Source organism: Pogona vitticeps, chromosome 4, assembly GCF_051106095.1.
Source record: "Pogona vitticeps strain Pit_001003342236 chromosome 4, PviZW2.1, whole genome shotgun sequence".
In the NCBI taxonomy this organism is placed as follows: Eukaryota; Metazoa; Chordata; class Lepidosauria; order Squamata; family Agamidae; genus Pogona; species Pogona vitticeps.
The window spans coordinates 210,035,102-210,107,190 of NC_135786.1; the positions used below are offsets into that span (position 1 = coordinate 210,035,102).

At 40.7% G+C, this 72,089-nt stretch overlaps 1 protein-coding gene and 1 pseudogene across 2 annotated transcripts; one reads left to right on the top strand and one right to left on the bottom strand.

Moving 5' to 3' along the window:
* Window positions 1-14,847: 14,847 nt before the first annotated feature.
* On the bottom strand, window positions 14,848-15,726 carry LOC144589118 (integrase/recombinase xerD homolog). The gene has a single exon (XM_078393090.1). The coding sequence runs from the start codon at window positions 15,724-15,726 to the stop codon at window positions 14,848-14,850; it is 879 nt and encodes a 292-aa protein (XP_078249216.1).
* A 22,145-nt stretch (window positions 15,727-37,871) lies between these two features.
* On the top strand, window positions 37,872-44,822 carry LOC110085123 (inorganic pyrophosphatase 2, mitochondrial pseudogene; annotated as a pseudogene). The gene has a single exon (XR_013545305.1). The product of XR_013545305.1 is annotated as an inorganic pyrophosphatase 2, mitochondrial pseudogene (transcript).
* The last annotated feature ends 27,267 nt before the right edge of the window (window positions 44,823-72,089 follow it).

Here is a 72,089-nt window from a genome sequence, read left to right on the forward strand (position 1 = left end):
ATCATCAGCACATTTTTCACCAGTTTGTGTTATTAAACATTTACAAAAAATAAGAGAGAGAGAGAAAGAAAGGTAGTTAGAAAAATAGTAGTGACATTAGCAATTATATCAGTATTATATATGCGTATGAACCAAACTATGAACAGGAAAAAAAAAACAAACCACACACCAGGCTAATTTGAGGTTTGGTTCATTGTCTAGTTTGGGGATCTTGTTTTGTCAAAAAAGAAATGAAACCCTGAAATTTTAACCACCATCTCTAGAGACAGCTGATAGTCGTGCGCATGCACATATACAGCAAACCCAATCCCGAGAAGGGAAACCTATCTCTAAAGATGGTGGAGGTGGAGGATGAAGAGTAGGAGGCAGTAGGACCAGGTAGAAGGCAACAGGAACAGTGGAAAGGGGGCAGGCAGGGGGCAGCAGAGGGGGTGGAGGCATTAGGTTCCCCTGGTTCATGAACAAAAATAAAAACAAAAAAACCAAATCATGAAAAGGTTTGTTTTTTCCAGGGCTTGGAGGTTGTTTGTGTGTACCCACAAACCATGTACCACACTGATTTTTTTCAGTTCATGCTCATCTGTAACCAGCACTTCAAAGAGTCAGTAGCTAGCCTTAACACACATATTATTCTTCTACAAGTTTGCAAGGGCTAGAGAGGAGAAGAGAATCTCGACCAAAACCAGGTCACCTCTTCATAGAGTGATATAGGCTACCTTAATTGGTTCATATCACTCCACAGAGAGTAACAGCGGTGCAGTTCTCGACAAAATACTTCAGCAAGTAATTACCATTTCGTAGAAATGGATCCAACATAGCTCCCTCAGAGCAGCTGCAGGAGATAGCCTCTAAAATAACAGTAACAGCAGGCTACAGTGAAAATAAAACTATTTATCCAATCTCACTGTGCGTGCGTGCACTTGCATATATGTACACTTCTCCGCCTGCAAACATGACCTGAAAGAAATGAGATGGAAGGGGTTACATAAACCAAGTTTAACTTGCAAGGAGAAACAAAAAGCACTGTCCACTTTGCATTAAGAGCAATGAAGGCTATTCTTTTCATAGGTTCCAGTTTGTTATTGTAACACTGCAAAACAGGAGACAAACGTCAGGTGGTAAACAATACGAGAAAAGGCTTGTGAGTTCCATGCCTATAGACTGTTCCTTTAATGGATGGCTTGATTATTGCAAGCTGGAAGCAGAAAAGACTGCATGATTATTGGTGGAGGCAACACCATTAGCACAAAAGGGAAGGCGGCATTTGACAGAGGCGTGCAATTACTGTGAATTGTTTTCGACATGGTATTTAAATGTACTTCATTCACTGGCACAGGTCGATAAGAATTCTAAAGTGTAGGGAAACCCATGGAAGTGGTTTGACACATACAACTCCTCTCAGAAGGGCATGGGGCATCTGGAGGGTGTCACTGCTGAATGAAACTGTATCTCATTGTAATAGAGAGATATACAAAGCGATTGGTCCAGAATGATACTCTTCTGAACAGAAGCCAGAAGTACTTTTCCCACCTTAGCAAAAGTGAGGATGGATTAATATGTCAAGTATTTATTCAGTGATGTTTGATCCTCATGTTCTTTCCATCCTACTTGCAAAGAAATTCAACAGATTTGGAAAGAGATGGCCACGAATCAGAAAAATGGCAATTCATTTTGATTTGTGATTCAAATCACAGAGGTTAACAGAACATGGATAATGAATTTATGATTTTTTTTCCTGATGAATTGATTTGTCAATTCTTTTTTGCCTTTAAAACTCTATAACCATGCCCTAGTACCTAGAGACACCAAATTCCCCAAACTCTCTCTCTCTCTCTCCCTCTCTCTCTCCCTCTTCCTCCCTCCCTCTCTCTCTCCCTCCCTCCCTCCCTCTCTCTCTCTCTCTCTCTCTCTCACTAACTAACTAACTAACTAACTAACTAACTAACTAACTAACTAACTAACTAACTAACTAACTTATATGCTGCCCATCTAGACAATGTCTACTCTGGGCGGCTCACGGCAATTAAATTTAAAACAATTAAAATAACAACAATATCACAAACAAGAGCAAGTCATTCAATATGAAAAATAAGAGAATAGATTAAGTGGTGCCCAGAGGGAAGGCCTGCCTGAACAGCCAGGTCTTAAGTTGGCTTTTGAAATTACCCAGCGAAGGGGCCCTGCAAATTCAGTGAAGTTTGGGTTTCAGACATCTGAGTTATAAACCCACAAAGAGGGGCCCTCAGGAAAGTTCCCTCCAGGAATATAGAGATACCAGAATCACAGAAAAGTTCCCCCTGACTCTCCTCTACAATCCCTCCAAGTTTGGTGAAGATTGGTTTCAGGCATCTATATTATACATCCACAAAGTGGAACACCACCACCCCGCCCAGGAAAGTGCCCTTTAGCAGTTGGGTTGTGGAAGCCCAATCATAGGAGACGTCTCTGTGATTTTGGTGCCTCTAAGTCCCTGGGGAGAATTTTCCTGGGGGTGGCTCTTTGTGTGTGTATAACTCAGACATCTGAAACCCAAACTTCACCAAACTTGGAGAGCTCATAGAGAAGATTCAGGAGAAGCCTCTCTGTGATGTTGGTGTTCTAGGTACTTGGGGACCCATTTTATAGTCTAATGAATCAATGAATCAAAAATTGCTACAAAATCTTAGATCCATATTTGTTGGGGGCATTGATTTGTACAAATATGAATCAACAAATTAGCAAATTTTGACAGATTTTGAATTCATGTTCATGTCTAGTTCTTATCAAGAACAAACTGAACTGTATTTAACTGTTAGCACTAGCCAGCTTCAATAGATATATGTGTCCTGGCATTGAGAGTAAAATCTTGTGTCTGCCAGCCACATATCTGTTAAAGATAAGGAGCATGTCAGTAAAAAGAGGTAGCAACTGAAATTCAGCAACAAAAACATGTCTTATTTTCTGTCTCATTCATAAATAATTTCTTTATTTATTTTTATTTTTTACTTTTTTTGTCTTATACATCTGCACGTTTTGGGAAGTTCTCACCAATAAATGAAGTAATCAAAAGTCCCACCCAGTCCTAAGCACAAAACATTTATGTGAGAAAAAAAGATTAAATCCAATTGTATGCTTCATTTGCCACTGTGTTGTGTTCCGCCGAGTAGACAAAGTTGTGGCCAGTAAGTCACACACAGTACACTTGACCTGGGAGATTATTATGGGCAGAAGAAAGGAAGTACATGTTTGTATCCACACAGGGCTTCATTAAACTGTGGAATTTGCTGCTCCAAGATGTGATGACAGTGCATGTTAACTCAGATGTATTTAAAAGGGGAATAGCCTATTTCATTTGCCCAAACTCCGGGAGGCATTGGAAGACAGGAGGGCCTGGCGTCCTCTGGTCCATGGGGTCAAGAAGAGTTGGACATGACTTAACGACTAAACAACAACAAAAGCCTAATTAAAGGATGATATGATTTCAGTAGCTGTTATTCATTATAGCAATACACTGCCTCCAGGTTCAGAGACATCATGCCGATACCATCTGCTGAAGAGCAACAGAAGGAGAGAACTATTGCCTCACATTCCATTTCTTGCCCTCCCAAGAAAAATCCTGTTAGCGGATAGTTTTCCTATGGGAAACAGGAATCTGGACTAGACAGGCCTTTGGTCTGATCTGGTGTGCTCTTCTTATACTCTTAGAACTACACACTGCAAATGCTTAGAAAAGCAGCATGTACCAACCATGAAATAGAGCTCCACAAGAATCAGTCTGAAAGTCTCCTTGAATCAAAGATTTGAAAGAAAAGGCTTAGCAAAACAGAGCAGCAGGGGCAATGGAAGTAGTCAAGAAGGTGTCTTGAAAGCCCTGAAATAGGATTGCAGAAAAATGTTACCTAGGGAGCATGACTGCCCTGAAAGATTAATAGGGAGTTTTAGGAGTGTCATCATATACATCAGTCTGGTTTCCAGGCAAGCAGGAGCTTCAAATGAAGGGAAAAGAAAACAGGTGACATTATATTCCACGTATGTCCTAAAACACTTAAGGTTTTCTTTGCCACCATCACAACAATAATCCTTTCCCACAGTTATCACAACATGAAGCTCCTCTTTGTGCTGCTGCTAAGAAGAGCTGTGCAAGCTGTGTATCCCCCATAATTTTTGTCATATGTTTATCTCTATACAGAGTATGAACAATACCACTATGTGCTCCAACTTGGAAACAACCCACATTGATTTTGTGCCATTAATTTTTCCAGATGTACAACTCCTCAAATCTATTGCATAGTTTTGAATTTCTGCTAAAATTATTTTTGCTATGCAGTAGAAGTACGAAGATCCACAGAGGATAATGGCTACAATTTCCCCAGAGTCCACCCCTTTCACATTAACTGGCATGTAAGGTCTCAATAACTCAACTCTGATACATTTGTAGGATAAAGAATGAAAAACGTTTCATCATTTACAGTTGTGAACCAATGAACAGTAAAGAAACAACTAACTGGAAAGAGAGAGGAAAAGAAGCACTCAGCAGAGAGGCCGGGCTCTTTCTGAATTCAGAGGCAGAAGGAACTATGGGTTAGTGCTGGGTAGATTAACAGTCACCCAAGCCCAGAAAGGCCACTCCCAGCCACATCTAAAGGCAGTATGTGAGGTTGTAAAAACCCCAGCAGGAAGATGGGTACTAGCCATGGTGGCCTAGAAAATTTTGAGAACTGTTTTCTGACAAAGCTTTTCTGAGGATGTCATCTTAGTTCAGAAAAGCCTTTCATGAGGAGGTACTCCTATTTTTATTTTCCTATGTACAATGGTGCCTCGCAAGACAAATGCCTCATGGGACAAAAAACTCACAAGACAAATGGTTTTGACAATGGGGCTGATGACTCGCAAGACAAATGTTCCTATGTCCATGCTTCGAAGAAGAATGCTTTCCATTTTTTGTTTCTGCCTCATGTTTGCTGATTTTTAAATGTTTTTCTATGATGTTTAAAAAGTTAAAGTTTTTTGACTGAAATTTTTTAAAGCATCTGCACAATATGTATGGCTTTAAAGAGCACTTAATAAACCCTTTGTAAACCACATTTGACTTTGTTCTGACTTTTTTGCCCATAGGAACGCATTAATTAGATTTCAATGCATTTCTATGGGGAAACTCTTTTCACAAGACAAATTTTTCACAAGACAACATTAACCATGGAATGAATTAAATTCATCTTGCGAGGCACCACTGTATCTTAATTTGAGAAATGTGAGCCTGCTGTATTCTTTTAGCTGTCAATTCATTTTACTGTTATGGTTTTGTGGTATAATTTGGCATTTTCTATATTTTTCTAAATATTACTGACACAAATTGCATTATTTATACCAGACGGTCACCCTGAAAACTATTAGATGAAGAGTGGTATACAAATTCTTTCAATACATAAATAATGAAACCCAGAGACAAAATGGTGATATGGGTAAAGAAAAACTGAAGGATGTTGGTTGCAACCGAAACTCTTGTAATGGCATGCAAAACAACTTCCATCACCTGCTACATTCCATTACTGCAGTGGGGAAAATTAGTTAACAAGCCCTTTAAGAGCAGCGCACATTATTTAGAAAACAGGTCTTTCATCTTTTACACAGAGACATTTCACAGACAATGAAGTTGCTCCACATCATGATTATTACTAATTGAAAAGCTTCTCAATATCCCACCATGACCATTTGAAACATAGCCAGTGATGTATTAAAGTTTTAGAGATACAGTGGATATCTTCCAGATTGCTCTGAGGTATGAAACCCACTGGCTAGCCTCGGGCCAGTAATTTTCTCTCTCAGCCTGACCTACTTCACCAAAGGTGAGAACTCTTTATCCCACCTTGAAATCAGTGGAGGAAAGATGAGAGTTAAAGGTAGCAAATCCATAAAATAATCAATAAACAGATTTTGCATGGCACATTCATCTGAATGCTGGCTGGCTTAAGACTTTTGCTTAAGATTTCAAGTGCAATTTTTTTGTGGGTAAAGCCTATTATAACATTAGTGACCTCTACTCAACTCAGTTGTTAGTCTAGAATGAAATCCCTACAAATTTCTGCCTCAGGTTATCCACCCTATTTCTCTTTCTCTTTCTTTCTCTCTCCCTCTCTCTCCAATTCAACAATGCTGACAGATCATAAAGAAGCCACCAGGGCAGACGGTGTTATAATGCAACAGCATGTCTAATGCAATTACTCTCTTGCTTCTTCATTTTGCATTTTATAGGAAGAAGTGACTAAATCCAGACTTGAGGACTATAACAACCTGTCCATTATTCTCTTGTATGAACTTCAGAAGAAAAGTCAAATATGGGCCTGTCATCATTATTCCACAAAGGAATTAAACTGCATATTTTTATGACATAAAGGCTAAGCTCATCTTGAAGAAAATCAGCCATATGAGGACAACTACACAAGCAGCTCTCTCTTGGCAAGCTGCCTTTTGTGTGATCAGTTGTGTCCCTGAACATGTGCCCAAGAACAAACCACATGTGTCGTTGTCCTTCCCCTTCATTTCACCAACTGGATTCTGGCCACTGTATATAGCCTATAGAGTCATATTTGGAATTATGAGGGCACATAGACACTGAATTTGATTTCACCAGGCTGAAGCAGATGTGAGAAGGAATCCACACATATTTCATATCTGGGCCTGTCCCATTCTTGGGACTTGCAGAGAATCACTGTTTTTACATAATAAAAATGTGACACCACATGGGGGAAAATCCCAGAAGCTGACTCCTTTTTTCATCAGTTCACCACTTCTCACCCAAACACACAACAAGTGTGAATGGTCATGAGCAGAAGAGGGTATCCTGTAGACCATCTTGACCACTGCCATTGGTGTCATCAGCATCCAGGCTGCCCTTTGCTATGTAAAGCTTGGCATCCTTTTTCTTGCTGGAAAGGTGGGAACTATATTGTGCAGCAATATTGGTCCATTTCTTTTTTTCAATCTTGGGTAGAGAAGCACAATATACTGCATTCATAAATCAGAGGGTTTTTTTAAGAATAGAATTTTATTTATATCCTGTCTTTCTCCCAATAGCTGTAACCTAAGACAGCGTACAATATAATTAAAAGAAACAAGTACAGTGGTGCCTCACATAGCGAGGTTAATCGATTCTGGATTAACCTTTGCTATGTGAAAATTTCGCTAAGTGGAAAGTAAAAAGCTATTCCAAATCGGCTGAAAACTCACAGTTTAGCGAAGTTTCCTGGGTGCGGCAGCCATTTTTGCAGCCTCGGTAAGCGAGGGGAGGGCGCGAAAACGCTGCGCGTGGCCATTTTATAACTTTGGTTCTGTCAGCTCCAGTCTACAGTCTATTAATTGACTTCCAATTAGCCCAGTTCTCTGTGTGGTGAAGGACTACACATTACTGGGATTCCATCCATTTTAAGAAGTGGATAGTTTTCTCTTTCCACTTTATAGCCCTGGCATTGTTCCTTCAAGATTCATAGAAGTGCTGAAAAAACTTGATCTTAATTTGGGATGGGCAGATGGCAGTCAGGGAGTGTGTATTTGATGTAGATGTGTTGAGTCTTTCAGTATTAGCTGCCACCTCTCTCCATATGTCATTGGGCACTATGCTTCCTAGATAACTGATTTTATTAGTAGGGGTTGGCTTCAGGCATTCAGTAATGCTTCTAACAGCTTTCACTGCTACATCTACTTGTTTTACTGAACTATATCAGACCAGACTGGTGCATTCATCTGTGGAGCAACACTGGGTCGGATTGTAGTGAATGCTCCAACTGGTTCTCAATAGCTTCTGAAGAATATGGGCTCAGCACTGTATTATCACAAGCCATGCCAAGATGTATAATTTTCCAGTTCTCCAAGATCCTGTGGAGCTAAGGTTGTTTGATGGCAATATCTCCACAGTCTTTGCTCCAATAAGGCATTATGAAAGTGCAAAAGTTTAACGTTGTTCATTTGAGATTAATTTAGTCTTCTGGAGCTCAACAGGAAGCAATGATGATAAGGCTCCAAGATGATTACAGGATTTTTTGTAGCATTTTCACACTTTATCCCACAGGGGGGAAAAATACTGCAGGATACCTGACAAGCTCTTACCAGCTTCTTGGACATATATAATGATAATAATTAGAAATTGTTGCATTTTCTATGGCATTACCCTAACAAAGATCCATAGTGCAGTCAATGTTAGACGTATTCATGCTTTGTAACATTCCTTATATAGCCTGCCCGTTCTCTAATCATAAATACTATCAGATTTGTTTTTGTCCTATGTCATCAAGTCACTTCTGACTTAGGGTGACCCTATGAATGAGCCATCTCCAAAATGTCTTTTCCTCAACAGCCCTATTTGGTCTTCCTCTTTTCCTGCTGCCTCCCACCTTTCCCAGCATCACTATCTTTTTTCAGAGAATTCTGATTTCTCATGATGTGCCCAAGTAGGACAGCTTCAGCTTCAACATTTTTGCTTCCAGAGCTACTATCATATTAGTTAGCACTAAATCCTCAGGAGACAAGCAATATGATAAACACCAAAAATAAATTCACTCAGAGCTCAAATCTCTCCTGCAATAACACAGGCTAAAACAGATGGAAAGTAACTGAATTTGAACCTAGGAAGCATATGACTGGGAAATTCTGGGAACTGTAGTATAAAAGAATATCTATATCTAAATATATAGCTACATATCTATATCTATATCTATATCTATATCTATATATCTATATATATCTGATCAGCAAGCATATGTTGACATGTATACAGTGGGGTCTTGACTTGAGAACTTAATCTGTATTGGAAGGCGGTTCTCAAGTCAAAAAGTTCTCAGGTCAAATCTGCATTTCCCATAGGAATGCATTGAAAACCATTTGATCCGTATCTGCTCTTTTCCGTCCATAGAAACTAATGGGAAGCTGCTATTCTGCCTTCGACCACTAGAGGGGGATATTTTGTTTCTTTTTTTCTTAGGTCAAGAAAGGTTCAGGGAAGGCAGGGAAAATACAGTCCAGGCAGTACAGTACCAGGCAGTCCGAAGACTGTCTCCCAATCCACTCTCTAAACGCTGGGAGGAGTGAGGAAGCAGAGAGGCACCCTTTTCACTGGCCAACAGTTAACTGAAAGTTCACATTTTGCACTTTCCCTGCCTCCCACGTGGTTTTTTTTTCAGTTCTTAACTCAAATCTAAGTATGTAAGTCAAGTCAATATTTTCCTATGAAAGTGGTTCTTAAGTCAAAATGTTCTTAACTCAAGCCGTTCTTAAGTCAAGACCCCACTGTATGGGATAAATTGGATTACAGAATACAACACAAAATGTACTAGCAAATGTTTATTCAAATATTGGGGAAACTACTCCCTTGGTTATGAACCAGCTTTTCTTCCCCCAAGAAAGAAATCAAGAACTGAAATCTAATTTTACAGCCTTAGGCATCAGACTTTTCCAACCTGCTAGTGCCCTCCACATATGCTGGACTATAGTTCCATCATCCCTGTGCTGCTCAGACTCCAGCTTCAATCCACCCATCAATTGAACTCAGTGCATCAGTTTGCTATCTGGAAACCCCACATTAAATGGAGTGGGATAGAGATAACAACTGAGGGGCAGGAAGAAAGCTGCTCCAAGAACATTTCTGCATACTCCCTGGCCTTCTTGCCCTCTGACCTGTTCCTGAAAAAAAAAATTCAAGACAAAAGGGAAATGTATTCTCGAAAACTTTCACTGTCAGGTTTCTTGGGCTGTTAGGTCATGTTGTGGAGATTTTTCTTCCTAGCGTTTCACCAGTCTTTGTGGTCAGCATCTTCAGTCCTGACTCCTGTCCTCTGAAGATGCCGGCCACAGAGACTGGGAAATGTTAGTAATAGAAATTGCCCTCATCTAATACTCTCAGAGTTCGCCCACTACTGAACGAAGCAATCTTATGGAAGGAAGGAAGGCAACATTTGGCCAAGGGTTCACTGCATCCAGAGTCTTTCTGGGCTTGCACTGAAAAAAATAGGAGACGGGAAGGTGGGAGGAACAGTCCTAAATACACCCGTCGCAAGACTGATACATTTTCCCTCTCTTGTTGTGGGGATGTAATCCAATCTTATCATTTCTTGAAGACTTCAAAATGAGTGAGTAATAAAGGAACGTAATTAGTGTCCAGGCACCCAATGAAGAAAGTGACCTTGTGCACTTCTACTTATAAATCACTTTTCTTTACTTATCTCGTAAGGCAAAAATGGCCAAGAGTCCCCAATTTCCAGTGGGGGTGGTGTCCCTCTGTAATTTCTTCTGTCAGTAGCAATTGTTGGAGGTGGGAATTGCTGTGAACAACAGGGCAGAAAAACACCCACATCCTCATCTGAAATCAAGCGGTTGCTTACAGATGTAAATAATCTGGAAAATGCCCAGACATTTCTTAACACTATACAGGGTTGAATAATACAATTCCCATCAAGTTTTAATTGTTTTTATTCTCTCAAGAAGGAATACTAGCCTTAGCTTAGTTCATGATTATAATCTTTGCTATCCAGGTGAAGCAAACCGAGGCCCATTCATATTCCAATTATGGAGTTTATTACCTCTGGCAGTACAATCTCTCTAGGTGTAGCAAGAGATATTTCTTGGGAGATTACAGTTGTTTATGAGGGGCAGTCTTCAAAATTAATGGCTACTAAGGTAGCTGGGAAACTAAAGCACTGCAGGTATGTAAACTTTGAAATAACATAATTTTTGTGAAATTAGTTTATGTACTGGCCAATTCTCAGTTTTGCACACAAAAAAGCAATGTGGTTTCTGCCCCGTTGGGATGAATGTATAGTGTCACTCATCTCATGTGACATGAAACAACTAAAGTCAGTAGCAATACCATTTTTGGAAATGAGGAATATTTAAATAGGCAGTATAAAGGAAGAAGAGAAGTGACAACACTGCAGTTGAATGGAGATGCTAATAAAGAAATCAAAAGGATATGAATAAAGTAGCAGAAGCTGCAGGAGTGAAAAATTGACTTATCTCATTTATGTTGCTAGAGAAAAATGTGCTTTAAAACATGTACAGTGAGAGACACTTGAGAGGAAGCTATGAGACATTTTAGTTTATACAGCTTGCCTCAACTGGTGACTCTTTAGATGTTTTTGGACTACAGTTCCCCGACCATGATCCATTGAGTTCATGAGAGTTGTAGTCGAACAGTAATAGGAGGAGCCTGGTTTATACTGTAGCATTATTGGTTCACAATATACTAAGAACACTCATGTTTACCTATATTAGGCATCCACAAGTTCCCTTAACATAGGGACAAACCAGACAAAATACCAGTTAGAAACGGATAGCATGTTATCCTTCAAGGAATTCATTTCCTTCAAAGCTCTGTGCTTCAGCACTCAGACTTGCAAATGCAACCTTTTGTTTAGCTCCAATCACCAATTACAAAGTTAATTTGCAACAGGAGACCAGGTCAGTAGCATGTGTCTGCTGCCTGTTCTTGCACATGAATCTTTGTCATATATAGCAGACAAAGACTGTGGCGCGGGGAGTTTTGCTTTATATGCATTCTGATGTTTTTTTAACAAGGAGCTATTAGCTGCCACTTCTGCAAAACATGGACTACAATCCACAAAAGCTTATGGTAAATAAAACTTGGTTGTTCGTGTCATAAAACTCTTTGTAACTTTTATAACAAGCCATAGACCGACATGTCCCTTCCTCTGGAAAATGGATTCATTCAAGGCCCTTTTAATCACTCACATTTTGATGAAAGTGCCCCATCTCCAGATATAGGCTTCTGAGAACCTCAGAATATTTAACTGGTGAAAGTCACCTCAGAAACACACGGTCTATTTATTCAGAAGCTAGCTTGAAGTTTACCTTTACGCACCATTGAAAAAGATTAGTCATAGCAGAAAGGGGAATGTGTTTGCCTTTACTCCTTATGAAAGGCCATTAAATGTTTTAAAAGTCCAATAAACAGCTATGCATGACATTGGCTCAGCTTAAATCAAACTCTTTATCCCTTTCAGTTCTGTGCGTTGAGATGACAGAGCTAGAAACAAACAGTAAGAAAAGGAAAGACAATATGCCCAGCATATTGTAGTGGTGAACATTTTTAAGAAAGTATTTGTACTCAATCAAGTTAGGTAATGATGCAAAAAATTGCTCCATAAATCAATCAGCCCTCTATATTGTTTCTTTAAAGATACAATATAGTTGTGATATCATTTCAGTCAAATTGGCAAGACTTCTCAAATTTGATACCTCTCTCTAGATTTTTTCAGCAGGACTCAGCATTTTAGAAACAAAAGGAACTGGCCTGAGGGAAAAGACCACATAGATATATACTGTCAGGATGTTTTAGATGAAACAGCAACATTGCAGTACATTAGTCATCAAGGCAAGACATCTATATAGGCCTGTAATGCTTGAAGAAAAACTGCCCTTTACTGCCCCTTGAGAGGCTAGTAAGTCTTGAATGAACACAAATTGAACAAAATTGGACTAAGTCTTCCACTCCTTAAACACAGATGGGGAGGGAGAACTGGGAGACGTGGTTAAATAATTGTTGTGATACATTGTCTGCCAAAGTCTTCTTTCTGAGTTAGGCCTCAGCAATCCTTAGGGAGAGCCAGTCAGATCTTTCCTCAAATGCTAGTCTGACGGGTTGTGGGAGGACTCTGTCAAAGCATTGCTAACTGCTGATCGTTTTGAAAAAGAGAAGATTAGGAGTCCTTTCTCTGGATCACAAGTCAGAGGTGACTCACTCCCTGAACCACACTAAGATGGCTGAACACTGAGCCTGCCGCTGTTCTAAATACAACCCCATGTAAAAACATTTACCTGGCCTAGAATCTAGACTAGCCTTTACCAAACCGGTGCCCTTCGAATGTGTTGGGTGTTCTGATAGTGGCAGCAAGGAGACTACATCAGAAAAGGTCATATGGGGATTCCATTGTTCTTAGAGTTTGGGAGCAATTAGCCCTTTGTGCAGTGAACATCCATTGTGCTACCTAATTAACAAGCCAGAATACAAGCATAAAACAGCATTGCCTAGCAATTAAGCAGGATTGGAAAGAAATGTCTACTTCATGTATGAATTAAGAGTTAGGAGTTCTCTTTCCTTATTCGGTAGCTGTGCTTCTCTGTGTCTTTTCTGTGTCTTCAGAATGTAGTAAAGTTCTGTCACACCTTCAGTGTGGATGGTCACACAAGAAGTGCTTGTTAGCATGTGGATGCTCCAGTGCACCTCATTTGCATACAGCATGGGAGCTGAAATACAAAACATCTGGAGGGCATCAGGTTGGGCAAGGCAAATTTTGATCTTCCTCCCCTGCCCACCACTGTCCTCTAGATCCGTGGTCCCCAACCTTGGGCCTCCAGATGTTCTTGGACTACAACTCCCAGAAGCCTTCACCACCACCTCTGCCAGCCAGGATTTCTGGGAGTTGAAGTCCAAGAACATCTGGAGGCCCAAGGTTGGGGACCACTGCTCTAGATTATTTTCAGTTTCTTCAAATAGGACGTCTTTAATTATGGCATCCAAGACTAGGCAATGCTCCAAATTAGAGCTCTGGCCCAATTAAAGAAATTCTAATTGATCAATCACATGATCAATGGATCAATTGACTCTGCATAAAGGCCTGTATGATTAAAGGAAACCTCAGAGGACAAGCCCTGTTGGAATCAGTACGACAATTCTGAGTATACGTGTCGAGGATGATGCTATTGAATAAGAAAGAATTTTTTGAAGTGATTGTGCATCTGTGTGATAGAGAGAAAGAAAAGCAGCAAGCACTGTCTCGGAAGATGCATTTGCTCCCCAAGCCCGGAAATAATGACGCAGACAACTGACTTGGGTTTTAAATTATGGGCCACACTTTATTAACGTTGATTAATTTTCTAACCAGTAAAAGAACCAGTAAAAAGAACCAGTTCCAAACTTGAGGGGGCCTGCGGTAGTGCGGGTAAATAACTCCAAATAATTCCTTATCGTCAATGGGCGAGTCCCAGGCCCCAGGTTCCAGCTGTCTGATGACCGGAGGAACCTATAAGGCCTAATAACACCCCGAACCTCTAGCCATCGTATTTGATGACCTTTGGTTCGTAAGTGTGCAAGCACCTCAGTCGCCTTCGGTCCTGTAATCGCACGATCCGCAGAAACCGTCAGGACTGGAGCGTTGTTAATTATTGATAATTACCAAAGGGAGACACCGTGACAGTTATTCCCGCACTACCCGCCAAAGCATGAGGACTAGCATCGGCTATGTCCCATGTGCCCACCAGACGAACCAAGTTCCAACAGCAGGCCCCCTCTAACATCTTCCAAAAAAATGTCCAAACCTGCCTCCGACAGGTGGACACCATCATCACGGAAATATTCCACATTGGATATCTGGATTCTGCGATGGCTCACCACAGATCCGAGGCCGCCTCCGCTGACGCCTCTGCAAATTTCCTTATTGACCTGGCGACGCGCCTTGTTAATTTTTACCATGTCACGTGCCCCCCGCCAAATTAAACGCGGTATGATTGTGGACCAAACTATCCGCATGGCGGGGTATAACATGTGCAGTCTGCGCAGGTCCCTCAGAATATCTAATATCAAAGCCTTCCCAGGCAACTGGGGCAAATCATTGCCCCCCAAATGTACCACCAAGATGTCTGGAGGAGTGCTTCCAAAAGAGGCCATTCTTCCAAATTGCACCCATTGCATGCCACGCATGCCCTTCCAAGATATGGTTGCCAGGGCACCAAGCCCCAAATCGCTTCCCCATCGGGAAGACGCAGCATAACGCGCTGCCCAATATACATAACTATGGCCGATAATCAAGACGTTCTTCCGAGCCTCCAGCATCTCACCATCTGAAAGACAAAACAAAACACTGCCTACACGTTAGGTAGCTGCCTGACATATTTTTTGTAACACTTTGATGACCATCTACCTAACCTTTTAATCTTATCCACATCATATCCCAGAGCAGCTGCCGTTGAAGCTGCCCCTATCCTAAACGAATGAGTGCCAAATCTCATATCGCTAATCCCCGCTCTTTCCAGCGCCATGTCAGTTATCTTCCAAAATTGGTACTTCGTGAGAGGTATTCCGTTATTGTGTTGAAAGAAATAGCCACTGGTAATCCCCCTAAACATCATAAATTCCCTTAATGCTTTTACTGGACATATTTTCCTTATGCTGCATTGTCCCAAAATAATCATTCTACCAAGCCCCCGCTGGTCCGTTTTAGATCTCCTCAATCTAATTCTCACCTTTCCCTCTTCAACTGCTACATCCTCCATCTGTAAGGCTTTCTTCGAGACGTCCCCTTTACCTGAAGCCACTAATTCACTAATCCTCATGGCACCGAAAAAGGCTAACAATGCAGCTGCATGAAAAAGAGCCTCTTCATACCTATCCCTACACAGCGTACCCCATAAATCACTTAGCCGCTCAAGAATCGCCGGTGACATTGGAGTTCTATTGTCCTGCCTTCTTCCCATCTCCCGAGACCAGCCCTCCAACATCTTCCTGATCCTAAAATCACCCGACAAATCCCTAATACCATTTGCCTTAGCGTAAAAACCCAAGGCTGCCAACTTGCCTTTAATGGTACCCGGCGTCAGTCCCTTCCAGTGCAACGCCACAATAAACTGCTGAATGTGCTCCACCGGTGCCGGCCACAATTGCTCTAATTCCCTCAACCTCCTAAATTCTGCAAACTCCGCGCTGGCGGCCTCATATTTTTTACACGTTCTCGGGGCCAGTGCCATACCTATCGCTCTCGACGCCTCCGAACGCCAATCTGCCATACCTCTGCTGGAAGCACCTCTGGCATATCTCTGGCTTCCGGTGCCAACTCCCTGAACCGCCGCATCTGTTTGCGTGAAAGAGCATCGGCTATGCTGTTATCGATGCCCGGCACATGGCGGGCATGCACCACGATATTAAACTGCAACGCCCTCAACGTAAACGCTCTAACTAATCTCATAACCCTCTCAGAACGTGACGTCAGGTTATTGACGATAAACACCACAGCCTGATTGTCGCACCAAAAACGCACTACTGCATTGGACCACTCCCTTGCCCACAGCCACAGTGCTCCTACTATTGGAAAAAATTCTAAAAATGTCAGATCCCTCGTTATACCCTGCCTATGCCAATCCTCCGGCCACGTTCCTGCACACCACCTACCTTTGAAATAAATCCCAAACCCGTGAGTACCAGCCGCATCTGAATTTACCTGGACATCCGCCTTTAAGCTGATTTCTGACCTCCAGAATGATGTCCCATTAAAATGATCTAAAAACTGTTCCCACACCCTTAAATCCTCTCGAATGCCATTTGTAACCCTAGTTCTATGAAATGGCCTCTTCAATCCTGACATGGCGCTGCAAAGTCGACGTAAAAAGGGCCTTCCTGGAGCCACCACTTTGCATGCAAAATTTAAGTGGCCCACCACCTCTTGTAATTCCTTCAAGCTCACCTTCCTTTTTGTAGCCAATGTACGCACCATCTTCCTAATGTTGTTTAATTTGTCCTGAGGCAACCGCGAAGTCTGCATTATTGTGTCTAACTCAATCCCCAAGAAGGTCAGAGTCGTATTTGGCCCTTCTGTTTTTTCTTCCGCTAATGGCAAACCCAACTCGTAAGCTAACTCCCTAAATGTATCTAAAAATCTCTGGCATCTGCCTGAGTTGGCCTTGCCACAAAAAAGAAAATCATCCAAATAATGTGATGTGCTATTACAGCCCATCCGTTGTCTGATCCACCATTCCACAAAAGTACTAAACTTCTCAAAGGTCGCACATGAAATTGAACATCCCATGGGGAGGGCCCTGTCTACGTAATAAAGCCCTTGAAATTGAAACCCCAGCAAATTAAAATCAGTTGGGTGTACCGGTAAAATCCGAAAAGCAGATTTTACATCCGCCTTGGCCATCTCCGCGCCCACACCACAAGCTCTAACCATTCGTACTGCCTCGTCAAACGAGGTGTAACGAACTGTACACAATTCCTCAGGTATGGCGTCATTTACTGACTCCCCCTCCGGGAATGACAAATGATGGATCAGCCTAAATTCACCCGGGGCTCTTTTCGGGACAATCCCCAGAGGGGAGACCCTCAAATCTCCCATTGGTGCCTCCTTAAAGGGCCCCAAGACTCTACCTTCTCTGACCTCCTTGTTGATTTTTTCCAAAACCACGCCCTCCAGACCAAGTATTGATTTGAGGTTTTTTGCCACAAATGCTCTCCTAACCCCCAAAGCTGGAATTCTAAACCCAAACCTAAAACCTAAATACAAATATTCAGCGTCATCCCTCTTCGGGTATAATGCTAAACCTTTTTTCAATACATCAATTTTAATTGGTGTGGGCCCCCTTTCCCGGAGGCCCCCCATCTGACTTCCTATTGGCTCCACCCATCCTGTTTTGCCGCTGTCCTCCTGACCGAAAGCAGTTGCTTTTAGCATGCTTTCCCCCACAAGAGATACATTCGTGTCTAAATTTGCATTGGGCCTTGTTACAGGACCCTTTATTATTGAATTCAAAACAGGGCAGACGGGGTTGAACCGCCTGCCCCGCCCCCTGGCGGGCCCCTGTGTTAACGGAGTATTTTATGTTTAGATGCCCGCAATCAAATCTATCACCGAGATTTGTCTTGGCTGGGGACATATGCTGTAGCCAGAGCCCTGGGTGTGTTTCGTCCCAGCGCAATTCCGGCCGAATTGCGCTCCGCATTCTGAATGCCTCATCATACCTTAACCACGCCTGTCCTTCAAATTCAGCCTTTGCCCTACGCATGATATCAAAATATTGAAACAGGGCTGAGGCCTTCCAAGGCTGCATTTTTACCAACACCCCCGCATATATTGTAAATCCAGTAACCCAATTGGTCCAATTCCTGTCTGGTCTCTTGCGCCTATGCTTTTCCTTCAGCTTCTCATCGTCCTTGTCAATCTCCTTAACCTCAAATTCCCGGTTAAGTAATTCATAAAAATCAATGAAATCTCCACGCCAAATTTTTTCCTTAACAGCCGGCGTCAGATGGTCTCCTAGTGGCGAATTATAGTCAGTGTACGGCATAGCTGCTATAGGTACTGTGTTGTAACCCGTATTGGGTACCGATGGATACAGATGTGTGCCCGTGCTCTTACCATCATCCGCCAATCCTGTCTTCGTCGGGGTGGAGAAGGGCATTCCCCACCCGAACCATTGTGGTCCCATTGGGGGCCAAAAACTGCCAGGCCAAGCTATCCCCGGTGTCACATTTGAACTAGAGGCTGTGACGGACTGCTGTGTACCTACGCCCCAAGGCCACTGAGGCCCGGGACTACCCGTGTTGTGTGAAACCTCATACTCACCATACACTGTCCTTCCTGGTCCCGAAGCTGCCCCGGCCCCTTGACCACTCGTGGAAGGCTCATCATAAGGATCATACCCACATGACGTTCCTTCTCCCGGCTCAGGGCCACCTGCTGTATCCAACCTCATGCGCTTACGCCCGCAAGCCTCAAATGGTGCCGTCTCTGACTCTTCGTCCATATTCTGCTCCTCAAAATCATGTACCTGCTCCAATTCAATGGCATTAAGATGTTTTGTTAATTGCAAATTCCTACTTCTCATATCTGACTTACGCTGTCCTTTATTCTCTCTAATCGAGCGACGTGGGGTAACCTCACTGCTACCCCCGGCCTGTCTCTCAGCCCGATTGCTCTCCAGACTCCTAACCTTGGCCTGTAATTCCTTAATCATTGCCCAGGCCTCCTCATTAAACGCAGACTGATTCGGAGACTCTTGGGGTACAGCTTGTTTCTTAGCGGGGCTTTTGCCCTTCTTTCTTCCTCCCCCTTTTTTTGGTGGCATTATAACTAGCAACCTAAAATCCTACAAGCTGCTGAAATATTTTATCCTGTTTTTTTTTTTTTTTTGGTTTTATTCCTATTGTTCCTATCCAAAGCAACAGCAATGATAAAAGTGGTAATAGTGTTTAATATTCTGTATTCCACTATCTATTCAAATTATTGTTTTTTGTTTTTTTTTTTTAATAAACTTATTTATCGACAAACTAAACCCCTCCAACAATAGACCGGCGGAAATACTCCAGTGAAGGCAGCTGCCACCCCTGGCACCCCACCGCTATTGTAAAGCTGTGTTTTGTTTTATTTTTATTTTTTAATTGTAATTTAAATTTTTTTTTTAAATTTACTATTTATTTCAATTATTTATTTACTGCTATGCCCCCTTTTAAATCCCCACTAATTCACACCCTGCTAAAGCTCTCCTTACTAAGTTTCCTTTCTTTTCCTCCTCTTCTTTTCTTTCCCTCTTTTTTTTTTTTTTTTTTTTGAAAACCAAAATCTAAAATGGCCGCCGAGCACAGACCATGCGGCCAAGACACCAATATCACAAAATGGCTGCCAAAAGCCCCACTCCCAAACTCCTCACCACCTATCCTATTATTCCAGTTTGTGCGAGGAGAAGGGGACAATAGCACATAAATCCCTTGCACACACTTCCCTTTTTTTTTTTTTTTAATACAAATCCTTTGCTAGAAGCGGGGGGGGGCAATCCTTAGTCCTCCCAGGCCAGTCGCCCCAAACAAAAAGAGGGGTGTAAATTCCTAACGCCCCTCCAGATAAGCTGCGCCGCCAGCGACCCTCTGCTTTACTACCCACCAACTCCCCTCGCCGTCCCTGATGGCCTGAACGGAGGGGAGGGGGGGGGGCGCCAGCAGAACACCAACTTCCCAGTGTTCTGCTCCTTGGCAGCCTAAACGCCGCTGTAGCGCGGCCCGAGCGGCGCAGCGAGGGAGGGAAGCGCCCAACAGCTGATGGTCGGGCCGTGCGCTCGGCGCGCCCGCCACGCTAACCCTTCCAACCGTCCCCGTCTATTACTCCCTCCCCCAGCAACCCCCAACTCAATCGCACCTACACTCACACACACACGCACGCACTCAGTCCCAATCACCCCCGCTACCCCGAGTCCACCTCCTCCCGAACCGCTAACCCCTCTCCCAAACCAGACTTCTCTCTCCGACGATCCTCTCTCTTCGCCTGCCAACGCGAAAGAGAAACTGCCTCCAGGGCCGGCGCTCTTTTATAGCGTCACGGCCCTGGCTTTGTCCCACGTGGCCACGCAGTTCTCTGCGTCCTTCCGGGCCGGAAGAGCAAACAGTGCGCACGAGGCTCAACGGCTCGCCCCGGCGCCGTTCGCGCGCGCAGGTACTTCTTCTTTATTTTTAGTCTAGATAAAAAGGGTTTGAATCAGCTGATTAATAATTACTGCCCGAGTCCAAGCTGATTAATACTTACTGCCCAACTCCAATTGAAGCTGATGGTGTATGCTGGCCCATTCCACCATGTCGCTTGGTGAACAGAAAACAATTACCTTAGCCATGGAAACTGCCTGGGGGAGTGGAATTGGTAAAACCATCCTTAAAAATCTCACTTACCTTGAAAGCCCTATTAGGGTCGCTTTAAGTCCGTTCCAAATTGACAGCACAGAACATACACAGTGATACAAGTAGGGGCATGCTGGAACGAAGGCAATAAGCAAAGTTTGGAAATGTTTCTTTTTTGAATCACAGCTCCCAGAATTCCCTAGTACACAGGGCCATGTTGACTGGGTGATTTGGAGAACTGGAACTCAGAAAAAGTAGCACTGCCAGCAAACACTGCAGATGGGAATTAATCTGCTTCTTTACTGGAGAACTAGAGGGTAGACAGAATAGCATGATACAGATGTGTAGTTATTAGTTGCCCAGTAGTGATAGAGCAGCTGGTCACCTCATTGGTGTATGCTGGATACTACCTTGCATGATTTGGACCTAGTGAATAAATGCAACAGTTAAGTACGTTGTTGCCAGTTTTCCAGTTATCTACAAATATATGATTTGGATGATTAATTTCCATCAATGTATTCCCCATGCATGCATGTATTCTCTGAATGTGTTGACCTCTTGCAATGTATTCTTTTGCCATATGGTGTTTGTATAAAGTGGTTAACAAGGAGTACTTGATAGTATTTACACTTTACATCTGCATTCTGTTCATGTACACCCGGTCTGATCTTGTAATATGCTGAATGATTCTGGGGAGGCGCTCATCTCCCTCTGTGTGCATTGATTTCAGCAGATGAACAGCCTGCCATTTTCAATATCCTTTTATTGCAGCCTAGAATGCTACAGGCTTCTTCATAAATCCGATTAGAGAATACTTGAAAAGAAATTTGGGTTGCATTCCAAACCTGAATAAACCTCTCCTAGAATATGTTTCATCCTGAACAGTTCTAAACATACTAAAGTACTGCCATCTTGCAGATCAAAACTTTCATGAAACTTGCCAAATTTGCAGTATATCCATAGTCACCTTTTCTCTGATATGTAAAAACAATATTGATGCAGAGTGGATAATTTCTACAGGACTATTTGCGCCATGGGAAGGCGGGAAGCAATTGTATGTACCTTCAATATACCATAACTATGGTGATCCAACTTCACAATCGCTTAGCATCTGGTGGATAAGAAAATAGGTAAGAAAAGGCATAATGGAGTCACCATGATATACTGAGGTTGACACAGCCCTACATCTTTCAGAGGTTGGGAGCAGGTTGTTGTTTGGATATTTTGTAGGCATCCTTCAGTCTCGAGAGACTATGGTAACGTGCTCTGTATGAAGGTCTTGGAACAGTGTCTTGTGTGGCTGAGAAGGCCAATTCGAGAGTGACAATCTCTTCCACATTGAAGACAAATACAATCTGTCCCCTGTCCAGCTCCCTGGTTTTGCTTGTTTCGGGACTGCCTCTTTGCTTTGGCCTGCTGTACAAGTGTCTCTTCAAATTGGGAGAGGCCATGATGCACCGCCTGCCTCCAGGCTGAACGCTCAGATGTCAAGGTTTCCCAGCTGTTGAGGTCCATTCCTAAGGCCTTCAGATCCCGTTTGCAGATGTCCTTGTAACGCAGCTGTGGTCTCCCTCGGGGGCAGCTTCCCTGCACTAGTTCTCCATACAGGAGATCTTTTGGAATCTGATCATCAGCCATTCTCCCGACGTGCCCAAGCCAACGTAGATGGCACTGTTTCAGTAATGTATACATGCTGAAAATTCCAGCTCATTCTAGGACTACTCTATTTGGAACTTTGTCCTGCCAGGTGAAACCAAAAATGCATTGGAGACAACGCATATGGATGGTGTTCAACTTCCTCTCCTGCCGTGCACAAAGGGTCCAGGACTCGCTGCAGTATAGGAGTGTGCTCAGGACACAGGCTCTACAGACCTGGATTTTGGTGTATGCCGTCAACTTCTTATTAAGCCATACTCTCTTTGTGAGTCTTGAGAACATGGTAACTGCTTTCCCAATGCGTTTATCCAGCTCTACATCTAGGGAGAGAGTGTCAGAGATTGTTGAGCCAAGGTACACAAATTCATGAACATCCTCCAATTCTTGCATGTTTGGATAGTTATGTTGTAAACCACCAAGAGAGTACTCAAGCACTGTGGGTGGAATATAAGACAAAATAATAAACAACAACAAACTGACCATCTTATCCTTGGGTAGTTATTTGAAAGTCACTATAGTATGGTGGCAAGTGTTGGACTGACTCTTGAAAAATCCAAGTTCTGATCTCCACTAAGACATAATATTCACTGGATGACCTTGAGTCAACCACCTCTCTCAGCATTACGTACTGTACTTCACAATGCTGTTTTTTTAGGATAAAATCACGGAGAAAGAACACAGCCACATATATCCCTTGAGTTCATTTAAGGAAATGTGGGATAAAAATGCAATACCTTATCTAAAATAAATAAATCCTCAATTTATAATATATGGACACATGTTTTGTGCAAAATGCAAGGGATTTGTGCAAATACCAATTCTGCACATTTAAAAAAAGTTCTGAGATAATTTTTAATAGATTCATTCTCATTTGCATGAGGGTCCAACAACATCCCTACAAGAGTTTGCTTTCCCTCGTTTTTCTAGAAATTGCTACAACTTAAAAGGAAGGAAGAAAGCAAAGAAAACTAGGATGGTTGTGTCAGGCTAATGTTTAGAACATATATAAATGAATCTGCTAAATTAGAAACAGATATTGAGAGAAATACTGGTTTAATTGGAATGGCAGGAAATTGTTAAAATGGAATATCAGCAGTAAGGTTGAAATATTTTGTTAGAAAATAACTGAGCTCACTGAATGGAAAAACCAGGTATTAGGTGTGTAGACCACAAAAAAAGACCATTTGAAACAAACCACCAAATATGGGGACAAATTGATCCTTTGATCCTGCCAAGAGCTTTCTGGAGGGGGAAAAATGACAGATCATGAAATGTTTTGACACAGATCAAGGAAGTTTGTAAAAATACCAGGCTAGCGATTGTGACAAGAGTTAAATCATATCTGTTATTGACTGGGAACTCATTAGATGGAAAACCAAGGAAAGAGCTATATTCTTGAAAAACAAGCTGCAGTCCAAGATTTGTTTCATTCAGAAATCACTGCACAGCCATAGAGGCCCAAGATGAAGCCAGAAGCATTTATTTAAATACCCTGGAGAACAAATGATTTTGCTTGCTTTATGGCAACAAGGACACTGCTATACTTTTTGTTTCTTTGAAAGCTAAAGGACTGAAATATTAGCAAAGATTAGCAAATATTTTTTTAAAAAAAAAAAGAATTAGTGAACAGAAAATTGAAAACTCAGGTAAATGTAGGTGATTCTGCAATCTTAACTATATGGAACAACAATTCATTAATGGATAAAGAGTGTGTTCTACAGCCAGTGTCTGGAAATGAAGCCACTATGCCAGTGTTGCAGGATGTAAAAGATGTCATCATTACACTATAAAGATTAAATGTTTGACCAGAATGTAGAAAAGGAGTATTAGTATAAGGAACACAGTCATCACTATAAAAATTGGACTGGAAAATGTGGACTAAACTGACAGGAATACAGCAGCTGTGGGCAGAAGGGAGGTCTGAGTTTCATTTAAGATTCGTTGGGGACAGAATTTAAAAAATCAAGACATGTCTAAGAAAAAGATATCAGAAAGAACAAATAAAGGTGTGTGTGTGTGTGTGTGTGTGTGTGTGTGTGTGTGTGTGTGTGTGTGTGAGAGAGAGAGAGAGAGAGAGAGAGAGAGAGAGAGAGAGAGAGAGAGAGAGAGATTATGAAATTTAAGCATGTTTTAGTAATATTTCTTTTACCTGTTGACCAGTTCAGTGCCATTAATTTGAATTAGGAGCAGATTATTTTCTCAATATTAAAATAAGGAAACTTTTTCAAGTATGTCCTTTTTCCCCCCAAGAAATTCCTCCTTTTAGCTTGCATGTGCAGAACTCCACTACAACTGGACTTCAGTACAGACCCAGTGAAGCACTTAATGACAATCTGATTTATCACGAGGAAAAGATTCAGGTCTACACTTTTATGCAAGCCGTAAAACTGAGACAGTGTCTCACTCATAGTTTCTCTTTACTGATGTGAAGTTTATATGGAAATCTCTAAGCAAGTGAGTTGCAGCTTACTGTTGATATTCCCCTTGAGCCAATGTCTTCAGTGTTTGTTAAATCTAAGATGCCACCTTGAGGAGAAAAAAAGGGTCATAGATAAAAACATCAAAAACTCTTTTATGCTGCATTGTGTCCTTGGCAGGTCTAGCCAATTACTGTAAATTCTGACTGTCATTCCATTTCCAGGGTTTCAAGCAGAAGTTCCTTGATTTTCCCTGGGGGCCTTCTATTCAGTACTAAACAGAACTGACCAACCTTCTTTGCTTCCAAAAATCAGGTATGTTCTATTATCTTTACAAAGGTTTTTCCTAGGTGTGGATCAGGTCACTTCACAACAACACTAGTAGAGGCTAAAGTTATCAGTGATCTATATCATGGTTACAGGAGCATTTCAAATTCTCACTCCAGCACCGGCACTCTAGCATTAGATCCACTGAATTATTAGCTATTTAGTGCAGCAGCTCATAGGATCTGGCTAGAAAAGGGGATGAAAAGCAACAGTCAAAAGTGTTCTAAGAAACGTGTTACATGGAGGTATAAAACCAGGTGATTAGGCTTAAAAATTAGTATCTCACTAGCTCTAGTCATGTCAAATGGTCTCATGTAATACATTTATATTCCATTCCATTTCTGTTCCTTACATTGTTTATTACAGGAGGGGGCAACTTGTTAAGCTCAAAGAACTGCTCATTGAAATTCAATATGTTCAACACATTGGAAATTCAGGATAAGCCAGAGGTTCACAGCATGTTTGCTTATTTTCATGACCAACATTTTCTGCATAAAATTGATATTAATTTATCAGGAACCAGACCATAGCCGGTGGACATGTTCCTTTTGTGGTACATTTTCTAGAATGAGAATGAAAACAACAGAATTTATGTAGTTTTTAGAAAGAGACTGAAAATAACATTTGTTAGCACATGTATTGCCAAAGCAAGCACAGAAGTAGCATTTGTTACAATCCTTTTGTGGCACTGTTTATTAACTAGACTGCTGCAAAGGTTCTGATTACCACTAGGGTTTAATAAATGAATGGTAGGACAAATAAAGACGTTGGAATTTTCACCTCAGTGTATCAACTTAAGAGCTGTTGGCTTCCTTCAGATGACTCATCCACCTCCTAAAGACATAGAAATGGTCAGGGAGGTAGTGTTTAACCCCTTTCTTTTCCCTCCTTTTACTATCCTTCCTGAATATAGACTGAAACTATAGCCTTTTCCCCATCATCGTCCACTGGCAAATTTTCTTTTCTTCATCCTTCAAATGTATTCTTGCCTCTCTAATTCACTCCTCCCTATCTCAATTCTTGTTCAAACGTCTTTCTAGAAATTTCCAGGAAGTCCTCTTTTATCAATACTGTATATACTCAAGTTCTTCTCTTGAGGGATCTCCTAGTGAATCATGATGGAGATCATATTCTTTGTGCCAATTTACAGGAAATCTTGCCTTTGTGACTTCTTTCTAAAATATTGCTTAGCAGCCATAGATATGTAATTTTTAGCTAAAAATGGACTTTTTCATGCATGGAGAAAAATCCAATATTTTCCAAAAAGATGACTAAAGAGAAGGATTTTAAAATTGCAGGGTTTGACTTCTAAGTCAGTTCACAGTTCATTACCTTATGAATATAAGAGATACACCTGTCTAAGGATCAATATAGATGACTCGTGCTAATGGCTAGGGATGGGCAAGGTGAAAATCTTCATATTTGTATAATTTTGGTTTGTTTTGGGGCGGGTGCCTCTTTCATTTCTCATGTTTTGTGTTTCTAATGCTCCAAGCCCTAAAGAAACCCTTTAAAACTACACCAAAAAGCAGATATGCAAGGCAATAGAGAATCAATCTATTCCAGAAGCAGCCATCAGTATAACAACAACAACAATCCACAAAGTAACATATTGGCATACACTCACAAAGTTCCCATCCAGAAGCAAACAAAACAGTCCCCCCAAACCCACCAAAATACAGCCTAACAGCAAATTAAACAAATAACAATTTTTAAAATTCAATCAAATTGAGAAAACACCCCCATACCCAAACACCCAGCCTTTGTCTCTCTGCTGACTCATAAATATCAACTCACTGGTATGACTCCTCTCTTGCCAACTCAACCTCTGGATGTGTCACTTGCTTTCCTTCACCACCACTCTCTCTCTCTGTGTGTGTGTGTGTGTGTGTCTGTCTGTCTGTCTGTCTGTCTGTCTGTGTGTGTGTGTGTGTACATGTGTGCATGTGTGTGTGCATGTGTGTGTGTCTGCCTGTCTGTCTCCATGCAACTGTGTTGAGCTCCAGTGAAAGCTTGTATTCTGATCTGCTTTTTCTGTCTGTCACGCCATACTATCGCTATCCCATTTGAAAATAAATAAACAAATTAAAAATAACGGCGCAGCAGCAGCTGTGAGTGGCAGTGGGAGGTAGCCAGCACAAGGGAACAAATACAATTTGCATTGACAGAGGCATTCATATATGCTGAAATGATTAAAAATAAATTGATTTCACATCAGAGTTAAAATAAATAATTCTCTGACAGCCCAGTAAAATTCCTCCCTTCCGACAAAAACAACACAACAGGATTCCTGGGCAAAAAGATCCACATTTCCATGTGTGTTGTGAAGTCAGCTTTTTAAAAAACCAATTTAAAACATGCTAAACCCAAGTTGAATAGAAAGTTTTTTGCATGTGTAATCAAGCTCTAAGTAGCTGAAATTTTATTAGGTTAGGCAAGTGCTGTTTCTGCATGCCCAATATAACACAAAGAGCTATGGGGGGAAAAGATTATTCAGGAACTGCATGTGAAAAGAAACAAAATAACATGGTAGCATTCTGCCTGGAGGATTGACAGAAATTGCCAGCCCAAAGTATGTTTTACTAGGAAGCAAGCATCATAAACAGCAGTTTCCCAGAGTGAATATTAAGATCAGACTGTTAGCCTAAGATGCTAAGTGTGGCTTAAGTCAGGAGCTAGGTTTTATTTTAATTTCCTGCTCTGGATAGGCTTGAAGCCACGGCCCGTCTTCCAATCAGTCATGCAGAGATTCCAGCACGCATGCCAGTTGTGACCATAGAAACTGCACTTCAGTAAACCCAAACATCCTTGTCAAGTGACACTTAACTTATTGAGAAGTTTTTCATCCAATGTGATGTTACAATCCTATTTGGGACTAAACCTATCTCCAGTACTTGTGTGAAGCATTCCATATAAGAACAAATTACTCAGCATGTAATTAAAGTCAGGAAGGAAGATGACTAGTTGCAATCTTTGAAATATATTTGACCCAAATCTCCAGGGATGTAAGCACGTGGATTTGGCAAAGGATGTTGGGCTCATGATCAAAGGGCAAATTTAGAATAAGTGATCATCATTTCTCTGTATAATTCCAAGAAGAAAAGGCTAGCTAAATCTGGAGCATACTGTTTTTTGCTCTTGTTCAGGCTCCATAGTCAAGATAGTTATTTTTACATTCCAGAGAGTTAGCACTCCAGTATATTTTTATACCTCCATTCAGCACTTCTCCACCAGAAAACCACTATTTTACAACCTGCTACTTTTTTGGGATGGATGAAGCAGTGTCATGCAAACAATGAAGAATCTTCTTCCCACAGGAAACAATTCAGATGGCATGCTCATCATGAGTGGGGTTGGGGGCGAATGGCCACTGTAAGGAAAGCAGCCTTTATTGTGTTCGGTACATATTGCTACTTCCAAAATTTCAAAGAATCAAAACAACAACAACAACAACAACAACAACAACAACAACAACAACAACAACAACAACAACAACAACAACAACAACAAACCTTGGTCCAGAGCAATGCCAATAATTCAGAGCTTCCCCGCCTTGGGTCCACAGATGTTCTTGGACAACTCCCATAAATAGCTAGTGGTGAAGGCTTCTTATAGACTTAGTTCATGAACATCTGGGGCCCAAGGTTCTAATTCCATAGCACAAAATATTTTTCCCTTGTGAGTGATGCAAGATCTATTGACCATGTGGAGTAGATTTCTGGTATTATATACCTGTCTCGCACAATAGTGTAACATTCTTGTCAGCCAATATACACTGTATGCTTTATAGCAGCTTTCTGCCTCTACAACAAGAGAGATAAACATTGTCATTACAATACAATGGGAGAGTTATATAATATGTTTACATTCTATAAGTATTATCTAATTTTAAACTGTAATTATATGCTGGCTCTCAGCATTTTTAAAGTAGGAGGTACAGTGTGCCATAAAGCTTTAATAGGATGTAAAATGCTTCATTAAGCATTATCTAACATGTCAAGAAGAAAATGCAGGCTAAAGATGTTCTACTTCAAATTTTATTCTACTTTCCTCAAGCATCATATGTTTAATTACATTCCCCAGTGATTAATTTCCACACTTAAATGAAAGTAGAAAATGCAGTTCTTCACTTTGGAACATAAATGCATTGCAGAGTTTGGACAAAAATAATAATGGAGAAGCCAGATCTCACTGCAGGCAGAAAATGACCGTTGGCAAAAATAAAAATAAAATTAAAATAAACCCATGGACAAACTGCCCCACCATAATTCTACCAACTCTCTACAAAAGACAGAGATGTTCTCAAAAGTATACCACATCAGGATTGATCCATGTTGTCAGATTATTAAATGCTTGGCCTTCTCATTTCGAAGAGAAACTCCAATTCCTTGCTTCTCTTCATTCCCACATAGCAGTAACACAAGCCACTTTACCTCAGGAAGATGTTTTGAGGAGCTGGAAGGGATCCTTTGGATCATTGAGTCCAGACCCTGTCAGGGAGGCCCAGTGGGGAATCAAACTCCCAACCTCTGTCTCTACAGCCACATACTTAAACCACAGAGCTATCCAGCATTCTTGCATTCCTGGAATCAGACTGCTGATCCAGTTAGTAAATTATATCCAATTCTGTCTGGTCGCAGCAGTCCAGGATTTCAGGCAAGGGTGTTTCCAGTTCCTACCAGCAGACCTTGGCCTTCCCTAGGGATCTCCCCTCCATATACTGTACTAAGCTGGCCTGATCCTGCTTAGCTCATATGCTGGTGGTAAGTGCCATGGCAGTAGCTAAAGCAGGAGTGCCAACATGGCTCTTATCCAGTGTTCTTTCCTTTTCCTTTATCCACCTCGGTGAGTGGCATTACATCATCAAGTGTCATTCTTGGGTATTCTGCGTCAAATGGTGACCTAAAAGGCAATTGCCATCCCCACTACCTGCATGCCCTAAGGAGATGTTGCTCCAAGATGATTTTGCATCACTCACAAGGGAAAAAATGTTATGGAACTAGAGTAACGGTTCCCAATTTTAGGTCTCCAGATGTCATGTCATCACTTTTCTTAAATCTAATGTATTTAAAACACACTAAACCCAATGCAAATACAGGATGTGTGGGTTCTTTGGGGGAGAGGAATTGCACATGTAATCATACTCTAAGTAGCTGAAATGTTTATTAGGTTAGCCAAGTGGTGTTTCTATATTTCCAGTGTAAGACAAAGAACTATTAAATAAAAGCAAGATTATTCAGGGATTGCTTGTGAAAAGAAACAGAATAACATGGTGGTATTCTGCCTGATGGATGGAAATTGCCTGCCCAAAGTGGAAGTAAGCCTCATAAACACCAGTGCTTTGGGGTAAATATTCTTAAGATCATCCTGTTATCCTAAAATGCTAAGCTGCCTCCTCCTGCATCTATTGTTAGATTGATATTCTCACATTCTATCAATCTTGGTTCCTTTCCTAACTCTCTATAGAGCATATATGCAGTCACTCTTCTTCTGTCTGCCCTCTAGGGCACATCTTTATTTAGTTAGAATTAGGGTTTAGGATTTTTTTTTCTAGCTTGAATGTTACTTTCTTGGCAAAGGTTGATTGCCTGGTTTTTTAAAACTGCTTCTCCCTTTTTATTGTGGGACTAACAGTCCACATGTCCACGCAGCACTTAATCTTGCTGGAAGAAATCTCAATAGTTTTCTTCTCTCTGCCCCCTGGGAATATGCACAACAATTCCAACTTAGGTGCCAGACTTAGACCATTCTAACACACACTCTCTCTCTCTCTCTCCCTCCCAGGACTGAAATAAAATGTCATCAGGCTTCAGTATCACACCCTCCTTCCAGCTTCAATTCCTGGCTTTTACCTTCACTTAGAGGCTTCATAAACATCCTGATCACCGTCCATCTACTTCTATTGAATGAGAATCACCAAAACATCAATCAATGGACACAACCAAGCAGTAGTGGAGATACAAATATTTATAGGCATTTTAAACTTCTTTAAAACCTCTCAAGGCACTTTTAAAGGCCCTCAAGGCAAAGCAACAGTTATTCTTTTTGAAGCAAGTACAACAAACAAACTTTTGAAGAAACAAACTAAAAAGATTAAAATAGGTATTAAAAGTATGGGCAAACAGTATGGCGTTTTCTTGCTTTCCAAATAAAATTGGCCATGGGAATTTCAATCCAGGTCTCCCATATTGCCACCCAACATTCTAAAAACTACATATACACACATGAACATCCTTTAGATCCTTTAGACACCAAGACCATATAGGGTCATACTGTATTCTTTATCCCAAAGTGCAGGATATGTAATAATGGGCTGAAGCTACAGGCAGCCAGATTTAGACTAAATATCAGGAAAAACTTTTTAGCTGTTAAAAAGTATGACAACGGAACCAATTAGCTCAGGAGATGTTGAGCACTCCAGCGTTGGAGGCATCCAAGATAAAATTGGACAATCATCTGCTAGATATGCTTTGATTTGGATTCCAGCATTGAGCAGGGGTTGGATTTGATAGCCTTACAGGTCCCATTCAACTCAATTATTCTATGATTCTATCAACGCAAGGATCGGGAAAATGGGGTTCTCCCGATGTTATGGAATTACAACTCCCATCATCACGATTAGCTATGCTGTCTCTGGCTGATGAAATTTGAAGTTTAATACCCAGAGAGCCATATATTTCCCATCCCTGGTAATAGGTCAAAAAGAGCGTACATTATCTTTTGTGACACAATTCCTGATCTGGAACAGGGTGAACATGTGTGAACCGACTGGTGCAAAAATACCATTGTATTTGGATGGCAACCTATACCTTCCTTCTAAGACAGACCTGAACTAGCATGCACATTATAAATGCAAATATAAATACCTAGAGGAAATACATAAAAAGTCTTCAGAAAGAAAATGTTGTGCCCAACCCTAAATCTACTCATGGATTAGCAGTTTTGCATTTACTGCATTAAGTTAATTATGTGCCCTATTAAAGAAGCTTATGTTGCTGATTAGACTTCTTTCAGATGACTAGTCACAAAAGCTGGTGGGATAGAGACACACTGAGTTCAGAGACAATATGCTTTCATGACTAATCATTAAATTTGTTTCTTTTCATTTTTTTGCTCCCTGGTTTGTGTTTTCTTTCTCAAAAAGTTGCAGGCAAGAGAAGATAATTCCTCCAGAATGTTAAGCAAATGTGCACGAGAACATAATATATAATGAATCATCACCATATTAATAGTCTGTCAACACTTTGGCTCATTCAGCAAGCGGAGGTGACTTTGGTTGCTTTCTTTTATATGAGGAAAGAAAGAGCATCTGATTCTTCATTCCCTTTTATTCCCTTCATCAGATAAAGGCTATCCCACAAAGTCAATAAGCATGCTTGCCCTTCTGCTCCGTATTTTTCCAACCCTGCTGTGCCCATGCTTTGAGATGTGTGATCTGACGAGTGACACGGACTTTAGTTAAATACTATCTGGATTACTGTAATGCGCTCTACATGGAGCTGCCTTTGAAAGATGTTTGGGCACTACAGTGGGTCCAAAATGCTATGGCTGCCTGAATCTTTCTCAAAGAATATCCTGCATGATTAGTAAAAAGGCTAACTAGCAATAATTTAGTTATCCTGCAGTTAGAAAAATAACTTACATTTATATTGCAAAAGGAGTAAAGTGGTACCTCATTAAACAACAGTTGTAAGCCAATGTAGTTGGGTCTTTGTTATTTGAGGAAAGAAATCACATAGTCATATAAATATCTCAATGAAGTCCTAACCTGGAGACCTCCTTGTGGCAAAAAGGTGACTGAAACGATGAGGGTTCTGCCACCAAGCTATGGCAGGTTCAACCAAGCTGGTAAAGCCTCAGATAGGGTCCTGGAGGCAAATGATATCCACTATCTGAAGACCAAGCTAGCCAAATACAAATAGGCTCATCAGCAGAAGATGAGTCACCAGATGATGAACTTGCCACAACAGTGAGGAACAGAATGGCAGTGTGGAATATTTGGCAATGGATAAACTGCCAATGGATAAAATCTAGATCTCCAAAGTATTCCATTGTTATTTTTTATAGTATGCCATCAAGTCAATTCTAACATAATGACCCTTTTCAGGGTTTTCTAGGTAGAGAGCACTCAGAAGTGGTTTACCATTCCCTTCTTCTGGGGGCGCATCCTCGGATTGTGCAGCTTTCTCATGGCTACACAGGCTGGGTCTTTTGGGATGCACAGTGGGGAATCCAACTCCCAAACAGAAACCTAACTCACTGAGCAATCCAGCTAACACACAGTACATTACAGTATCTGTAATGCTCAATCTGTATATGTTGAATGGGCTACAAGAGGAGACATTATTGAGTCTATATAAAGGATATCCTGCTTAATAACAGCTGACTTTCAGATTCAAACTGCAGCATAGATTCCAACAACCAGGATTTTCCTCCATTCATTGATTCAGCAACATAGAAAGAATCAACTAAAGAGACCAAGAATTGAGCCTGACTTTTCTCCTCTTAAAGGTATCAAGCACAAAGACAATGGGAATACACTGTCTGATTAGGACTTCAGAGAATACTGTCCAACCAGACACAAGCATCATCCAGAGGTTCAGGGGCTGTATGTACCTATCCCTGTGTGGCATGGCATGGCATGGTGGACAAGGGGTTCTTGCAATGCTCTTGGGCCCTGGGAGGGTGTTCCTTATGTAGCTCATGACCTGCTTCTTGGCCATGCATGCTGTACTTCATGCCCTGAATACTTTATGGCCAACATGGAAAAATGACATCTTGGTTATGGCACCTCAACTATTGAATACCATCTTTCTACAGACGTAGCACCTCATGCCAACAGTGGTAACAAGGGTTGCAGTGCCCACTCAACATGTTTTTGTTTGCCCAGCCATCTAAACTGATAATACTGTTTAATTGGATCTACAGCTTTTCTTTATTTCTATTGTGAAAGTGCTTTGGGCTTTTTTCCATTTCTAAAATTATATTTGTTCACCATCTCAGTATTTGCAAGGCCGAAGGGTGGTTTAAAGATGTTTAAACAAGTAAAATAATTCCAAGGCAATGGCTTCATTCTTGAGGCAGCCACTAAAGACTGGAAGCTAATTTTATTTTAAAAATTGATAATCATGCAGTTACAAATCTAACAAAAGAAACTAACAGGAAATTAATGGAAGTTAATTTTCCTGGGACAAATTGTATCTAAGTGTAATGACATTCCATGCTACATTATACAACGGTCAATCTAGTCCAACATTCACTTTCTCAATGTTCCAGCCTGAGGAACAGAGTGAGCCCTACCTTTAGGCAGTAAGGCAGCTTATTTGCAGGCACCTTGGAAGGACACAAATTGCTGATTATTATCAGAGTAGAGGTGTCTGTGAGATTCAATACCTCTGATGCCAATATAATTTGGTGTGTCATGAATATTATGCAAAGGACCTCAGTCCAATTTGGAAGTCAATTTGAGTCTTTGGAGTGCATCCTAATTTGGTCTCATTTCATCTGATTTGATTTATGTCATAGATCCAACTCAATCAATAAACCTCCCATTGACTAGCACTGGAAATGTGTTTGTGTTTGCATAATTTCATATGTATTACATGAAATTTGGAAACACAGCAAGCCCTAAAGAAGAGAATCAGCCTGCCTCTTTCTAGACACTTATCTTCAGGAGACTGTGCACTAAGCATCACTAATATTTGCTTTTAATGAAAGGAAGGAAAGCAAAAAGGAAGGTTAGTTGAAGCAATTTTGCCTTTTCTGATTTAATGGCTGAAACCCAGTAGTAACTAGAGTAGGTCCATTGAACATACAGAGGAGTTAACTCACTAAATCCACAACTGAACATACAGAGGAGTTAACTCACTAAATCCCCACTGATTCAATGACTCTACTCTGTTTGAAACTTACTACTGGATTTTATCCAATATGTGCTCACAATACTATTTGCATATTTGCTTCACCCCAGGAGCTGAAGCTGGAAATTCCTCTTCAGTCCAGACCTCATACAAATTTGTTTGAATCAGGCAAATTTCAGTCTGGAAATTGGGATTAGTCTGAATGGGATACAGAGTCCTGTTGTGCACATTGACCAGCAGAGAATGAGATACAGTACTATTTGCTCTACCACTTTTTATAGCAAACTGTGTTGAGTCAGTCCTTCTAGAGATACTTGTAAACAAAGCATAAGGAGAAAGAGTATTCTTTTAGTGGAACATACTTATTGATGCCTCGTCCATCTTGTGCTGGCAGACCAAGCCAACATGCAACAAGGAAATTCTAAAAATGGGGCAATATTTGTTGAGAAAAAAGCCATGAAAGTTGTTTTGTGTTTGGGTGAGAAATGGTTAACTGATTTTAAAAAAAGAGCCAGCTTCTGGGATTCCCCTTTGCTTTGTGTCACTTTTTGACTGGTAGTGAGCACTAGATGGTATTTTGTATATCATCTTGACTGTTGCCATTGGTGTTGTTAACATTCAGACTGCCCTTTGCTACGTAAAGTTTGGCTTCTTTTTTCCTGCTAGCAATGTGAGCAGTATATTGTGCAGCAACATTGGGCCATTTCCTGGTGTTCTGAATCATGAATGCACAAGTACAATGTCCCACATTCATCAACTGAAGGTTTTTTGAAGTATTGAATAGTGTTTTTTTTTGTTTTTTGTTAGCAAAGCTAACTCTTACTGATTCACTACACTCTTCTCTTTTATCTTGCCTGCCTACTGCACTTAGGGTAGTATCTTAGCTTTCAGAGATAGGTTAGGCTAAAGGGCAGAGAATGACTAGCTCAGGGTCAGCAAATAAATTTGCTGGCTGCAATGCAACTTTGAACCCAGTTTTCTCTGCCTTTGGTCTGATGTTCTCTTTATCACCCTGCATAGCTATGCATGACTGTGACTATACATTCAAGGGTGAAAACCCTATATTAATTACATTTGAATTAATTTTTGTGATTTTTGTCCTTCCCCATGTTACCATTTAAATGAACTGGTGTAGGGAATGGGTTCCTCTTTCACCCTAGAAAGCCATGTCCAGTCTTAATTTTCAGTTATCTAAGTCTAAAGGGAGGGTTTAATTCCAAACACCATTATCACCATTCTCTGTCTTTCTACTTTTATTGACTATATATGCTATTCATCCAGTATATAAAGCGATTTCAAGATTTTCCTGGTGAACATGATTTTGTAAATGCATCATGTAATTATTTTCTAGCTTTGGAAAGCCATATGAAAAATGTAAGGTTATTTGTAGTGAGTGATTTACTGGCCATTTATTTTTATGTAGTTCCACTCAAGACATCAACATTTATGAAGAACCTTTAATTTTCTGACAGTCTTTATCTTGTATTCACAACAGCTCTGAAAGATTGGTCTCTCTTAACACTTTCTGACAGCAAGGAACAAACATGGCTTTGTAGACAGTGCTAATAATAATGAAATACCAGGTTGCATTTCTGCAAACATCTATTACAGATGTGGGGAATACATACGTTTTGTATTCTTTCTCCTTCCTTTTCTTAACTATCCTTTCCCCCTAGACACAGAACCATTAGAAATGATTTTCCAGCCACTTACAAAACTCCACAAAAATTTCCATTTTGTCTGCAATAGGCACAAACAATCATCCTGAACAATACTGGCTAGAATTAGATGTGTTCCCACAATGCCAGCTTTTGTGTTGTTATGTTCTCCCCATTTTCCTTTTCACATGAATTTGTTTGTACGTTTTCTGACAACCTCTCCTAAGAGCGGTTTAAATTTTGCTTCACAAGTCCCATAAAATGGCCTTTGAGAGCACTTCAAATTTATCTTTTTAACAGCTGTTTTCCAGTATTTGAACTTGTGTCTTTCTTGAGAACTGTAAAATATGTTCTTGTCATTGCATTGACCATTTCTGAATAATAACCATTTAATACTTAGTTCTTCTGTAACTTGATGCTATGGTCAGAACCCTGTTATTTAGGTACACCAGAGCAAGTGCAACAACATAAATCACAGCAGTGAATCACTACTAGTTTAGGAGTTTTGTACTCTTCATTGTGCTCCAAGTTGCAGGATTTATGTTTCACAACAAATACAATCAGCAACTTCTGAACTAGCAACAATTCACTTCTGATATTTATGCCATTGCACTTGTGTCAGAAAAAGGAAGTAACAGGATTAGGGCCTACACTTTTGTCTTTTCCCTTATGCGCTCAAAGTAGTATACATGGCTTTCCTCCTCCTTACTTTACCCTCAGAACAATGCTGGATGATGTGAAGGGAGAGAGACTGACCCAAGACTTCTCAATGATATTTATGACTCAGTGGAAGTTAAGAAGCTTGACCTCTGAAGTCCCATTTCAGCATTCTAAATTCTGTACCTCATTGGCCCTGTGTCATCTGAATATGCTTGTGAAACACATACAGCATGACCAGGGAATTAAGGATATAACTAAACCTATTATTATTTGTTTGTTTGTTTGTTTGTTTGTTTGTTTGTTTGTTTGTTTGTTTGTTTGTTTGTTTGTTTCGTAGGCCACCTTTGTCCCAATAAGAGGCTCCAAGACAAGTCACAGTATTAAAACGTATAGAATTTAAAACATAATAAGTTAAACATTAAAAACAATTAAACTATACACTAATTAAGATACAATTAAATAAATAAAACCAAGTAAACATTAAAAACTATCTTAACTCTCAGAATGCATTCAGGGATTCAATTATGATAGTTAAAAGCCTGAAAAGCTGGGTCTGCAGCATAAACATGACAAAGCTGTAAATATGAAAGGACTATGATAAGCTGAACAGTGTGAGAAACTTCCTAACAGTAAGACCATTCCAAGAATGGAGCCAATGACTTAAAAGAGAGGTTGTCTCTCATTTCCCAGGAACCTTCAAACCGAGACTGAGCAGCTATTTATCAGGGAGCCTCTAATACTGGGTTTCCTGCACTGCAGCTAGTAAGCCTGTTCTGAATACCAGAAATTGAGAGAAGCGGAAGGCATCGACATGCATGCAGGGTCCACTTTGGGTCAGCTGCTCTGGCCGTGGATGGCGGCTTAGCGCTGCCTCTTGGCCTGCAGGAAAAGCACCCCTCCTGTGCGGTTTCTGGAGCCGTGGCCAGGGGCCTGTGGCTGGCACAGCAGCCTGATGGCTCAGTACGGCACCGAACAGCATGGGCAGCTCCATTCGCCCGATTACTGCCTCTGCTTTATGAATCCAAAGGGAAAAGATATTTCTCTGTTTCATGAGAACACACAGACATTCCTCTGTGTTTTGGATCCAATGAGGATATGGAGATTCCTGCAAAGAGATCAAAGATCAGTGAAAACAAGATGCTGTTTAATATGATTGTAGAAGTACCTCGCTGGACAAATGCTAAAATGGAGATTGCCACCAAGGAGCAGTTGAATCCCATCAAGCAAGATGTGAAGAAAGGAAAGCTGGGATATGTGGCAAATATCTTTTCCCATAAGGGCTATATTTGGAATTATGGTGCCTTACCTCAGACTTGGGAAGATCCCAGCTGTAAAGATGATGATACATGATGCTGTGGTGACAATGATCTCACGTCTGTGAAATTGGCTCACAGATTCGCCGTACTGGTGAGGTTGTTCAGGTGAAAGTCCTTGGACTTCTAGGCCTGATTGATGAGGAAGAAACTGATTGGAAGATCATTGCTATCAGTGCTAATGATCCAGAATCACAGAAAATCCACGATACTGAAGATATCAAGAAGTTCAAACCAGGTTATCTTGAAGCAACAGTTGACTGGTTCAAATTATATAATGTCCCCAATGAAAAACCAGGGAATCAGTTGGCTTTCAATGGCACATTTAAAGACAAGGCATTTGCTTTTGAAATCATTAAGTCCACCCATGAATACTGCAAAGCTCTTGTTCACAAAAAGGCTAATGGAGGAGCCCTAAAATGTACCAATCTCCTGGTTGACACCAGTCCCTATTGTTGTAATGACAAGGATATCCAAGCTATTGTTCAATCGGCACCACCTGCTGTGGAAGAACATTCAGTCTCCAAAGAAGCTGACCAGTGGCATTTTCTTGGTCAGGGCTGACCAGCATTGTCTGAAGTCAAGCTGTGAAATCTTCTAACTGTTTCACCTTCCCTGTCATCTCATATACAAACTCACCTACACTGTTGAATATACACAACTGAATTCATCACTGATGCACTTGCAAATATGAACATCTTTATGTACTGCAGATCTTCTATTGTGTAAATAAAAGTGATTTTTAAAAAATACCAGAAATTGACACTAGAAGGAGCTACAAAGCTCTCGTTTTTTCTGTTCCAAGCAACCACGCTCCCTGGGAAACAGATGAAACTGGAGCCCTCCAACCCACACCAAAATAGCAGAATGTCCTGACAAGGTTTCAAAAAGGTCTGGGTAGGGGCAAATTGGTACAGTCCAGTGATGCCCACATGTGTACACCAGAAAAAAAGAGCAGACCAACCCAACCTTTCAGCACATCAAACAGGGGACAAATGCCCTGCAGGTTCTAATTTTCCAGTTCCTCTTTCTCACTTGCAAGGATCAGGGAACTGAGGATTTCTATCTCTAATTGAGGTAATGTATCTTTGTCAAGGATGAATAATTTAGCAAATTTCTTCATATCCCTATATCACAGACATTTAATTTTTATGCCACATTTGCAGGTTCAACACAAAATAATTTTTTTAAACCTGACCTACGCAAAGAAGAAATGATTCTTTGAACCTTCTCTTGTCTCTTTAGGCTGTTAATTCCATTAATGGATATTGGAGAATAAGTTTGCATTGGATGTCAACTCATTGAAGCTCTGGTTTGGTGAGATGTGATTGGAACATGCAGGATTCATGAGCAAAGTAATTTTTTTGTTGCCACATGGGTTTCATTGCTGCATGTATTGAAACTGGATAAAACACTGAGCTAATAGGGATAAATGACTCAGCACAGATGGAACAGAAAGGTCAAGAAGAAAAACAGATCTTCTTAAGTGGGACTAACTGTGTGACAAGAAAAGGAGGCACGAGGAAGAAGTCTGTGAGTTTATAATCAGATTTTGGATGCTGTCAAGGGAGATACTATTGATTATCTGTACAGTGGGGTCTTGACTTAAGAACGGCTTGAGTTAAGAACATTTTGACTTAAGAACCACTCTCATAGGAAAATATTGACTTGACTTACATACTTAGATTTGAGTTAAGAACTGAAAAAAACCCACGTGGGAGGCAGGGAAAGTGCAAAATGTGAACTTTCATTTAACTGTTGGCCAGTGAAAAGGGTGCCTGTCTGCTTCCTCACTCCTCCCAGCGTTTAGAGAGTGGATTGGGAGACAGTCTTTGGACTGCCTGGTACTGTACTACCTGGACTGTATTTTCCCTGCCTTCCCTGAACCTTTCTTGACCTAAGAAAAAAAGGAAACAAAATATCCCCCTCTAGTGGTCGAAGGCGGAATAGCAGCTTCCCATTAGTTTCTATGGACGGAAAAGGGCAGATACGGATCAAATGGTTTTCAATGCATTCCTATGGGAAATGCAGATTTGACCTGAGAACTTTTTGACTTGAGAACCGCCTTCCAATACGGATTAAGTTCTCAAGTCAAGACCCCACTGTATTGCAACTCTACATGTACATGCATGCAGCTATCTGTTCTGCCATGTGTTAATTAGCATTAAACTACTCTACTGATGAATAGGTAGGTACAACCTTTTATTGCATGTAATGAGCTCACTAGCAATTAAAGTTATTTATTTATCTAACCATTCCACATGCTCAGAGTAATATGGCATTGTGTAAGAAAAGTCAGGGCAAATTATCATTCATGGCAATTAGGTTTTGAGAGTGGTTCTGGATAGCATAGTGGTCATAACCTTTCACATTAAACCTAATAATACCCAAACATTTCAACTATTAACATTTCGCAACCTATGGCATCATAAAAACCATTATGAGATTTCAATTTTAAAAAAAGAACCCAGCAGAGTGAAGTAAATAATTCAAGGAGATCACAAGGAACTACCATGGTGAGAGAAACTGGCAGTCCTTCTAGTACTTATCCCATCCACTAAGGTTGTGTAAATAGTCAAGACTGCGTACATCTATGGAAATCTGCAAGAAGCAAGCCAATGAGAAAACAATCCCTCAGTCTCCTGTTGTTAAATTTAACATCCAAGAAAGCAAAAGTAATTAGCAGACAATTTCCTCCTCTTCTTTGTATTAACCTTTTAAAATTTCTAACAGAACCACAGAGCTTACAAAGTATTGTGAATGTGTGTGTGTGTGTGTATGAGAGAGAGAGAGAGAGAGAGAGAGAGAGAAGGTCTCACATTTCAGAATACCCAAGTATAATGTCCAGATCAATGGCCCAGATTCAGTTCTGAAGCAATGGGAGTGTACAAATCAGTTTAAATCTGGAGCCCAAGTTGACACACTGACATGATACATAATTGCTTCACTTTTTTTATATAAAGCAAATTTTAAAAGTGCCAAGTATACAAACCTTTAAAGCTTACTGTCTGAAATCTGGCAGATTTATTCCCTCCTCTAGGTTGATTTGCATAACCAAATTTCAGGTACATCAATTTAAAAAACTTACAATAAAAAGTTATTGCTATTTTAGTTTTTTAATTCAAGTCAATGGGACACATTACAAATAGATTTGGGATGATGGGAACAAATTGAATCAGGTGAGGTCCAGATCACTTCAGAGCAAATCATTTTGAAGTGAAGCATTTGCCTGTGAAGTAAATCAGGAGACTTGTGCACAGCCCTACTTTAGAGCAAATACAATAGATAGAAGGAGGATCATCAAGTTAGTGGACACACTGTCCATAAAGGCCATTTGCTAGACAATGTGTTTCTTACATATGGACTCTGTCAACCTAACCCACCTTCTGTGCATGTTAGGGGGGGGGGAAAGGACAAAATATTTTGGCACCTAAAAGATCAACAGATGTGTTTCTATGTGCAGTTTCATAGATTAAAACCCACTTCCTGAAACATATATGAAATATTTTTTAAAGCCTGCCATTTGGGCTATAAAAAGCCTATGAGACATACAAAGGCTCAGAACCATTTGAAATATTCTTCTAATTGCTAGCACATGAAGATACGATAGGCTTGATGCCTAGATAGGATAAGATATAAGTCCTTAGAAAGAGTCTTAGGAGAAAAGTGCCAAATCAATCAATCAATCAATCAATCAATCAATCAATCAATCAATCAATCTCCATACCAGAGGAGTGGAAGCAGTATGTGTAGGTGACGTTCTTCAGTTATACTCATTCCTTTTTAAACTGTTACGAGCAACCTACAACTCTAAAGGAATACTTAAAAGGGCTTACATATGGGGCAATTACGTATACGGAAGAACAAAATGCAATAAAGGGGACTGCTGGAGACTTACCTTAATGATGGCTTTACTGCAGTCTTCTACAGTCCTGTGGTGGGCAACTGGTAGTCTTCCAGAGGTTACTGAACTACCATCAGCTCTCATCAGCATAACTAACAGTGAGGGATTGTGGGAAATACAGTCCATAACATCTGGAGGGCTGTAAGTGCCTTCATGTCAGACCTACCTTAGTCACGGCTGGCTGGCGTGCCAATTTTCCCGTGGTTCTTGTTATGTAACATCAAATCACTTCTAACTTATGATAAGCCTATCAAGTAATGACCTGCAACAAAGCCTATCACAAAGAGGTCTTCTCAGTTCTTGCAAACTAATGGCCACCAATTTCTTTATCGAGAATCCATAATGTAATTTCTGGTTCTTAGCCCATTCTATTAGGCATTCAAGAATATGAGGATCCTTTCTGTCCTATAACATCCTATATAACTTATTATAATCTATTTTAAGAGCTACTCACAGTGGAACATGAAGCCTACATTGGTATTATCTGTCATATCTTATGTAGTTTGCCTTAAACCACTGCAGTAGATTGAGCTGGTGGGTTCAGAAAACTATTTGCAGAGACATCGAAGCTCTTTTCATGAGTGGGAGTTCTTTCTTCCCAAGAATTCATATACTTTTCCTCTCATGGCCTTTTCCTGGTACAAATGTTCTTTCAAGTGTTGATCCAGCCACCTCACTGGCTCTCAACCTGTTTCCTTACCTCTGATATACTTCAAGGGGGGAAAAACACCAATGAGAAAGAGAGAAAGTACAAGTGAGAGACTGTTTTTTTTAAAGAATGAAAAATCTGAAAAGATAGGAGAGGAGAGGAGAACAGAAGCTATTTTGTTAGAGCAAAACAGAAGTACTTGTCTGCTTCCCAAAGCACCTGTTCAGCTCCTGTGGGAACGAAATACTGAACTATATAGGTCTTTGGTCTGAGGCAACAGGGCTCTTTCTGTGCACTTTAATATCACTAATTCAAAAAAGGGAAGGGGGTGGTGGAAAGAAGCTGACAGAAACATGGTGATTGCAATAGGTGCAAGACTTGTGCCCAAGCGTGTGTGCATCTGCCAAGAGGAGGAAGATAGCATGATGTAGCGGCTGAAATGCTGAACTGAGGAGACCTGGAATCTAATCCCCCCTTCAGTTATGAAGCCCTCTGCACGTCCTTAGACCTGTTGATATAGCCCATTTTGGGAGTGTATCTGAACTCATGTAGGACTAAATGGATGGAAGAGAAGAAAGTGCATATGTAAGCCAAGCCTGCCAAAACATCCCCACACATGTAGATGTCACTTAGAGCTTCTCACATTGACATGCAAGTCTGGAGAGAAGATTATAAAGATAATTATATCTGCATAAGGGGGAACGTTAATAAAACAAGGCTTCCTAGCTACAAGTGATAATGGTGGACCAGACATTGGGCAAAGAAGGCAAACCAGGAGACAGGAGCAACCAGCAAATTAGAACCAAAGGACAATCTAAGAGCCGGACAGAAGCCAGAATGGAACCAGCACCAAGAATACATCAGAGCTCAGGAAGGCACTGGCTGAAGTCCTGGTGCTTAGTGTACTAAGTTGCACTAGAACAGGCCCACAGAATAAGTAGGGATTTGGTGAGTCAACCCCTTCATAAGTTTCATTGATTCAAATGGACCTACTCTAGTCATGACTTACTTAACATAGTAAGTTGTAATTAGAACAGGCCCATTTGAATCAATGGAAAATATGGAGGAGTACTCACCAAATTCCCATTGATTCAACTTACTATGCAACAGAATTTCAGGCACTGTTAGTAATACAACAACACACCTTCTTATATTTCCTCCTATCTTGAAGAATTCAATCAGCACCTTAGTGGGCAGAGTCAATCCAGGGTCTAAAAGTACATCAATGGACTGCCAACTGCCCCTCGGAGACCCTAATAGTTCAGGAAGGAAGCTGCAAAATAGTACTGCACAACTCTGGAGTTTGATTTATTCATTCTTAGTATGGAATGTGCTTTTCTTTAAATAGTTGGGAAAATTCTGCATATTTGCATTAACCAGTATTATTTTTCATTCAGATCTCTCTCTTTTCTTTTCTTTTCTTTTTTTACCCTTCAGCTGCTGTGGAAGTAAATCATGCTATTACTCAAATCTAAAACTAAGATTTATCTCACCATAGCATCATAAATCTTGTTTAGAATGCAGCAGGGTGTGTATATATATATTTTTGCAGCTTAATGATCTTTAGTTTAAAAAAATGTTAAGGTTGTGACAAAATCAACAAAAGCCAGGAAATTTTTACTTAATGTTGAATCTCATCCATAAAGCACATCATTATGCTTTGTCATTGCATCCTGCATCATCTCTAGAGACATCTGCAGTTGCTCACAATTACTGGGCAATTTATGGAGAGAATACTGGAACAGTAACATTTAGGTTAGGATCTCCATGAGTCCTTTGCACACTACCATGTTTCAATTCTGCTTTGCTCCAGTAAAGTCTCAAGCATACATAGGAAGGGCATTCTATGTTACTCTCTCCATACAGAGAGAGCTAGTCATCTGCTTATCACCAGTCTGTGTGCCCAGTAACACCTCTGACCCTCATCCTACTCTCCTCTCGCTTTGCCACAATTCTTTATTTGCTTAATATGATCGTCGTTGTTTAGTCATTTAGTCATGTCCGACTCCTCCTGACCCCATGGAGTAGAGCATGCCAGGCCCTCCTATCCTCCACCGCATCCCGCAGTTGCACCAAATTCATGTTGGTTGCTTAGTAGACACTGTCCAGCCATCTCATCCTCTGTCGTCCCCTTCTCCTCTTGCTGTCACACTTTCCTAACATCAAGGTCTTTTCCAAGGAGTCTTCTCTTCTCATGAGATGGCCAAAGTACTGGAGCCTCAGCTTCAGGATCTGTCCTTCCAGTGAGCACTCAGGGTTGATTTCCTTTAGAATTGATAGGTTTGTTCTCCTTGCAGTCCAGGGGACTCTCAAGAGCCGCCTCCAGCACCACAATTCAAACGCATCAATTCTTCGGCGGTCTGCTTTCTTTATGGTGGGTCCAGCTCTCACTTCCATACATCACAAGAGGAAAAACCATAGCTTTGACTATTCGGACTTTTGTTGGCAAGGTGATGTCTCTGCTTTTTAAGATGCTGTCAAGGTTTGTCATCGCTTTCCTCCCAAGAAGCAGGGGTCTTTTAATTTCGGGGCTGCTGTCTCCATCTGCAGTGATCATGGAGCCCAAGAAACTAAAATCTGTCACTGCCTCCATATCTTCCCCTTCTATTTCCCAGGAGGTGATGGTACCAGTGGCCATGATCTTAGTTTTTTTGATGTTGAGTTTCAGGCGGTTTTTTGCACTCTCCTCTTTCACCCTCATTACAAGGTTCTTTAATTCCTCCTCACTTTCTGCCATCAGAGTGGTATCATCTGCATATCGGAGGTTGTTGATATTTCTTCCGGCAATCTTAATTCCGTTTTGGGATTCCTCCAGTCCAGCCTTCTGCATGATGTATTCTGCATATAAATTAAATAAGCTGGGGGACAATATACAGCCTTGTCGTACTCCTTTCCCAATTTTGAACCAATCAGTTGTTCCATATCCAGTTCTAACTGTTGCTTCCTGTCCCACATATAGGTTTCTCAGGAGATAGACAAGATGGTCAGGCACTCCCATTTCTTTAAGAACTTGTTGTGGTCCACACAATCAAAGGCTTTTGGATAGTCAATGAAGCAGAAGTAGATATTTTTCTGGAACTCTCTGGCTTTCTCCATAATCCAGCATATTTTAGCAATTTGGTCTCGAGTGCCTCTGCCTCTTCAGAATCCAGCTTTTACTTCTGGGAGTTCTCGGTCCACATACTGCTGAAGCCTACCTTGTAGGATTTTGAGCATAACCTTGCTAGCATGTGAAATGAGTGCAATTGTACGGTAGTTGGAGCATTCTTTGGCAATGCCTTTCTTTGAGATTGGGATGTAGACTGATTTTTTCCAATCCTCTGGCCACTGTTGAGTTTTCCAAACTTGCTGGCACATTGAATGTAGCACCTTAACAGCATCATCTTTTAAGATTTTAAATAGTTCAACTGGAATGTCATCACCTCTACTGGCCTTGTTGTTAGCCAGGCTTTCTAAGGCCCACTTGACTTCACTCTCCAGGATGTCTGGCTCAAGGTCAGCAACTACATTGCCTGGGTTGTCCGGGATATCCAAATATTTCTGATATAATTCCTCTGTGTATTCTTGCCACTTCTTCTTGATGTCTTCTGCTTCTGTGAGGTCCCTTCCATTTTTGTCATTTATCATGTCCATCCTTGCACCATAGGTTCCTCTGATATCTCCAATTTTCCTGAACAGATCTCTGGTTTTTCCTTTTCTGTTATTTTCCTCTGTTTCTTTGCATTGTTCATTTAAGAAGGCCCTTTTGTCTCTCCTTGCTATTCTTTGGAAGTCTGCATTCAATTTTCTGTAACTTTCCCTATCTCCCTTGCATTTTGTTTCCCTTCTCCTCTCTGCTATTTCTGTTATTTCTGAGGCCTCGTTGGACAGCCACTTTGCTTTCTTGCATTTCATTTTCTTTGGGATGGTTTTTGTTGCTGTCTCCTGGACAATGTTACGAGCCTCTATCCAAAGTTCTTCAGGCACTCTGTCCACCAAATCTAGTTCCTTAAATCTATTCTTTACTTCCACTGTGTATTCATAAGGGATTTGGTTTAGATTATACCCGAGTAGCCCAGTGGTTTTTCCTACTCCAGTTTAAGCTTGAATTTTGCTATGAGAAGCTGATGATCAGAGCTGCAGTCAGCTCCAGGTCTTGTTTTTGCTGACTGTATAGAGCTTCTCCATCTTTGGCTGCAGGGAATAAAATCAATCTGATTTCGGTATTGCCCATCTGGTGATTTCCACGTATAGAGTCACCTCTTGTGTTGTTGGAAAAGAGTGTTTGTGATGACCAGCTTGTTCTCTTAACAAAACTCTATTAGCTGTTGCCCTGCTTCATTTTGAACTCCCAGGCCAAACGTTCCTGTTGTTCCTTTTATCTCTTGACTCCCAACTTTAGCATTCCAATCCCCTAGAATAAGAAGAACATCTTTCTTTGGTGTCAGTTCTAGAAGGTGTTGTAAATCTTCATAAAATTGTTCAATTTCAGTCTCTTCAGCAATGGTGGTTTGTGCATAAACTTGGATTATTGTGATGTTGAAAGGTCTGCCTTGGATTCGTATTGAAATCGTTCTATCATTTTTGATATCATTACAGCTTTTCCCACTCTTTTGTTGACTATGAGGCCTACTCCATTCCTTCTATGGGATTCTTGCCCACAATAGTAGATATGATAATCATCTGAGCTGAATTTGCCAATTCCTGTCCATTTTAGTTCACTGATGATGATATTTATTGTTGCCATCTCCTGTTTGACCACATCCAGCTTCCCAAGGTTCATAGATCTTACATTCCAGGTTCCTATGCAGAATTTTTCTTTGCAGCATTGGACTTTCCTTTCACTTCCAGGCACGTCCACAGCTGAGCATCCTTTCGGCTTTGGCACAACCACTTCATTAGCTCTGGAGCTACTTGTCCTTGTCCTCCGCTCTTCCTCAGTAGCATGTTGGACACCTTTTGAACTGAGGGGCCCATCTTCCAGCGTCATATCTTTTAGCCTTTTGTTTCTGATTATGCGGCGTTCTTGGCATTGCCATTTCCTACTCCAGGTGGATTGCGTTTAGTCGGAACTCTCCACTATGACCTGTCCCTCTTGGGTGTCCCTGCACGGCATAGCCCATAGCTTCTCTGAGTTACTCAAGCCCCTTTGCCATGACAAGGCAGCAATCCATGAAAGGGGCTTAAAATGATAATTGTGTGCTATCAGGTTAATTCTGATTTATGGTGACATTTTTTCAGGGTTTTCTGCACAAAGGGTTTACCAGTAGCGGTTTACCATTCCCTTCTTCTGGGGGTATCCTGGTACTGTACAGCTTGCCCAAGGGCCACAAAGACTGAGTCTTCTTCCTGGAGGACTGGGGGGGGGGGGAGAGAATTACATTCCCACCCTTTGGCTCCACAGACAGATACCTAACTCACTGAGCGATCCAGCCAGCTCTTCATTTATTTACTTCCTCATTTTATTTATATACTGCTGGCAAATGCCCTTGGAGCAAGTTTACAAACATAAAAACACAAAACAATAAATGACAGAGAGACCAAAACAAATAAATAGGCTGATTTGGCATCAAACGCTTAAACCATTAAGCTTTGAGAACCAGTGATAACCATAAAATGGGAAAGGCAAGAAATCAAGGACTAAATGCCTGATGAAGAAGGAAGGTGTTAGCTTTTTATTTAAATGTTGCTAATGAAGTGCCCAACAGATGATCTGCCTAGGGAGCATATTAAACAGATGTTAACGATTACAGAAAAGTGTAGATATTCATTAAATCATTTTGGGTTGTGGCACTCGAAAAAGATCTTCCGAAGATGCTCATAATATCTGAACAAAATCATGCAGGAGGAAGCATTCCTTTAAATCAGTGCTTCTCAACCTTGGACCCCTAGATGATTTTGGACTACAACTCCCAGAAATCCTGGCCAGCACAGTTAGTAGCGAAGGCTTCTGGGAATTTTAGTCCAAGAACATCTGGTGACCAAGATGGGGAACCATTGCTTTAGGTCACAAGTTCCCAACCTGTGAATCGCAACCCCCAAGGGGGTTGCAAAATATTTTCTGGGGGGTTGCTGTGGTTATTTTTCATTGAATATGAGTTCAATGCTGTTTATTCCCAGCCAAGAGACAAAGGCATTGGTGTCCCAGCTGCCACCATAATCTTCCCCTCCCCCACTCTTCTTTTTTGTGGAAGGTGGAAACTTTCACCACAACTTCTGGGTTACTGGACATCTTTGGAGTACCACAATTAACAGTGTGAGTCCCACCTTTTTATGCAGATGTGGTGGTGGGTTTGTTGTTATAAAAAGGAGTCATAACTCAAAAAAGGCTAGGAAGCAGTGCTTTAGATGTACTGGATCTAAACCATCTGGGGTTTCAAAGGTTAGTGTCACATTCAGAATGAGTCTTGGAAACTGGTAAACAATACTAAATACAGGACTGGCATGATGTGTTCACATTGAGCCAACAAGATGCCTCCATGTTGTCACAAGTAAGTTCTTTTCTGTACAAAAAAATAGAAGAGGAGAAACCTTTATTTGGATTACTAAAAATCAAATGTTCAAAGTAAGCTTTCATGAATAAAATTCACTTCCTCAGACATAGGGCAAATTATGGATGAAAATCTGAAAATATTCATGGCAGAAATCCACTAGGCATGGTGCTTGTAATGTAAGTTGAGTTGAGAGCTGGTTTCAACTAGTTTTGGGGAGCAGGTATTTTTAGATGCCTCACTTCTGGTGCCATTTGGTTGGAATTTTCCATTCAACCTCCAGGATACTAGTATATCCCTGAATGAGCCCCCTTCCCTACCTCCACTCATATTGCCTGTTTGGAAATCAGTTTTCCTTATTAGCAGGGGTGGGGGGAGAGAAGAAAGGCTACTAAGAAAGGTTATATTTGTTGTCCTTTTCTGTTGTTCATCTTCCACAGCATCTGGCATTCAAGGCACACCACTTCTATCTGTGGATGTTACAGTGATTTTATGTAGATAATTATTTGAGTACTGATGGGCTGCATGAGGATGTCCAAGCATGATACATCAGACAACATCAGGGCCTCCACCCCCTACTTTTTCTCTTTTCGAAAATCCACTGTTTTCCTTGCCTTGGTGACTCTTTCCAAGACCTAGAAGAAAAACCTCAAACAAACAGACTTTGACAGAGCAATTGCTCCAATGGGCCTAATGTTTGAAATAAGCCACAGGATAGCTTGACTGCAGGCAATTACAAAGCAATCTACTGACTTAATTGAATTGCTCTTTTGCGACATAGAGGCCTGGAATGCTACTAGCAAAATTTCAGCTGAATTTTGTTGATGGATGCTGGATTTTAAGAAATAATTTGATGTATTTGTTCTTACCTAAGATTCAAAGTATAATTAATCAGCATTACTTCAGAACAGCATATCCTCTGACTCATTTAACAGGTGATCAGGATTTCAGTTTCATCCAGATAAAATGATGTACTAGCTTGTGTTTATACATCATTTAATGGAACAAGTAGCAAAGTAAAATCTGCTTTCACAGATTTGTACCACCAATTGGCAAACAAATAGAAATTAGTTTTATGGTTTCTCTTCAGTACAATAGGAATTAGCCAATTGGTGGGAAGCACAGCCAAGTGATTCATTTTAAAATGAAAGTTGTTGTTATTATTATTAGTATTTGCATTGTTATATTCCACCTTTTAACCAGTAGGCAGTATGAAAAGCGCCTTAAAATCAAGGTGGCTTATATTTTACAGAGTCAGACATCTGTGCATGTTGATTCTATGAGCCCTGAACATAAAGAATCCCATTATGGTTATTCAGTTCTTGTTTGTGTTGTATTTTAAGCTCAACTGTGTCTTGAGCTTGTAGTAATCCCAACTGGAGTTCCATGCACAACATTAATCACACAATTGGTTTGTTTCATCCCCCAAAACAAAGCTGCTTTCCTGCTACAGAGGTGAAAGGGTAGAGCGGTCTAAGCAATGCCAAAAGAGAAGCCTTGCAGCACCCAAAATAAAACAAAATAAAATAATTGGCTGAAATTCTGATGTAGTAAATTGTAGTAAATGTTGTTGCTGTTTAGTCGTTTAGTCATGTCCAACTCTTTGTGACCCCATGGAACAGAGCACGGCAGGCCCTCCTATCTCCCACTGCTTCCCGAAGTTGTGTCAAATTCATGTTGGTTGTTTTGAAGACACTGTCCAACCATCACATCCTCTGTCGTCCCCTTCTCCTCCTGCCTTCACACTTTCCCAACATTAGCATCTTTTCCAGGGAATCCTCTCTTCTCATGAGATGGCCAAAGTACTGGAGCCTCAGCTTCAGGATCTGTCCTTCCAGTGAGCACTCAGGGTTGATTTCCTTTAGAATTGAAAGGTTTGTTCTCCTTGCAGTCCAGGGGACTCTCAAGAGTCTCCTCCAGCACCACAATTCCAAAGCATCAGTTCTTCGGCGGTCAGCTTTCTTTATGGTCCAGCTCTCACTTCAATGCATCACTACAGAGAAAACCATAGCTTTGACTATTCGGACTATGTAGTAAATTCCAACTACAGTAGGCTCATAAAATCAATGGAATTTACAGAGGAGCTGACTCACCAGATCCCCACTGATTCAATATACCTATTCTAGTTATGACTTACTACAGTAAGCAACAGGACTTCATCTTGTGCTCTAATTTAAATAGATCAATGCAAATTGAATAATTGATACAATTGTAGGAAAGACTATGACCCCATGACCTCTGTGCCTACAAACTTCACTCTTTCTTCCTAGTTTATTTTTAGCACAGTTTCTTTTAATTGTGAATGCAAAGTTTTGAACTTGGTAGTCTGTCATGTAAATTAGAGCATGCTATCAATTGATGTTTTGTACTCTAACTACCTTTCAAATAGAGGACTTTCCTCAGTAAAGTATGACACAAGACGTTCTACACCTTGATTCAACTATCAATCAAAATAGAGACTTCAGCCAAAAAAATAGAGTAAGACTGGAAACTAAGAAGAGCAGCTATGAAGGAACTAAAAAAAGGTGCTTAAGAACTTTAAAAAGTGCTTACGTGTAAGGAAATGTTGTGTACACCGGGCAAGATCACTAATACTGTGTTATCCTAGTCCTATGCATGGATATGAAAGACCACAAGGAAAACCGACAGGGAAAAATAAAATAATGTGGCGTTAGAGAAGATCTTTGTAGATACAGTGTATCATCCAGAAAAGGGAGGTTCTGATCAAATTAAGTCTGAATTTTCTCTAGAAGCTAAAATGACTAAATTAAGGCTATCGTACTTTCAACATGGGGGACGTGGTGGCACTGTGGGCTAAACCGCAGAAGCCTGTGCTGCAGGGTCAGAAGACCAAGCAGTCGTAAGATCGAATCCACATGACGGAGTGAGCTCCCGTCGCTTGTCCCAGCTCCCGCCAACCTAGCGGTTCGAAAGCATGCAAATGCAAGTACTGTAGATATATAGGGACCACTTCGGTGGGAAGGTAACAGCATTCCGTGTCTAAGTCACACTGGCCATGTGACCACGGAAGATTGTCTTCGGACAAACGCTGGCTCTATGGCTTGGAAATGGGGATGAGCACCGCCCTCTAGAGTCGAACACGACTGGACAAAAATTGTCAAGGGGAACCTTTACCTTTACCTTACTTTCAACATATTGTGAGTAGGAGCCAAGATTCACTGGAAAAGACAATAATGCTAGAAAAAGTATCCTGTCAATGATACTTTAGTTGCAAGAGGTTAGAGTCAATGACCTTTGGAGTGCTTTCCAGTTCTACAATATTATGATTCTATGGATGAAATCCTGTTCCATTAGTTCTACAGTGAAAAGCTGATGACATCATCAGCTGTGGCAATTTATTGGGAAATTAAACATTTCCCCTTCATTTCCCAAGATGCCTATGGGTCCTGAGTAGAGATGGGGACGACTCATGAAGCACGAAGTTGCCCTCATGAAGTGACGAATAATGAATATATTCATCAATGGAGGGGGGGTATTCTTTTTCTTTTTTACTTGTTTCCTTTGAACAAAGAATAAATTCAAATAGAAGATTGTTCTTTGTAAACAAAGGCCACCTTGTCTAATTTACCTAATTATATATTGCCACTATGTCAAGGCCAAGATCATCCACACTCTTCTATTTCCAATCACTATGTATGGGTGTGAAATCCGGACAGTGGAGAAGGCTGACAGGAAGAAAAATGATTCAATTGAGCTATGATGCTAGAGGAGCGCTTTGCAGACACCCTGGACTGCCGGAAAGAGGAAAAACTGGGTCCTAGAGCAAATCAGGCTTGAACTATCTCTGGAGGCAAAAATGACAATGTTGAGGCTCTCATACTTTGGGCACATCATGAAATGGCAAGATTCTCTGGAAAAGACAATAATGTTAGGAAAAGCTGAAGGCAGCAGGAAAAGAGAAAGACCAAATATAAGATAGATTGACTTCAGTAAAAAGCCAATAATTGGAGTTTACATGAGAACAGCCTACATAGTTAAATTGCAAACTGTCCAGAGAGAGCTTTCAGTGCTATGGGGTGGTATATAAGCAGTACACTTTCCTTGGCTTGGCTTTGCCATGCAGTCTTATGTTGGCCAAACATACACAATGGCCAGAAACCTGCCAGCCTGACTGCCAGTAGCCTGCCAGTAGGCATTTGCTGGTACTACTTACCATGACTTCTTAACATGTATCAATTCAGAGCTGAAATTTACACTGACAATTTCATCAGTGTAATTTTAATAGGTTTCTGGCCAGTAGGTTTCAGCTTCTGCACTGTATACCCAGAAGGAGAAGTATGACGTGCATTGTATCTTTGTGGTGATTAAGAAGGTAATACCACCAGTGTAAGGTAACTATAAAGATAAATGGTTTGATGGAGGCATGTACGATCCTCTCAATAATAAATTTCATTATTACATTTTTAAGAATAATTGCTTTCCTGACCAGCTTCAAGGAACAGCTGCCATACAGTCTAATTACAATTGATTAAGGCCATAAGAAAGACAGAAATTGTTTGTGTCGCAATATTGATGTTTCGTTTTTAAAAATGTTGGAAGCGCTTGTCTAGGTCCTCCAAGGAGTTATATGATCAGCATAGATATTGGTTTACCATCATTACTGAGAAGAAGAAAGCAAAGGAAGGAAGGAAGGGCCGAGTAGATTGTATCACTATCATATTGGGACTTCTAGACATTCATTCAAATGGGAAACAGTTGAGAGTGAAAAGAGACCATGTTTTATATTGCTGGAGAGAATTAGGAAGACTTGCACTGTGTTATGACTGTAGTTTATGGTAATGGATATGCTGTTTGAAGGCCTCCATCACAATGACACACACAGTCAGAATCTTTCCACCTGAGCTTTTTCTAGATAGGAAGGGGAAGGTCCTCAGCCCTGTGATGGAGCACATGTTTCATGCGCAAGAGGTATCACATTCAGTCTTTGGCATTTGCAGGAGGAGCTTCAAATGACCCTTGCATCATATTCTCAAGCCAGTGACAGATTAAACAATTTGAAATTAGGAAACAAAAAACAAAAAGTGGCCTAAAGGTGTAAAATAGCGTCTTAGTTTCCCTTGCTGATGGTGTTCACATGGCTAAGAAAGGGCATTGCAGGATCCTGAGTACCTGGTGCAGCCTACACATCTGTCATCTTGCTTTGAGCTTAAAACTACAAGACAAGGAGTATAGTGAACACAGACCACATTTGAGTCCACTCTGCCCTACACACTCATACTCCCTATAAGCTAGTCATACAGTATATCATAAGGCTTAATAGCCTGTGCAAGAGATCCTTCTGTGGTGCTTGCTTCTTCAACTCAGTAGGATGAAACGGAGAAATAAGCAACATACCATGACACAACAAAAGGACATAGCAAAAGGAAACAGAGAGATGCCTTCACCCCCTGGTGAGCCATAGGAGTCCAACTGCGAAACATCCCGATTGTTTGCCATGCAGATTATCATCATCAACAACATCGTAATCATCTTAGAGCTGCAGAACTAGAAGGCACCCTATGGAGCATTGAATATGACCCTTTTTTCCTTCATACAAGGGAATAGAAAAACCAGGACATCCCAAAGAGGCCTGGATGTTCTAAACTCCCTACGTTGAAACTGCCACAGAAGATGAAAGTCTTCCATCTGAAGAGACAGGCAGTTTGCTACCCTAGAACCATCTGTAACTTTTGGCCTACTTTCTGTACCTCATGGCATGTGACCTATTCAACCTTCAATAATAAGCAACCTGTTCTTCCCATTATAGCCTGCTGGGCAAGGCAAATGAGAAGTTAAGGAAAGAAGGTTTGGATAAGTTCGGTGTGTCAGAATACAACTCCCATAATTTCATACAGCTGGTCATTCTGGCTGGAGATTCTGGTAGTTTTCGTCTAAAAAACAACACTTCCAAGCTGTAGCAAAGAGAAGAAAGGAACAATCATAGACAGTAACATTATTCAAGTACATAAGGAAGGGTCTGAATTACCATTTGTTAACCAGAAATGTACAAGCAGATAAAGACACTCTTGCTGAGGAGACTCTTCAGATACTCGGTGATGGACCTCATGAGAGACATGGGTTTTATGAAATGTGAAAATACAGGATCTGATTAAACTATGCAATTTATGCCATGAATCAGTAAAAAAAAAAATTTAAATGCTCTCAATTAGCTCATCTTTCCCACTTTTTAAGCTGAAAATTGAAAATTTCTTGCTGTAACGATCACCTCTCCCTAAAGAGAGTATGATGTTTGGGCAAGGAGTCACTGTGAGTGCAAAACTACCAACTTTATCTCTGAGGCAGGTCATTTAAGCCTCAGAAGTGCATAGCTTAAGCCTCATGGACTATCTTGACCTTAAAATAAACCTTTGCTTACTTCCAAAGCAATCAAGCATTGACTTTGAGCTTCCTTAGACAACACAACAGCCCTACAAATTAGGACCTAGAAATTGCAGTAGCTATTTAGTGACATTCTTCAATCTCCACTGGATTTAAGTGTAGGCTTTGCTGTTTTAAGAGACCAGTCCTCTGTAAGAATTATATTTATTTTTATTACAAACATAAAGTAAGTTTCATTAGAATACAGTTGTTGTGCAAAAGCATTAAGCATAAGACATATCCAGTCATTATTATCAAAATAAAAAATACTAAAATCTAGCTAAGTAATAATCTTGGTTTCTACCTGGGCTATTCACTCCCCTTCTCTCTTTTCAAAAAACAAACCTTTTCCCTCTTACATTCTGTAAGCATTCCTCCACATGCCACAAACCAACATTTTACATACATATTTTTCTACATGTCTTAAGACCTCCTTCCTCTTGACACTTTCTAGCTGTCAACCTATTAATTGCAAGAAAGCTTAACACAACTGTCCATCCATATTTCTCATGAGTCCACATGTGCCTTATCTTGCTTCTAATTAAGCTGTATTCTTGTTTGGTCTTCTCTAGGCCTCTCTCTGGCCTTGCCTTCTTATCTCTGTCCATGCTTCTCTGTACCAGGCAGTAAATCTGCAAAAACAGTCTCACACATTCCATTGCTTTTAACTCATCTTACACAGAACCTAACAAACGCCATCTTTATGTGACTACAATTCCCAGTATCCTTCTATTCATTACAGTTGCTAGGTCTTAGATTTTGGCCAAGAAACTATTGAGAACTCCACTAAATAATAGTTAATTGGCATAGTGGTGAAATACAAACTTGACATTTATTAAGCTAATAGATCAGCTAAGGGTCTGCATCTCTGATTTCAAGGATGGTTGTGGTGATGACTGTTACATACAGCACTGATGTTACCTGTCTGTCATGGGTTTGGAGGGAAAGTTCCATCCTATGGGGAGTGGAAGGCGGGACATCAGGAGGAGGGGCTGTACTGTATATATATGTGGAGCGTGTGTGGAGAAGTTAGGAGAAGCTGGAGAAGAGCTGAGAGAAGAAGCTGGTGTGGGAGTCTGTGTGTCAGACAGGGTACTACTGTGTGTCAGTCAGTACCAACCTGATAGGTTCAGGGTCTGTGCTTCAAGTTAAGTGTTCTGTGTGAACCAAACTGTGTGTATGTATGATTGAGACTAAGCCACGTTACTGTATCTTATTCACTTGATCCTTTTATTTTTCCCTGTGTGTTATTTAATAAACCTTGTTCTTTTATTTGTTAAAAATTCATCCCTGGTCTGTGTGACTTCTTATAGGGAATGGTTGGTGGCAGCTTAGTGAAACTGTGGCATATCCCAGTAGGTCTCTTTATGTGACTACAATTCCCAGTATCCTTCTATTCATTACAGTTGCTAGGTCTTAGATTTTGGCCAAGAAACTATTGAGAACTCCACTAAATAATAGTTAATTGGCATAGTGGTGAAATACAAACTTGACATTTATTAAGCTAATAGATCAGCTAAGGGTCTGCATCTCTGATTTCAAGGATGGTTGTGGTGATGACATTGACAAAGGATAGCACCTTCATCTTGAGGAGATACAAATCTACCTTTGAAAAGCTTCAGGATGTTTGATTAGATAGCTAGCTTCTACTTTGTTAGTTTCATTAAATTAATGACAGAACTTGTCCAAAGTTTTGTCTACAATACATTATGTGCCTTCAAGTCAAAACTGACTTATAGTGGCCCTAGCCAGGTTTTCAAGATAAATGAGCTATTTTGGGAATGGTTTACCAGTTCCATGACCCTAGTGAGTTTTCATAGCTGAACAGGGATTCAAACACATTGCATTACTCTATCCACTGCACCACACATAGTGCGGACATCTATAAAAACCCTTTTTTCTCACCTTTTGCAAATGTTGAATGTGGAAGACTCACAGGGAACTCAAAGACAAACAAGCTAATTTTAGAATGATAATATTTTCTTCTAGCTCAATCAAAAGCATATCATTATTCTTTTTTTAAGAAATTATGTTCTTTAAGAACATGTCAACACAAACATATTCTAATCTGTCTTGTCGAGTTTTGTGCCCTGAGCATATCAACCCCTCCAATGCTTAGCTTTCCTTTAGCTGATTGCAAGGGCAAAAAAACAGAACTATAAAGCAAGATTTGTCTTGGAAAACTTAGTTGACCCCTTCTGGTGAAGAGTTATGCATCCTTCTGTATCTAGTTGGCTGCTTCTGTGAGTACCAAATCCATCCTCTGAAGTGCACTGGAAAAGCTGAGGCATTGCTTGCCTTCAAATCGTTGTCTCCAAATAGAAAATGGTAGCTATAAACTGCAGGAAGGCACCAAAAAAAAATTGGTGTCATAGCTGCACATTCCACTCCTCACCCTAAATCACAACAGTGAGGTAGCTTGCCCTGTTCTATTCTTAAACTACATTATAACTGTAGCACTGTATTATTTGTTAGATGCAAGTGCCTTACATATCACTGTGGTCTACTATCAGTACTGCTGTAGGACTACTGAGATGTGTCGTGCTGTCCTGCTGAGACAATACAAGATGATGTGGAGTGTGTCTTTCTTAGCACCATGGTGCAAAAAGATCAGAGAAACCTAATTGGTTTAATTCCCAAACCTCAGGGTGTGGAAGCATTGTGACACCTATTTTATAGGCAAATGTTTCAACCATAGCCGATACCTATACTGTAGTTCATAACTGGAGCACTCCGTAGATCTCAACATATTGCTTAAAAGCCTGCCTGAGAAGGAATGTGTTTGTCTGATGATGGAAGGACAAGAGGGAGGAAGCCATTCTAGCTCCTTGAGGCAGTGCATTCCAAAGCCTGGGAGCAGCCAATTATAAGGCCCCTGTTAAAATGATAGGTGTTTTTAGCAAAACTGTAAGACCACTAAATATTTGTTTGTTTGTTTGATTGTTTGATTTATATCCCGCCCATCTGGTCAAATAGACCACTCTGAGCGGCTATTGTTTAAGGCATTAAAATCCCTTAATTTAGCCTTGAATCTCAGCTTCATTTGTGAATCAAAAAGATCATATAAGTAGTACTCAAGACATTGGAAAGCTACTGAAAAATAGACACACCTTAAAGAAATCATTAAAAAGCCAACTAATTAATGCATGTTTACGTAGAAAAAGAATCTTTAAATTGTCATTTACAGTTATATTACATTAGTACAATAAAAGCTTTACCAGAATGAAGGTAAAAATGGCATTCTTTTTTTAAAAAAATCCAATTTCTTCTTTCTACCCCTCAGGCAACAAAACGTCTCTTACTTTCCCATTCTTTCTCCTTTATAATCTCATCTCCTTACTCTTCCTTACAAATCTGGCTAAACATCACTGATGATCCTGTCACCTAGCAACATCTTTCTTTCTTTTCACTTTCCTATAGCTGACTAATTTATCACTCAAGGAAAGCCAATTCAAAAATTCCAGGTAATTAACTAATTACGTTTCCCAATTACATTTGAAAGTGCCCAACTTAATTGATAACTTATTAACTTAATTAATTGTGCCAAGCTCTGGAAACATTTCTACCTGGAACCCTGAAAGTCTCCTGGCAGTTGTAACAGACAATATTGGACTAGAGGAGGAGGCAATGCTTTGACTGGATATACAGCTGTTTTCTGTGGCCAGGTAAAACAGTTGAGTACATGCTGGCAGGGCATCTCTGCCTATTGATCCCCTGAGCAATATTTGTTATTGCTTTTATTTTGCATTTCTCAGAATCAATGGTGTTTTGGCATATCTGAGAGAAGCTGTTATGGGGTGGCATGGTGACTGTGTTTCTACAGCTTAGAAAGGAAAGTACAGAGATATTTAAAGTTGCTTGACACAGTGTCCATGTGAAAAGATTTAGGAAAGTTATATATCCAAAAAGAAGTTAGTTGCTAATCAACCTCATCCCACCCAGAGCTTGGGAAAATTATTCTTCTGGATGGCAACTTCAAGAATCTCCCAGTCAGTATGGCTAGTACCCATGTAGGGTGGGGGCTTCTGGAAGCTGTCTGTAACCCCCGCCACCCCTGCCAAGGTGCAGGTCAGTCTGTACAGAATCTTCAAGCACAGGCTTCCTGGACTCTAGACACTCAGATAAAGTGCAACTGTCCTTTATTGCAGCAGGGAAGCAGAGTATACTCTGAGACCATTTGTCTTGATCCCTCCCATCCCTCTAGTCAGCGTGGGGACTTAGGGCCTTGCACTATCCCACACCCCAATGCTTGGTACCCATGTTTGTGGCTGAATTGTAGTCACTTGCCCTCCCTCACTGTCCAGAGTCCAGAGCTGAGGCTCAGTTTTAGGCAATGGCCCCCGCCATCCAACACCCCTCAATGAGGTCCAGTAATTCCAAGTCAATGGTGGTCCTCCCACAAGAGATGCTTCTCTGTTTCCTTGGCCAGATGCACAAGCCTCTGATGTTGCTGCTTCTACCTCCAGCCTCTTTTCTGGTTGGTGTGAGCCTCGTTGGGGCTCAGTTGTACAGTTCAGATGCTCTTGCAACGGTGCATGCGAGGTTGGGGACTTCTCCACTGTAGCCCCTCCCAGGAGCAGAGCTGACTCACTCTCTTGTCCAAGGGCCTTGGAGAAGCAGTGATCAGTTCTCCCCACCCCCCAACAAGACACAAAAGATGGGAGGGGTGGCTCTTTCCAAGCCTCCAACCAACCTTCTGATCCTGATGACTCTCTTCTTCCTTATTCCTGCCCCCCCGTCACTCCACCCCACCTGTAGCCTCATCCTCCAGCTGTGGCTCTGTTCCTCCTTGCTCTCAACCTGGGCACCCTGTCCCTGGGTTGGCCTACTGCCAGGGTCTCCAGGAAGTCCTCCGGAGGGTGTAGGGGCGAGGCAGACAGTCAGTTGGGAATGACAGCAGCACCTCCCTTAAATTGCCATACAAAATAAGAAGTCATTTTCCCAGGCCCTGATCTATTCACTTCCAGAATGAATGGTGAATGCCAGCAAAATCATGTAGACTATCATGGCAATGAGTTACTTCTGTGCTCCAGAAGTAAGAACCTTGTGGCACAGTGGTTAAACTGCTGGACTCCAGCCAAAACTGTGCTCATGAACCGGGTTCAATACCAGGTAGCCGGCTCAAGGTTGACTCAGCTTTCTATCCTTCCGAGGTCAGTAAAAGGAGTGCCCAGCTCACTGCGGAGGGGGGGGGAAGCAATGCATAGCCTGCATAATTATCTTGTAAACCACCCAGGGAGTGCTTGAAGCACTATGGGGTGGTATATAAGCAGCACGCTTCTTCTATCATCAAGGACTTTAGGGGAGTCATGGCAAACCATACAACTTGAATTACTTTTGCATTTTATCACAAATAGAAACCCAGATTTCTTATATTTGCCATTTAATTGCAGCTGGTGTTTCTGCTTTCGGCCCAAATCAAAGGAAGAGCTTTAGAATGGCCAGGTTTGTGGGGGGCGGGGAGGGAAATCCTATGTAACCTCACAGCAAATGTGCGGACAAAGAGAGGCACTGACTAGACTGGATGTACTGCATCTAACCTATAATGCCCAGTTGCAATATGATGTCTTGGCTAAATATAACATGAAAAGATGCTTTTGTCCCCTACAATCAAAGGGCTACGCTAGTTTGGGAAAACGGGGAACCATTGACCAGTTCTTTATATACACCCCAAGCTAATCTATTTATCATTATACAGTTTAGAGAGGTTAGCTATATCCTTTTTCTTTTAACAGGGAAAATGTTTTGGCAGAAATCCACTGAATTTTCTTCCCTAACATTTATGAATTTAAACACACTCGGTGACTGAAGTGAATATATCTCTCCTGCAGGTTGATAGGCACCTAGCAACTGACAGAGTCATTCATCAGTCTTAGGAAATAGCAGTCTCCAGCCACAGAACCAGCTGTTAACAAATGTGTTGTGTTTTAGACCATTCTTGGAATTCTATACTAATCATTGTTAGCATTTCTTTGAAATCCTCATGTTGGGCTTTATTACAAACAGCAGGGGAAGATCTTGCAATCATTCAAAAGTAAAGTTCAGAACCACAGGTGCTCAGTTTACCAAAGCATAATGTACAACAGCGCATATTTGCTTTGAGCTCATTTGTCACCAGCGCCAGCACCTACAATTAATTTGATGCCCCCGAACAAGGTTTCCTTTAGTTACTAGGAAATGACATTTCTCATTCTCTACCTCCAGGGAACAAAGACTGGCTTTATCCAAATATTATCAGTTATTTTTAACACACTTTCCTACGTGGAAGAGGTTGATAATATGGCCATCACAACTTCTCCATCCCTTTCCACGTGGACTCTCTCAATTTAAATGTCTGTTGTCTGCAGGAAGAAGAACCTAATTTTTAGCTGAAAGAGCATTTTCTGCTCATAGCTATACAGCGGTACCTCCATTTATGAATGCCTCGGTTTACATAATTTTCGGTTTATGAACCAAAATCCATAGAAAATGCCTCAGTTTACTTTTTTCCCCCTCTTTTTCCCCCGCTGTACAAAAGGGTTTCGCCAGGCCACATTGCTCCAGGAGGATTCTAGCACTGCCCCCATTCCTAGCGCAATCTGCATTTTGGTTTACAAAATTTCCGCATTACGTAACGTCCCAGAGGACGCATTAATATTGTAAACTAAGGTACACCTGTAAATGCCCATGTACAAATAGCCAAACTAGACCATTGTTAAACAATGAAATGTGTTCAGATAGATTTGGTTGAAATACAAGCTCTTGACTGGGCAATCATGCTTGCAAATGAAACCTCCCAAAAACCAATCACAAAACAAACCAAGCTATTTTGCAAATTACTAGGAGTGTGAAAATCTCCTTCTATGACAATCAGCACTTAAGAAATGCTCTTTTCTAAGAACAGGTTATCTGAAACATATGGTTTAGTCCCGAGAGATACATACAAAAGCAAAACTGACTTCTTTAAAAAAAACATAGCTGGTAAAAGCTACCAAATACCCTAGATAGCATGACAGCTAGTCATGCTGAATAGAGGATTCTGGGAGTTGCCATTTAAAAAAAGAATTTTGCAAACTCTGCACAAAAAGATGTCCCCTCACTGTCTAGCACAAGAGAGGGAGAGCACATGACTTCTGAAGTATTTTTAAATAAGACGGTGTATTAAAGCAGAACAGAGGGCACATAAGCTTGCCATTCTTCACTATTTTAAAAAAGCAACTGGATAAACATACTATTATAGGTTTTCCAAGCAGTGATTACAATAACATTATATAATAAAAATACACAGAAAATGAATCTACATGTTTAGAAAATGATAGAATTATTCAATTTGTGTCCATGGTTCTTGAACTACTAGCAGGCTAAGGAATCCCATAATCTGATTTCTTCCTTTGCCCACCTCATTCCTTCTTCCTTCTGTGTCATGTCATTTGACATTGCAAGCCTGTAGGCAGGGATTATCTTGTTAGAGGACAATTTTGGGTTCAGGTTTTTCGGCAAGGACAACAGGCTAAGATGCAAGGCAGCTGAACTAAAGACCCAATTTTATTTGAATAGCAGCAAAGAAATGGTCAGCTGGCTCTTCTCTTAAAAGCAGAGAGAGACCATGAGGAGATGCATGTACATACATTTTATAATGGTACAAACAAAGAGCCATAGAAGTACTACATTTCTATTGGTCATCTGTACCCCAACTTTGGATCCTGCTCCTGACTGGACATTGGTTAGAAGAAAATATACATTTTCTGCCTTGACCTCATCTCCGGGATGCACCATGCAGTCTGGGTGTAATAGCAACTATCCTGTTTTATTATTGATATGTTTATGTATGTTGGTAAGGTTTCTTCCTGAGTTGTCCACCCTGCCCTTCAAAGAGGGTAATTCAAGAGTATTTGTTATCTCTGGCCTTCCTGCCCTTTTGCATTCCGATGACCTAGCCATCTGGCCATAGGTAAAGGTAAAGGTTCCCCTTGACATTTTCAGTCCAGTCGTGTCCGACTCTAGGGAGCGGTGCTCATCCCGTTTTCAAGCCGTAGAGCCAGCGCTTGTCCCAAGACAGTTTCCATTGCCACGTGGCCAGCGTGACTAGAGAACGCCATTTTATCTTCCCACCGAGGTGGTACCTATTTATCTACTCGCATTTGCATGCTTTCGAACTGCTAGGTTGGTGAGGAGCTGGGACAAAGCGACGGGAGCTCACTCCATTGCATGGATTTGATCTTACAACTGCTGGTCTTCTGACCCTGCAGCACAGGCTTCTGCGGTTTAGCCCACAGCACCACCACTTTACCTAAATGTCAACTCCTGGTGTAAGATAAAAGGTCTCACTGTTTATTTAGATTGCCCATGGATAGACCATAAACTCCCATCAGGTATGGCTGGCCTTTGGGTCCTGGGGCCTGAATGGCCTCTGCTGTTCCTGGGTCTGAGGGGCAGGATCAGAATACCATTTGGAGAATGTATAAAATATATAGAGCATTAAGGAAGTATAAGGGTCAATACAAAATAAGATTCTAAAATACAATTGAAATAAAATGTATAAAACCATAACTGTTACAGTACATCAAGAGTGTTAGTGGTATAAATACAGTGGAGCTATAACATTGTTACAATTACATTATGAGCAAAATGTTAGTACATAAAGACATTCTCATGTTTTATTGATACACTTAATAGTAATAACTCTGTTAAAATGCAGTATCATTATCCTCCCCTATCAATCTGAACTTCAGGATCCTGTCTAGTAGAAAAGGATAAAAATAGAGTTAAACAAACAAAATATAACCCTCAATTACCAGGAAAAAAACTGATGTACTGTCTAGAGCAGTGGTTCTCAACCATCAGTACCCAGATATTCTTGTACTACAACTCCCAGAAATCCGGGCCAGCCCAGTGAGTGGTGAAGGCTTCTAAGAGTTGCAGTCTGATAACATCTGGGGACCCAAGGTTGGGAACCACTGATCCAGGTGAACAGGCACATTTTTCAGAGAATTTAGGCCCAGAAGGAAAAGACAAGAAATCGGGCATTCTCAGCGGTAGCTCTTCGCCTCTGGAATAATCTACTCCCTGATATTTGTGCTGTTCCCTCGATGGGTATTTTTAAAAATCAACTAAAAACATGGATGTTTCGGCAGGCCTTCCCCCCAGCCAATTCCTGATCTCCCCTTTCTTTCCTCTCCCCTATTGTCTGTCCCATCTTGTTGAAAGTCTCTCGTTATGTAAAAATCGTTTTTATATATATTGTGTATTCTTTGTTGTTAGCCACCTAGAGTGGTCTTAGCCGACTAGATAGGCGGGATATAAATATAATTAATTAATTAATTAATTAATTAATTAATTAATTAATTAATTAGTGGTGGAAATGACACTGTTTCTGTTCTGCAATCTTATATAAACCTTGCATACAGTATGTGATGCATACATCCTAACCATGACTTTGAAAAGTCATGAAACAAATGCATGAATTACACATACACAAACACATACACACTTCCATTATCTGGTTGCAGCTAGAGGGTTTCCAACATGCGTTCAGTTAAAGGCAATGTTTCCCATATCCTTCAGTAGCAAGCATCAAAAAGTTCTGGGCTAGTTTGAAGCCCTTGTAAAAGACAATTCCAATGCTACAATCAATAATGTGGTGAAAATAACAATAAATCAGATCCAGGAAAAAGAATATCCCCCTCCCCCAATGTAATCTATTCCCTCTTGCTCAAGCAATTGAATTGGCTCTTTTCAGTTTCTCGAAGTCAACTGATCAAGTAGGCTTGAAAAGGAAATGTCTGGAATACAATAATAGAATACTGCTGAACCAGCAAGTGTAATACAAAAGGGGGAGTCTAACACCTTCAACCTTGCATCAATACAAGTAAAATACACTGGCGGGAGACAGCTTTGAAGAGATCATTCAGATCACTGCAAGAAGATACACTACAGCAGATACAATCGACCTTTTGGACTTAGAGATATTCTGAGTGACATTCATTCATTCATTCATTGCCTCCTCAACCCCCAGAAAGGCTTAGGACTAAGGATGCTTACGAAAATCTCCACATCTGAATTTCTCCCCAAATTTGAGGGCTCTGAGATACATAATGACATTTACAGACAGACATATTTATGATTCGGCCACATAACCTTTGCTTGCTGATATACCAGTACATACATTCAAGTTGGCAGGAATGCTAGTCGGAATGATAAAGTTGCCAGAGACATACTGTACATCACATCTTAAATTGTTGGGGGAAGAACAGAAAGTCTCAGATGCCCAAAGAGGTCAAGCTTTATAGCTATTTATTTGCATCTGCTCCTTTGTCACAGGTGGGAAGTGTAGCACATTCTGTGCTAACCAAATATCAGATAACAGATCTTGCTGTTTACTCTGTAAATGGTCTCAACCTGGCAACGCAAGTCAAATTCTTTTCAATCCTGTCACTGGGTCTCCCTCACTTCCTGAAAAGGTTTTTAAAAAAGTTGGATAGAAACATCAGTTTGGGTTTAGTATACTTCTTTAAAATAACAATTGGCTATATACCGAGGTTCTGTGCTGAATTTTGCTGTGATGTGTTTTATGCTGCCCTTTTAGTCTTCAATGAAAAAATAAAATTTGACATTTTTCAGTTTCTGATATAGGGATCAACTCTGGTTTGATGGGGAAGAGAATGCCATTTTGGGCAGCTTTCAGTTCACTTTTTTCCCCTGCTGCTACCTTTGTGCATTGATTGATTGATTGATTGATTGATTGATTGATTGATTGACTGATTCATTCATTCATTCATTCATTCATTCATTCATTCATTCATTCATTCATTCATTCTCTGCCTTTAATCTGAAGCAGACCCTGCCATGATGCCATTGCACTAAAATGTTTGTTGTTGCTTTGCCCCCCCCTTTTTTTGCCTTGTGTGTTTTAAATCAGATGTATGCAAGTGCTCCACAACCCATAAGCAGAGCTTGGAAAAGTTAATGCTTTGTATTAAAAGCCTCAGAATTCAGCTATCTGCCTATGGGGATGGGAGGGAGAGGGAAAAAAATGTATTAAAATCAGTGGCATGCTATACATAAGGTCCTCCTGAAAAAAGCAGTGAAGTGCCAAGCCCTACTTATTGTATCACTGGAGCAAACTCCACCCCAAGAAAGAAAAAATTTAAACATTGCATCCATCCCTTTCCCTTCCAGATAATGAAAAGGGACAGCATTGTTATGTCATACAAACCCCATGTCCAGGGAAGAGGAGAATATTTCAGCAATGGGAGCATGATGGATCAGGTCTACCTTGGGAGTGGGTACTCAAAGAAGTTATACTTCTCAGATTTGTTCTGCTTGCAAGTCCAATCCTCACTACTAACAAAAGAGGAAAGGATGAGGTTGATATGTGATCATTCTCAGGAAGATAAGAAGCAGCTGGTGCCTTTATCCTTCTCCCTCTGGGCAGCAATAAGAATGTAGGATTATGATAGGATGTGCAACAGCGATGGTGATGAGAAGGAGAAGCAATAACTGAGATTTATCCTGAGTTACTAACATGAGAGATGTGAACTTTAAGGAGGGCCACTCAGGGATCCTATTTGATCCTACCCCTCAAAAAAGGGGGTAAAGTAGACTAGCAGGATCTTGTGGTTAGGGGTGTGTGTGGTCTAGCCAACAGCAGAAAGGAAGGGAAGCAGACAAACAGTGAACTTCATACCAGTCAATCCCTGATACCCTCTTTCTCCCTTCTATTTGTCTATTCTATTATGTCTATTTCTTTGTAAAATTGTTTTAAATTTATTTACTGTTCTATTTTATGCTATTAGCCGCCTAGAGTGGTCTTAACCGACCAGATAGGCGGGATATAAATAAATAAATAAATAAATAAATAAATAAATAAATAAATAAATAAATAAATAAATAAATACTAGGGAATCTAAGCAACTGGGAATTGTTAAGAGATATAAGACAGAGCTAGGAAACCTTTCATTTCCAGATGTTGATGAACCAGAACTCTTATCTTCCATCACCACTGGCTAGGCTAACAGGTACAATGTCAGGGAGAGTGGAGTTTCCTTAGCCCTGTCTTATACCTCCTAACAATTCACAGTTATGTGATCTGCTATTATTCATATATTAGAATTTTTTTAAAAAAATGATTAGCAAATGTAAGAGGAATTGTGGTGTGTGAATGTGTGTCTAAGTGTTACTTAGTAAGATACAGAATACAGTTGCATAGTCTATAATATAGACTAGTCTATAATATAGACTCTATATAGTTACTTACACGTATTAAAAACCCATGATTCAGATAGATACAGAGTATATTGGTTACAGAAGTTACAGAAGTCATGTAAAAATATATAGAGAATGCCTTTCTAACTGTGCATAGCTAAAAATATTGTATGTTAAAATGGAGTTTCATCCTGTTCCCCTAACACAGGGGTCAGGGAACTTTTTTACCTTTTACCCCCCCAAAAAATTATATATGCTGACATTACCCCCTTGATTCGAAAGGAAGGAAATCATACATTATTTGAATTAAAAATATTATTGAATCTACACAGGCTGTGTACCGAACTAGCAGGATGCACCAAATTTGATAAAGATGTGCACTATTTTTGCTGGAGCACATTACACTCCAGCCATGGTGTGGTATAGGGAGTAGTAAGGTGTCCAACGGTGCCTAGCAAGTTGCATTACATTTTTGCTAGCTTGCAGAGTAGTTAATCATCATCAGTGGCTACCAGAGTGGTGCTAGCAATGACATGCTTGCTAGAGACAGCCAACACAGAATGGGGGGGGGGGCTTTCCCTACCACTTTAATCATTCTATGTGTGGTGTGCAAAAAGGAGCAAACCAGGCTAAAGGTCATGTCACCCACCCTAGTGCCACAGCCCAATATCAAAGGACCAGTGTGCCTTTTTTATCATCATCAATGGAAAATTCAGTAGTAGCCAAAGGATTGGGAAAGATCAGTCTACATCCCAATCCCAAAGAAGGGAAGTATCAAAGAATGCTCCAACTACCGTACAATTGCACTCATTTCACATGCTAGCAAGGTTATGCTCAAAATCCTACAAGGTAGGCTTCAGCAGTATGTGGACCAAGAACTCCCAGAAGTACAAGCTGAATTTTGAAGGGGCAGAAAAACTAGAGACCAAATTGCTAACATGCGCTGGATTATGGAGAAAGCCAGAGAGTTCCAGAAAAACATCTACTTCTGCTTCATTGACTATGCAAAAGCATGGCAGAAAGTGAGGACTTAAAGAACCTCTTAATGAGGGAGAAAGAGAAGAATGCATAAAATGGTCTGAAGCTCAACATCAAAACAACTAAGATCATGGCCACTAGCCCCATCACCTCCTAGCAAATAGAAGGGGAAGATATGGAGGCAGTGATAGATCTTACTTTCTTGGGTTCCATGATCACTGCAGAGGGTGACAGCAGCCATGAAATTCAAAGATGCCTGCTTCTTGGAAGGAAAGCAATGATAAACCTAGACAGCATCTTAAAAAGCCACCCTTCCTCCACCTTAATTCAAGGTTTCTCTTTTTCTTGCCTGTTCTTTTTCATAGTTTTGAGTCCGTCTCACTCACTCACTGTCTCCCTCACACACACACACATCCACCCACCCTCCCTCCATTTTCTACATACATTTAAATAAGCTTGATGAAGTCCCCGGTCTCTCGCACCTTTCTTCCCTCCTTCCCTTGCTTGCTCATTGATTCTTTCCCTCCTCCTGCTTTTTTGCAGTCATTTCCGGAGGAAGCAGTCATTCAGAAGCCCAGGATTGGCTGATTGATTGCCTGGGGCTAATCCACAGCTGTAACCAATCAAGCAGGCTTATCTCCAATCTCTGAAGGAACTGAGGATTTACAAGTGCCCTGCTGAAACCAAGGAAGTTAACAGGGAGAGGTGGCTTACAATTTAAGGTTTCGCTGCAGAGGGTGGGGGTGGGAGGGAGGGAGGGGGTAGCACTCTGCTCATTACCCCCAGGATTTTCACTTTTATCTCATTTGGGGTAATTTACCCCTGTGTCCCGACCTATGCCCTAACATAAGTGTCTGTGCCCACGTCATAACAAAGCTAAATCTAAGCTCTTAAGGCTACAATCCCATAAAATCTAACCTTTGAGTAAGTCCACCAAACAGCAGGGGACTTGATTGTGAGTTAACTTGCTCAGGGTAAATAAATACATAACTGTCAACAGTCAGGGTGGGGATCTGCCCTTGCCATAGATTGATGAACTCCATTTCCCATAAGCCCCACCTTGCATGGTAAGGAAGATTAGGCATTGTATTTAGACAGCTAGATGCCCCACTCCTGTCCTAAGATAAACAGATCCAAGAACTCTTGGCAATTTATTAAATTTGCACCTGCCAAGGAACTCTGTCTTATATAATCTGAATCAATTGCCACACTTCATTCTGCCCTTGCCAAGTGTCTGAATTTTGCTTGTTGTCTCTTTCCTATGCAACTGCTACTTAGATACTTGTTCTTTTTTTCAGAAGAGGCCTCTTTCCTCTGGTCTCCTTACATTATACGAGAAAACATGAAAGAGAGCTACCCAGTGAACCAATTTACACAAAAGAATTGTTTCTCAACAAGCACAGAAGCAGCTTAACAAGTTGTCAGTTTAAAATGTTCCAAGAGGAGACAGAATGGAAAATACTCAACTCTACTAAGGTGATCTCTCAACTGCTGAGATTACTTAGAGGGGAAAAAGAAGGCTCTTGACAGTGAGCGTGAACAAGCCGAAGTATGTGGAGCATGTCTCTTTCCTGAAACCATCACTTCTACAGTGACAGCACCAGGGGAGGCTAATGGGGAAATCAAAGAAAGGACTAAGTACATTTCCAGTTCTTTTGCAAACACAAGTTAGAAGAGGAAATCTCACGTACTCACACAACCGCAATATATCCAGATTTGGGAAATAAAGAATACCTGATCAATCCACCCCAACAAGGAATTTTCAGACTCAGTACATTCCCTCAGCTCCTCATAAGAGAGGGATGAGGAATGCCTTTTTTGGTCACAGTTTTTGTGAGTTGTGCAAACTGCTTCTGGGCAAAGCTAGTGTCCTCTTCTTTTCAGCACACACAGCACAACTGACTGTTCAAAAAGAAGCAAATGAAATATCTGATACTTCTATTTCTTAACAGGAAGCATCGTAGACATTAACATTTTGAACAGATTGCATTAAAGCATTATATACACATTTATGCTTAATTTGCACAAAATTAATGTTCATACACTTCTTGTGATGAGAAGGATACAAAATAACTAGGTTTGTTTTGTTTGTTGTTTAGTTGTTAAGTCATGTCCAGCTCTTCATGACCCCATGGACCAGAGCATGCCAGGCCCTCCTGTCTTCCACTGCCTTCTGGAGTTTGGTCAAATTAATGTTGGTACCTTCAGTGACACTGTCCAACCATCTCATCCTCTGTCATCCCCTTCTCCAATAATTGTGCTGTTCCAAATATTTATATGGGAGTAAGAAACAAGTAAGGATTTACAACTCTCATCCTCATATCTCCCTATGTTGCCAGTAAAGGTGAAGGATACACTGACTACTTTGGGATGGAAAAATCTCCTCCTTTCTACATTGCTTAAATGCCTCTTTAATAATATCAAATTTGCTGCACCTCTGGTGGTCAGATGGTTCTGAGTATTAAATAATTCCTCTGAGAGTTAGATACGTTCAATTCTTTTTTTAAAAAAAAACCCTCCAGTTTATGAATGTGAGATACTGTGCTTATAAATACATGATTCAAAATGCCATAAAATGTCCCCACGATGCCACCAGGAAAAAGGAGGCCAAGCTTTACATAGCAAAAGGCAGCCTTAATGTTGACAACACCAAGGGCATCAGTCAAGATGGTTTACATGGAATACCCTCTTGCTCTCTCTACCATTCATGAAGTGACACCAAGCAAGGGAAAACCCCAGAAGCTGACTCCTTTTCCCATCAGTTAACCATTTCTCACCAAACACAAAGCAATTGTCAAAGCTGATTTTTGAGAAATATAAATGATAACAAGCATAGGAGTTATGTTAATGATCAGTAACCCTCGTTGAACAACTATGATGTAATGCTTACTGTATTCCTATGGACTTACCTTCTGCATTGTTTTTCAGATAAAAGATAATTATCTTCTCCAGACCATCATAAATAAGTGCTTTAAATATAGCTTATAATGGCTATACTGGTTGAGATGCAATGATTAGAAATCTGAAAATAATTGCCTCTTAAAATTTAATAAATGAGACCTTACCACAAAAAGAGAAAAGTTATTAGCTTATTAGAAAGAGAAAAGCTATTAGAAACCTTTTGGGTTACTTTTTGGTAAATATATGAACTGCTTATCTTAAGACTCAGCCAATTAAACATAAACATACAGTACTGTATTCATGATGTACCCTTTTTCAGGAGCACTGTGTGACCCAGAATTAACCAACCTCTCATTTTGCAAAATGATATCAAGCTGTT

Excerpts from the sequence above, each read along its gene's own strand:
- LOC144589118 (XM_078393090.1), bottom strand. The coding sequence starts at position 15,726 with ATGGCACTGGCCCCGAGAACGTGTAAAAAATATGAGGCCGCCAGCGCG.